At 36.7% G+C, this 70,699-nt stretch overlaps 6 protein-coding genes and 1 pseudogene across 10 annotated transcripts; 5 read left to right on the top strand and 2 right to left on the bottom strand.

Annotated features, from left to right (window-relative positions):
- Nucleotides 1-11,768: 11,768 nt before the first annotated feature.
- On the top strand, nucleotides 11,769-16,408 carry LOC121980125 (CBL-interacting protein kinase 1-like). Of its 2 annotated transcripts, XM_042532100.1 has the most exons (14): nucleotides 11,771-12,055; nucleotides 12,156-12,218; nucleotides 13,282-13,353; nucleotides 13,482-13,589; nucleotides 13,686-13,766; nucleotides 13,885-13,938; nucleotides 14,047-14,172; nucleotides 14,253-14,462; nucleotides 14,543-14,647; nucleotides 14,773-14,889; nucleotides 15,003-15,065; nucleotides 15,346-15,420; nucleotides 15,561-15,697; nucleotides 16,149-16,408. In XM_042532100.1, the coding sequence occupies exons 1-13, from the start codon at nucleotides 11,885-11,887 to the stop codon at nucleotides 15,675-15,677; spliced, it is 1,362 nt and encodes a 453-aa protein (XP_042388034.1). In that variant the 5' UTR covers nucleotides 11,771-11,884; the 3' UTR covers nucleotides 15,678-15,697; nucleotides 16,149-16,408. The 2 variants fall into 2 exon arrangements, with proteins under 2 accessions (XP_042388027.1, XP_042388034.1); XM_042532093.1 differs by lacking the exon at nucleotides 15,561-15,697 and having other exon boundaries at nucleotides 11,769-12,055.
- A 1,771-nt stretch (nucleotides 16,409-18,179) lies between these two features.
- On the top strand, nucleotides 18,180-25,584 carry LOC121980115. The gene is made up of 6 exons (XM_042532083.1): nucleotides 18,180-18,328; nucleotides 19,556-20,130; nucleotides 21,257-21,833; nucleotides 21,913-22,070; nucleotides 22,161-22,258; nucleotides 24,906-25,584. Exons 2-6 carry the CDS (start codon nucleotides 19,662-19,664, stop codon nucleotides 25,230-25,232), a joined length of 1,629 nt encoding a protein of 542 aa, XP_042388017.1. The 5' UTR covers nucleotides 18,180-18,328; nucleotides 19,556-19,661; the 3' UTR covers nucleotides 25,233-25,584.
- LOC121994578 lies at nucleotides 22,642-22,796 on the bottom strand (annotated as a pseudogene).
- Nucleotides 25,585-27,245: 1,661 nt separating the features above from the next.
- On the top strand, nucleotides 27,246-28,297 carry LOC121980106 (E3 ubiquitin-protein ligase RDUF1-like). The gene has a single exon (XM_042532075.1). It carries the CDS (start codon nucleotides 27,315-27,317, stop codon nucleotides 28,071-28,073), a length of 759 nt encoding a protein of 252 aa, XP_042388009.1. The 5' UTR covers nucleotides 27,246-27,314; the 3' UTR covers nucleotides 28,074-28,297.
- Nucleotides 28,298-31,883: 3,586 nt separating this feature from the next.
- On the top strand, nucleotides 31,884-38,675 carry LOC121980091 (transcription initiation factor IIA subunit 2). 2 transcript variants are annotated; one of them, XM_042532067.1, is made up of 4 exons: nucleotides 31,884-32,101; nucleotides 34,943-35,079; nucleotides 35,162-35,212; nucleotides 38,329-38,675. In XM_042532067.1, the coding sequence occupies exons 2-4, from the start codon at nucleotides 34,951-34,953 to the stop codon at nucleotides 38,467-38,469; spliced, it is 321 nt and encodes a 106-aa protein (XP_042388001.1). In that variant the 5' UTR covers nucleotides 31,884-32,101; nucleotides 34,943-34,950; the 3' UTR covers nucleotides 38,470-38,675. The 2 variants fall into 2 exon arrangements, with proteins under 2 accessions (XP_042388001.1, XP_042387994.1); XM_042532060.1 differs by having other exon boundaries at nucleotides 31,890-32,101; nucleotides 34,948-35,079.
- Nucleotides 38,676-39,461: 786 nt separating this feature from the next.
- LOC121980071 (ribonuclease E/G-like protein, chloroplastic) lies at nucleotides 39,462-55,678 on the bottom strand. Of its 3 annotated transcripts, none has more exons than XM_042532041.1 (14): nucleotides 55,366-55,678; nucleotides 54,483-54,616; nucleotides 47,808-47,992; nucleotides 46,709-46,973; nucleotides 45,580-46,625; nucleotides 44,214-44,531; nucleotides 44,068-44,109; nucleotides 43,683-43,807; nucleotides 42,859-43,006; nucleotides 42,551-42,623; nucleotides 41,942-42,054; nucleotides 41,375-41,494; nucleotides 40,061-40,216; nucleotides 39,462-39,752 (listed from the first exon to the last, which is right to left on the bottom strand). In XM_042532041.1, the coding sequence occupies exons 1-14, from the start codon at nucleotides 55,464-55,466 to the stop codon at nucleotides 39,573-39,575; spliced, it is 3,006 nt and encodes a 1,001-aa protein (XP_042387975.1). In that variant the 5' UTR covers nucleotides 55,467-55,678; the 3' UTR covers nucleotides 39,462-39,572. The 3 variants fall into 3 exon arrangements, with proteins under 3 accessions (XP_042387975.1, XP_042387981.1, XP_042387987.1); XM_042532047.1 differs by having other exon boundaries at nucleotides 54,483-54,583; XM_042532053.1 differs by lacking the exons at nucleotides 47,808-47,992; nucleotides 54,483-54,616; nucleotides 55,366-55,678 and having other exon boundaries at nucleotides 45,580-46,636; nucleotides 46,709-46,851.
- Nucleotides 55,679-59,564: 3,886 nt separating this feature from the next.
- LOC122042374 (glutathione S-transferase T3-like) lies at nucleotides 59,565-60,149 on the top strand. Its single transcript, XM_042602463.1, has one exon. The coding sequence runs from the start codon at nucleotides 59,565-59,567 to the stop codon at nucleotides 60,147-60,149; it is 585 nt and encodes a 194-aa protein (XP_042458397.1).
- The last annotated feature ends 10,550 nt before the right edge of the window (nucleotides 60,150-70,699 follow it).

Below are 70,699 nucleotides of genomic sequence, written 5' to 3'. Positions count from 1 at the left end.
GGTTGTTTCATCTTCGTCAATTGATGAGTCTGAATCTGGTATGCTCTTCTATTGGAACCTCGTGGTAGTTTTGATGTGATCAACCAAGTTAAGTTAGGTCCTGTTATATTTTGATGTTTGTGTCTAAGTGTGCAAGAGCTTAGGAACACAAGAAGTCGAGCGGAAGACCTAGCTAGCAAGAAGGATGGCACGGAAAGGGAGTTAAAGGCGCCTCCGTGCCTCGCTATCGAAGGCGCCTTCTATGGCTGGAAGGCGCATTCGATGAATAGTATGTAGGATTGTTGCGTGCTAGAGGGGGTGAATAACGTTCATGACTAATTCGTTCATTTTAAAACAATCGAGTAAAAATGTAGCGGAATAATAAAAAGACAGAGACAAGGGAAAGCACACCAAGATTTACTTGGTTCGGATTTTACCCGAAGCGCTCGACCCGCCAAGACTTTCCACCTAAGGTTACCACCCCCTAGGGCCTAGGGTTACCGCCCACTAGGGTTTTCCACTAACCGCAGCTAAGACTTTTCATCACTTAGGGTTACCATCCACTAGGACTTAGGGTTACCACCCCCTAGGGGTTTTTCACCTGCCTAGAATCCACTAAGACTTTTGTCTAAGACAACTTAGGACTTTTCTGCAAGCTCAATCTACCTTATCAGATAACAAGACATCTTAACTTTTGAATCTTTTGTCATTATCAAAACACAGATTTGATCGTCTGGTGCTTCCTGCACCAACACAGTACGAAGGCGTCTTCCAACCCTATGGAAAGCGCCTTCGACCAGGTTGATGTTATTGTTGCCAAGGGATAAAGCTTTATCCCTTGGTGCCTCGCTGGAGGCGCCTTCCACCTTATTGAAGGTGCCTTTCAGCTCCAAATAAATTTTCTCAGGGGCTACAAAAAGACCCCTGGACCTATGAAATAGGAAACAACTTCAGTAACAACTCTTGTAATCATTTCCTAGCAACTGTCTAAGGTTTTCAACGAGTGTAAGAGGCTTCTCCGCCTTCAACGAAGGAGATTTTCTTTTAGTGCTTTCATTGGTCTTGGATTAATAACCACTTATGTTGTAACTAAGTAAATCTGGCGTCTCGTCTTTAAGTTGTTATTTTCATTTATTATTATAGTTGCTTTTAATTAGAGTTGAAAGAATATGAAAGGTTTTTATTTATTTTTTCAGGCAATTCACCCCCTCTTGCCGGTCCCACTGTGCCAACAAGTGGTATCAGAGTCCAACCATCTCAGAAGGACTAACTGTTGACTGAAGCACCAAATTGATAGTCGGGCTGACAATCTACCCACCAAAGTTCGAGGGAGAATTTGCGTCATGAAAGAAACGCATGGAGGTATTTTTCAAAAATGATTTTGAAATTCTGTTAATAATCAAATATAATTTTGTAGCTCCCAAAATCCGCCAAGGAGAAGAAAACGAAGAATATCATTGGACCAAGAACGAGCAAATAGATTTCGTAGCGAACGGACGAGCCGAGTTCCACCTGCTTAGCGTACTTCCAACCAGGAAGTAAATTGGATTGGAGATTATGTCTCGGCAAAAGAACTTTGGGAGAATTTTCTAGAGCTACACGAAGGAACTTCTGAAACAAAGCTCGCGAGACGGGACATGCTCTGGAATCAACTAACAAACCTCCAGATGGAATAAGAAGAGTCAGTAGCACATCTACACATAAGAATCAAGGAGCTAATCACCGGATTAGCAAACCTCGGAGAATCGGTAACTAATCGGGACGCACAAAGGTATGTGTTAAATGCGTTCCCAAGAACACCGGAATGGACATCTATAGTAGACTCCTACTATATATCCAAAGATCTCGAGGTGAGTACTTTAGAAAGTCTTTTCTCCACTTCCGAATTACATGAATCTCGATGTGCAGGACAAAGAAAGGTGTTGGAACCCCAGGTTGTTTTGATGTGATCAAATAAGTTAAGTTAGGTCCTGTGGTGTTTTTACCCTGTGTCTAAGTATGCAAGAACTTAGAAGCATAGAAAGTCGAGCGGAAGACGCAGCTAGCGAGAAGAACAGCACGAGAGAGAGAGCCGGAGGGCTCGGTGCGTCTAAGGGATGAGACGCCGCGGAAGAGACACCAATGGACAAGAAGGGAGCGTGTGGTGTTTCCGAGGGACGAGAAGTCGAAGCGGAAGATTGCTCGAGGATCAAGAGACGCAGCCAGTGAGAAGGTCGATACGGGAGAGAGTCGACGGGCTCAGTGTGTCCGAGGGACGAAGAGCTACGAATGAGTACGTTGGCAGACGAGAAGGAAGCATGTGACAATTCCGATGGACGAGAAGCCGGAGCAAAAGCTTGCTTGAGAAGGCCGGAAGTTGAGTTCGGATGAGTCCTATTCCGGATGGTCGAGATCACCCAAGCAAGCGGAGCCGAAGTGAAAGATCTCGGACCGAGGCAAGGGGAACCAGAGCGGAAGGCCCAGACCAAAAAAGTCAACATTGTTGACTTTCTTGGTCCGGGCATCTGGACCTGGATTTTATCTAGAACGTAGTCAAACGCGATCTATGCGAAAGGGATAAAGTTTTATCCCCTTCTAGGTACCCGGAATGCTTCCAGGCACCCCGACCAAGGCTATAAATATAGTCTTGGTCCAGAAGCTAAAACAACAATAAGCAATTTGATATTCAACACTTGTACGCTTCTTTTGTTTAGTTTAGCTTTTCATTTTCTGTGCTTTCACTACTGTAAGAGGCTTCCCAAGTAAAAGCTGTGAGCTTCTTCTTTTAGGTTATTTCTTTATTTCAATTTATGCAAGTGTTCTTTTAAAAGTCTGAGAAGGGTATTTGTTTTTATATTGTGCAAGGCTATTCAACCCCCCTTCTGGTCGGCCAACCGGGGACCAACAAGTAGTATCAAAGCCAAGACACCTCAGAAGGACTAACCGCCAACTGAAGCAACGAGATGACCAGAGCTAATATCTATCCACCAACGTTTGAGGGGGGGTTCACGTTTTGGAAGTGACGAATGGAGGTATTTCTTAAAACAGATTTCAATATTTTACTAATAATGAAATATGGTTATGAAGTACCAAAGAATGCGAACAGAGAAGAAATTGGAAAACGCCTCTGGACCAAAAAGCAGCCCGACGATTTCATGTCAAACGGTAAGGTTGAATATCATCTCATAAGTGTACTACCGGTGGAGGATCTCGACAGAATCAGCAACTACCAAAGTGCAAAAGAACTCTGGGAAAAGTTCTTGAATCTCCACGAAGAATCGATTGAAGCTGAATCCGACTCCTCGATGGACACTGAGTCATCGTCAAAAGAATCCGAGACCGAAGAAATTATCGGGGCAGCCCTTATAGTCAAATTCCTTCTCGAGGACACAGAAAGTTTATCCCGATGAGCATCGATGAAGGGGGAGAGTCTTCAGAAGAAAGCAGCTCAACAGGGGGAGCATCAGAAATCGACAAGATAAGTCAGGTACGGTCTCTACCACCTGACCAAATATTTAAATTTGTTAAATTATTAACTAAAGATGGTTGCATGCTGGAAAAAGAAAATAAAAAGTTAAAATTAATTTTATATAAATCTTGTCTGTTAGAAGATTTTAAAAGATTAGAATTAGAAAATGATAAATTAAAATTAGAAAATAATAATTTAAAAATACAAGTAGATATTTTAAAAAATCATGCATGCTCAAATAATCAACATATTAGAAAATTTTATGGATTAAATTGGTACCTTAGATACCATAAGGGATAAATTAGAAACATTTGAAAGAAATATGTCCCGAAAAATTCCTAATTAATCCAGTTGGCTAGAACCTATATTGGGTTCCAAAGTCTTGTTTTACTTGAACTTTAATTTAGACTTAGCGCTTTCAGGGAGAAAATTAAACGTTTAATTTCCTTACGTGACTTTGTCTAGAAGTGGTTGATGATCCAATAACTAAGAATGTCTAGTGCCTCGTCACAGCCTAGAAGTCAAATATTAAAATAAAATGTTTAATTGACTAACTGATAAAGTATTAAATTAAATAATGCTTTAAAAAGTCTTTTCAAACATTTTTTGGAAATTACTCAAATTTGTTTTTGCAAAGTTCTCTAAACTTAGAAATTTCTTTTGCAAAGGTTTTAACTTAGAAATTTTCTTTCTGCTTGAATTTTACTTAGAATCCAGACTGAGCATGCCGACATTAATGGCCCGATGTGGTAATCCAAACACGTGTTTGATATATGATATGACATATGCTAAGCCTTAATGATTTCTTACTACTCGAGAAACAGTTTACTGGTGGATGTTAGTTATCTCTTTAATTCTTATTTTGTAGGTTTCTGAGGTGTTGTAGGATGGCTCCATGACGACAAAGTACCACGCAGGTTTTGATCAGTTGTCCTACTAATAGCGAGGACTCGACATAATATTCCAGTCACTCGGGCTCCTGCCTCATTCAACTAGACTTGGCGGGGGACTTGTGATATGGTTGAGAAAGTCAATACCATGTGGCATTGTCAAGTCAAAAGTCAAATTGAGTTAGATGTCAAAGTCAAGATAAGCTCAGGTCTGGTCAAGACGAGCTCAGGTCAAGTCAAATCGAGCTCAGATCTGGTCAAACTGAATTCAAGTCAAGTCAGCCCTTGATAGGAGACCTCAAGCCAATTCCATTCGAGTCACATCCAAGTTTGGTTTGTCCAAATTTAAACTTTGATTCCACTTGGCAGTTGTTAAAGCACAAAGGGACACTGTTTCTAAGCACAGATCACTAAGAGAAGTGTCTTTTGACAAGGAAAGGAAGAGTTGTGCCCTTTGAGAACCGAGATCATCTTTTCACTTTCTATTTAAAGGTGTATCAAGGATATAACTTTCATAATTCTTGGCTCTCCATATGTTTCTCTATTTGTTTTTTCCACATTTTCTCTAAAGTTTGGCTTTGACATTGAAGGGGCCTTACCAAGGTTCGTCTTGACCCTGCTTTTAGTCTCTTCCTTGAGTCCTTTTAGACATTCATTCAAAGGATCTCCTCGCTACTTGGCATTCCGAAAGCCGACCTAAAGGAAATCGGTCTACTGAAGCCTAACTCAAAGAAAGCTCGACCTAAAATAAGTTGGTCTATTAAAGCCCGACTTGAAGAAAGCTTGACCCGAAGGAAGTCAGTCTTGTTAGAATATATACTAAAAGCCTAGTTTTTTGTATAAACATTTATTTTGAAATGAGAATCACATTGGTTAAATGTCTGCATTTAGTTAAATGTAGTTGTCCATTTAATTTATATTATAGATAACATAGTGTGTGGTGTCACACAGAAGATCATGTTATCAGTTCCTTATAAATTATAAATAGAAGCTCACAACCAAGATGGATTGGGGCAAACCATTGGAATGATTGTAGTGTAATTTGGTACTAATTTATCTTGACTATAAAATTACATTAGTTCACTATGTGTGTATAGAGCAGGATCATTTGAGATTGTTCCTTTTATACTGACCGCATAAAAGAACAGAACCTCTGTTATTATGGATGCGCGTACTCTTAATCCTGATATAATAACAAGCACATGTACTTAGTATTTATTTCTTTAATTTATCAAACGGTGAGATTTATTCGTTAAATCAATAGGCTCGATAAGTTGGGAAATAATATTATTTATATGGTGTGTTGTTGATTATAGAAGGAAACTGTGTCCTATTTATTAGAATGATGATGTCCCCTTGAGGAGTACATAAGGATTGTCATGTAAACCCTGCAGGTGGACTTAGTTCCGACATGACAATGAAGTTCAGTGGTACTACTCTTGGAGCTAGATGTTAATTAAGTGAGTTGTCAGTAACTCATTTAATTAATGGACATTCGATATCTTAAACACAGGGAGATTAACACACTCATGATAAGAATGAGCCCATAATGTAATATGGGATTGGTGCGGTAGTTCAATAATAACTCTTTAGTGGTATGAGTTATTATTGATGAACTTGAGTTGGGTGTTCGGGTCGAACACAGGAAGCTCAAGCTCAAGCTCAAGCTCATCAGGAGGCCAAAACCAATTCCTCCTTTAGGTCCATGTTGTATCCTCTATGTATAAAGCCTCGCATCCATCCAAGTTATCCTTATGGACAGCCACATCCTTGCTTAGTGCTCAAGCAAGGGGCCGACCACCCCTTGCTTAGTGCCCAAGCAAGGGGCCGACCAAGATGGGTTTAAAAGTGAGTTTTTAATTTTTTAAATCTTTCTTTTTGTAGTCATCTACAATGTTTTAAAAGAGAAATTTTAAATTTTAAAAACTTTCCTTTTTTGAAGCCATCCACATGGTTTTAAAAGAGAGTTTTAAATTTAAAAAATCTTTCCTTTTTTAGCCATCTACAATGGTTTAAAAGAGAGATTTTATTTTTGTTAAAACTTTCCTTTTTTGTAACCATGATTTAAAAGAGATGTTTTAATTTTAAACATCTTTCCTTTTTGTAGCCATCTACAATATTTAAAAGAGGGATTTTTAATTTTAAAACTTTCCTTTTGTAGCCATCCATAATAGGAAATTTAAAAGAGAGATTTTAATTGTTGTTAAAATCTTTCCTTTTTAGCTATTACTAAGGATTATAAAAGAGGATAGATGGTGCCTTAGAAATAATAATCATCTACACAATTTATATTCCTCTTCTATTCTCCTTGTGGTCGGCCCCCTCATATTCTTATACTCCCCTTGCTTTCTCACCTAAGGCCGGCGACATCAAGAGGCTTCAACCATCTTGTGGTCGGCGAGTTGCATGGAAGAAAGAAGAATAAGAGGCGGTGTTCCTAGTTTTGATCCCTTGGTGGCCGAAAGTCTTGGAAGAAAGAAGGACTTGGGTGTTTTTTGCGTCTTGGTAGATCGTCACCCACACGGCGTCCAAGAGGAGGAGAGGAATACAACAGAAGATCAAGAGGTCTTTAAATTACAAAGAAAGATATAACTAATTAATTTTTTTCGCTGTATACTAGTTTATTTTTCCTTTGTATGGATCCTAAAATACCAACACAAGAGACTAGCGATCTTGTGCTTTGATTGATGTCTCTGTAGTTTAACCTAAGGTTTACTGTAAGGAGTTTAAATATTCAATTTCTTTGAAAGACTTTGACTAAGAAGTGGTGGATGATCTCATACCCAAGAAGACCGAGTGCCTCGCCAACGACCTGGAAGCCAATCCTTGAAATAGATATTTAATCAACTTTTGTAATATGATTTAACTTCTGATGAACACATGGGTTGAACTTGGATTAATAATGTTAAGTTTCGTTTACAATCCAAGTTTAACTTCTGAAAAGCACATGGGTTGCTAGGAAAATTTCTGTGCTTGTACAAATTTTTTTACAGGGGAAACAGAACGGAATTCCCAGTAGCGCCAACAATTGGTATCAGAGCTAGTTTTCTGCCTTTGTGTGTTTGGTTTTCAGTTAAATTATGCACTTTTCATACATAAATTTAGGCAGGATAATAGTAGGATGAGCAAATAGAGTAACTCTATGGTTGCAGGCATCCTAGTTCCAACTATTATGACCCTATTGTGTTTGTGTGTGATTTGGACCCTTGGGCATATCGAGGGCATTTTATGTGTGTGCATGATTGTAATTATTAAATACAGCAGGAGCTGTATTAGTTTTAGGATTTTACATTCTGTTCGATCTAGATTACATGTACATTCCCTTGTGAAATATAGGATCGATAAATGTAAAATTTTATTTTTGTCACGGATCGTATCCTTGCGATGCGTGGTGTTATTTGAGGACCAGAGGCACAGCGGAAAAGGAAGCAAGATAGATGCGACGATATGACCCGTTGGCGGTGGCTAGGGTTGGTGGCACACGAAGGATAGCTATGGATGAGGCCATGATAGTTGGAAAATTATTTTTCATATTTATTGCCTTTTATGCTGTTTATATGTGTTGTGTGTGTGTGTGCATGTTAAAATTTCTCATTTTAAATAACTAAGTGGGAGAAGAATTATTTAAATTCCACGGTCTCCATTACTGGTTTGTAAGTGATGCATTCAAACTTGCGTGTTGGCTTTGAGTGTCTTCCTCCACATCGGATGAGTTTGTTTGTGGATCACTAGATCAAACTCCCTTTATGAATGATTATAGGAAATTATTTAGGTTTGTGTGATCTTCTCCATTTGAAGGGACACAATCCTATTTAATGGACTAAGTATCAAGTAATGGTATACACTTAGACGTATTTAATAGTATCCTCCCCATCGGAGTCACTGTCATTATTTATGTGACCGAAGAAAAATCAACTATTAATTTTATTTGTTATAAAGTTAGGTTGACAAGATAATAAAATTAATGGGTAAAACCCCCTCTTACAAATGTTTGAATTTGTATACGTCCACACTATCGTGGCATATAAAATTCACGGTGTTTTGATGTGTTGGTGAATTTAAATGATATTGTTTGAGAAATCAATATTATTTTAAATTCTAAAGTTTTGACTAAATATTTTGTGATTCTTAGGATTTCAAATGACTTTCAATTCTCTTACTGTTATATTGAAAGAAAACAAACTTACTAGTCCCAATTATATTGATTATAAACGAAACTTGAACATTGTCTTAACTGTTGAAGGTTACAAGTTTGTACTTTTTGAGATCTATTCAAACCTGCCTAATAGCGATTCTAGTAAAGAGGAAATTGAGTATCATAAGAAATGGGTCAAGGCAGATGAGATGGCGTGGTATTACATTTTGGCTTCTATGTCAAATGTGCTGCAACATCAACATCAGGTCATGCCTACCGCTTATGACATGATGCGCAATCTCAAGGAACTCTTCGGACACCAGAATCGGGTTGCTAGGCATGAGGCTATGAGAAACTTGATGACGCCCACCATGACTGAGGGGACACCCGTAAGGGATCATATCCTCAAAATGATAGCTCTTTTGAATGAGATGGAAGTCCTTGGAGCAGAAATTGATAGGGAAACCCAGGTCAATATCATTCTCCAAACATTGCCTAAAAGTTTTGAGTAGTTCCGCCTGAACTACAACATGAACAAAAGGGTTTATTCGTTGGCAGAACTTCTGACAGAACTTCAAGCAGCAGAAGGGCTATTTCGTCAAAGTTCTCAAATTCACATTGCTGAAAATGTTTCTGCTTCTAAACCAAAAGGCAGAAAGAAGAAAAAGAAACAAGCTGGTTCAGCAAAGAAAGTGAATCGATCTCTAGGGACTGGGTCGCATACAGGTGTGAAGAAGCCGAAGGGCAAGTGTTTCACATGCAAGCAGTCTCGACATTGAAAGTGGACTGTCCTCGCAGAAAGGAGAACAATAAAAGTATATCTTATTCTCTAGTGGTTGAAACATGTTTAGTAGTGTTATCTACCGGTACCTAGTGTATAAATACGGGAGCCACTGATCATGTCTGCAAATTCATTGTAAGGGTTCTAGGAAACTCGACGTCTACATGGAGGGGAGATTACCGTCTACATGCAGAGGTTCCTCCTCTAGGTTTATGTTGTAGCCTCTATGTATAAAGTCTCGCATCCACCCAAGTCATCCTTATGGTCGACCACATCCTTACTTGGTGCCCAAGCAAGGAGCTGGTCACCCCTTGCTTGGTGCCCAAGCAAGGGGTCAGCCAAGATGGGTTTAAAAGTGGATTTTTAATTTTTTAAATCTTTCTTTTTTTAGCCATCTACAATGTTTTAAAAGAAATATTTTAAATTTTAAAAACTTTCTTTTTTTGAAGTCATCCACATGGTTTTAAAAGAGAGTTTTAAATTAAAAAAATCTTTCTTTTTATAGCCATCTACAATGGTTTAAAAGAGAGATTTTATTTTTGTTAAAACTTTCCTTTTTTGTAACCATGATTTAAAAGAGAGATTTTAATTTTAAAAATCATTTCTTTTTGTAGCCATCTACAATGTTTAAAAGAGGGATTTTTAATTTTAAAAATTTTCTTTTGTAGCCATCCACAATAGGAAATTTAAAAGAGAGATTTTAATTGTTGTTAAAATCTTTCCTTGTTAGTTATTACTAAGGATTATAAAAAAGGATAGATGGTGCCTTAGAAATAATAATCATCTACACAATTTATATTCCTCTTCTATTCTCTTTGTGGTCGGCCCCCTCATATTCTTATTCTCCCCTTGCTTTCTCACCTAAAGTCGGCGGCATCAAGAGGCTTCAACCATCTTGTGGTCGGCGAGTTGCAAGGAAGAAAGAAGAACAAGAGGTGGTGTTCCTAGTTTTGATCCCTTGGTGGCCGAAAGTCTTGGAAGAAAGAAGGACTTGGGTGTTTTTTGCGTCTTGGTAGATCGTCGTTCACACGACGTCCAAGAGGAGGAGAGAAATACAACAAAAGATCAAGAGGTCTTTAAACTACAAAAAAAGATATAACTAATTAATTATTTCCGCTGTATATTAGTTTATTTTTTCTTTGTATGGATCTTGAAATACCAACACAAGAGGCTAGCGATTTTGTGATTTGATTGAGGTCTCTGTAGTTTAACCTAGGGTTTACTGTAAGGAGTTTAAATATTCAATTTCTTTGAAATGCTTTGATTAAGAAGTGGTGGATGATCACATATCTAAGAAGGTCAAGTGCCTCGCCAACGACCTGGAAGTCAATCCTTGAAATAGATATTTAATCAACTTCTATAATATGGTTTAACTTCTGATGAACATATGGGTTGAACTTGGATTAATAATGTTAAATTTCATTTATAATCCAAGTTTAACTTCTGAAAAGTACATGGGTTACTAGGAAAAGTTCTATGTTTGCACAAATTTTTATATAAGGGAAATAGAATGAAATTTCAAGTAGCGCCAATAAATTTATTGGAGCCCAATTTGAAGAATGCTTGACCTAAAGAAAGTCCGATCCAAAGGAAGTCGGCCTACCGAAGACAGACTTGACAAGAAGCAACCTCACTTCTCACTTGTATCCGATCGACCAAAATTAATCTGTCTGTCGTTATTTTGACCGAGTCATTCCATCCCTTCCCTTAATATTGGACCAGATCATATAACTGGATGAAAGACACTTAATTGTGGTTTCATCCAAATAGTTAAAAATTTACATCGTATAATTTATTTATTTTTATCTCATGATGATACTAGAAACTTAATTATTAATTGTTCGCAATAGAAACTCCATTAAATGCATAGTTTCCAAACCTCCAAACTTGGGCCCTTGTACAGAGTTTGAGCCTCTTTCTTCAAGTCGCATAAGAGGAGGCCGAATCCTTTTGTCCGTTCATATATATTAGTAAAAATTAATGATCCTTATTATTTTATAGGTGGAGGTCATTAATTTTTATTAATATATATAAAGAGATCATTCTCTAATTCTTTGAAGGATCTAAGTTGGAATAAGAAGGATATGATTGAGGTCTCGTATAATGAAAACCATAGAAAAAAAATTAAGAGATAAAATAAAATTTCTCTACTCAAAATAAGTTTTTCTTTATTATCATATTTTTAAGATGGATGGAGTACATTTGGCGAATTGGAATAACAAATGACACGTTGAATATTTATAGAAACAATCAAACAAAGAGATAGGATCCTTTGGATAGTAAAATATGATTTAAAAGATAGATCATGAAAATTTATTTATTGATTTATATGGATCCTATCTATTTAACATATATAAATTAATGAATTAGTATAATGGTCTATTATGGCGTATGTTAAAGATCGTGGAGATAAATAATTGTAGCGGCTTGATGTAGTGGGCCCGCCAGTTCCCAAAACGAACCGATCCGGCGAGCGAACCGGTCACTTCGTGCTATGTTTCACAATGATCCAGAGACTTAAATGCCCCTTCCGTCCCTTACTCGCGCCCCCTCTCCGTGATTCGCCTCAATCTCGGTCACTGAGCGTATTGTTATCGATCGCCGCTGCCCGCCGGCCACCGCGGCCACGTCCCTCTGGAGGAAATTAGAATATGAAGAAGGATACAGAGGTGGTGCGGGTGGGGAAGTATGAGATCGGGCGGATGCTCGGCGAGGGCAACTTCGCCAAGGTCAAGCTCGCCCGCCACGTCGATTCCGGCCGCTGCTTCGCCGTCAAGATCCTCGAGCGCAAGCGCGTCCTCGATCTCCGAACCCACGACCAGGTTAGAATCGCGATATGTAATTCGTTTAATGTTCTTACCGATTTGGGCAACTGGGCGATGCTTGATTTGGACGTTGCTGCTTATGTTTCGAGGGCTGCAGATTAAGAGGGAGATTGCGACGCTGAAGCTGCTCAGGCATCCAAATGTTGTCAGATTGTTTGAGGTTTTTCGTTTCTCCTCCACTCTGTTTTCTTGGTTATGTTTTGCGATGGTTTTGTGTTTTGGAATATTCTAGATAATTTTTTCGACCGCGTCAGATGAGACCACGAATTTTCTCTTCTACATTTACTGGATTTTCCCATTTTTCTTCTTCCTTCTTTCTGTCTTCCATTTTGAAATAGTCAGTTACGGCAAGCTTCCGTTGCGAGTTAAGTCACGAGCCACATGACCCGATGACCGCGACAACATCGACCACGGCTTGACTTGTGGTTTTTGCTGTTAGTTCATGATTTTGTGGTGTACCTTGAACGAGAAATATCTTGTGGTATTGCTTCTCCGTTGATGACGGATGTTGAGAACGGGACCAACGTGGATCACTCGAGGAGAAAGGAGGTTTGTTTGAGAGATGGAATCATGATGGAATGGACGACTTGCCTTGGTCTTTAGACCTTATCACTTTCTCTTTCTCGCGTCCCTTGGTCCACCACGAAACAATTATCCATTTAGCTTCGTCGAGTTGAAATTTTATTGCACTCAGATGGCAATATTATTATTTTTTAAAAAATCAAGATCTCCCCCCTTCCACCCCAAAAAGAATAATTAGGAAAATTGCCAAAGTCTACTTTTTTTTAATGCAGTTGGGAACTACGAGAGTGCTTTTATATCTACTTGCATCAATTTTAAAAATTAAATAAATAAAATAATAAAAATATTGATACTGAATAACAAAATTTGATATAGAATATTTGCATGGTCTCTCCTTCCCCCCTTCCACCATGAGGTGGTCAAATTTCGGCTAGTAGTCAGGTGCTTGGCTAGTAGCTACCCATGATTTATCTCTACTATGTTGGTTTGGGGACGGGCTGACGGAGACGCTGGGGCGAGCGAACCGCCTTTTGCCACCCTGGTTTTCCATCCAAGTAAACCAAGCCTTAAGTTCTCATGTCTTTATTTTGCTATCTCTTCTGTATAATCACTAAGTGCTGGCCTTTTGACCCACTATTTTAATTAATAATAATCTGAAGAACTAACTAGTCTACCTTATTTATGATTTGCATTGTCTGCAGGTCCTGGCAAGCAAGACAAAGATTTACATGGTTCTTGAATATGAAACTGGCGGTGAGCTTTTTGATAGAATTGTAAGTAGGATTGTTAATGCAATCTATTTAGCAAGAAATTCACGTACTAATCATCTGTAAATAAGTTGTCATTCATATCAAGTTGTTTCCTGCATAACTAACTGACCACTTGATTTCTTCGGTATAAGGAATCCAAAGGAAGGCTTCCAGAACCTGAAGGGCGCAAACTTTTTCAGCAACTCATTGATGCTGTCAGCTATTGCCATGAGAAAGGTGTATTCCACAGAGACTTAAAGGTAATCAAACAAATACAGAATTTTTTATATTTTAGAACAAGATATAGAATTTGATTAAATAGGACTTCTCCATTCTCTTCCATGCTTTGCATACAGCCAGAAAATGTGCTTCTTGACACACAAGGAAACATTAAAATATCTGACTTTGGCTTAAGTGCTCTACCTCAACAATTTGGGGTAAGTGCTCCATACAATACTGCCAAATAGACATCTTGTTCATAATGTTATTTACGTTTATTGGTAGCAATGTTCATTACTCTTTCTTACTTTTCCATTTTGTAATTACTTTGGCCAGCATGATGGCTTATTGCACACAACCTGTGGAAGTCCAAACTATGTTGCCCCTGAGGTAAAAATTGATCTAATTGTATCTGAAATCCTACTAAGGTTTTGTATGTTTTATATTTGTCTATAAAAGAAAAGTTCATTGTAACTATGTTCCTTCCACGAGCTTAAGGTTATTGCCAACAAAGGATATGATGGTGCAACGGCAGACATTTGGTCTTGTGGTGTAATATTGTATGTCATTCTTACTGGATGTCTTCCGTTTGATGATACAAACCTTGCTGTTCTTTATCAAAAAGTGAGTAGTTGATCTTTTCATAACTAGTCTCAGCATATAGAAATTATATGCCTAATTAATTCCTTTTTTACATTGGCTAGATATCAAAGGGTGATGTCCAGATTCCTAAATGGCTATCTTCGGGAGCCCGCAATATGATAAGGAGAATTCTCGATCCAAATCCTCAAATCAGGATAAATATGACTCAAATCAAAGAAGATAAATGGTTCAAGCAAGACTATACTCCCGTTGAACCTGAAGAGGATGAGGAAGACATTGACTCTGATGTTGAATCTTTCTCAATCAGAGAGGTAGATGAATTTCTGAAACTTAAATTAATCACCACGCATTATTTTGTGTTGAAAGGTAACAATTTGAATGTTTGGTCAAGGTTCCTGAAGCAGACAAACTTGGAGATGCATGCCATCATATCAATGCTTTTGAGCTAATTGGAATGTCATCTTGCCTTGACCTCTCTGGGTTCTTTGAGGAAGAGGTGAACTCCCTGTTTATCAACTCTCTAAAAATTTGAGTTTCAACCCTCAAGTTCTGATATATAAAGCTTTAGAGAGGCTACTAATGATTTAGAATGAGCTGATAACCTAATTTTATTGACTTTAGGATGCCTCCAGTAGAAAGATCAGATTCACCTCAAACTGTCAACCAGAAGAATTGCTAAATAAAATTGAGGACATTGTCACGTCAATGGGACTTCAAGTACAGAGAGGACATGGAAAGGTTAGCCTCCCTTTTCTTCTAAAAAAATGAATGTCTGATAAGAAACCTTTTTTTGGTCTAAAAAAATGAATGGTAAACAAATGACAATTAAAACCTAGATATTGTCTTTACAGTTGAAGGTGATGCAAAACTGTGAGATTAAAACGAGTGTCAAGTCACTTTCAGCTGTTACTGAGGTATTTTTTGAAGCTATTTTCCAACTTTTTTTTTTGATGTAAAGAGAATACATGAAGAACCGGGTTGTACATTATGAGCTGCCTCTAAATCCAATTCGAGACCTTTTCTTGTCAATTCATTCCCTTAAAAGTGATCAATGTTATGTGTTTATTAAACAAGAGAGGTTGGAATTACTGATTGAAATTCAGGATCCACAAATCTTTTCAAATTTACAAACACTTTATACATGTCCGTCTTTCAATTACAAAATTCTCACCCTCATTCCTGAAACATATATAGGTGTTTGAACTTGGTCCATCACTATACGTTGTTGAACTAAGAAAAACTCATGGAGATTCTTCCATGTATCGGCAGGTATTATCCTCTTCAAATTTCAAGTAATTTTTCCGATGAAATTGAAATGATGCAAGATGTTAGACTACTATCCCTGCTAAATTTAGTAATGAAACTAGTCAGTCATTATCTTAAGAGTTAAAAAATGTCCATCCTTGCAGCTTTGGGCAAAGCTTTCAGATAGCTTGGGTGTTAGCAAAAGCCAAGAGGTTTTGGCAAACCAGTCATTGATGCCAGAGCTTAAAGGATTAGAAGGAGAGAGTGCTGTGGCTGCCTGAATACATATGTACCGGCTCACGTAAGAGTTGAATAGACTACGAATATGAAAGCTAATTATGCCTTTAAACTTACAATGAAAGCTTTGCAAAACACATGCACACTACAGTTGCATGCAGTAAATGGTTGCTCTTTGAGCATCACTATTAAGTTAGTTCCAAATTAATTAAAGTTCAGAATTAGCTACCAGAGCAGCTAAAATTTTTTCATACATGGAAGAAAAAAATGATGGAACAGTCAGACAATGAGGTCATCGAGCGGTGGGGGTTTCACGGGGTACCCAATAGAAAAGGAATACCAGAAAAATAATTTCATCATGAACATTTAGTTTGTCAGTACTCAAACAGGGATCTACAAAATTATTTTTCCTTTATTATTTTTGCAAAAACTAAGGCTTTGTTTTCGTTTATGATTTTTTTCTTTCAAAAAACTTTACAATTGATTGATAGCAAACATTTATCCTCTTGTGTCAGGCCAATGCTGAGCTTCTAGCCAAGACGGCGGTTGGATCCAACGGTCGGGCAATCGCTGGGCTTCTAAGTTCTGACAAAAAAATATGGATGTGTGTGTTATTGAAGAGATCTGAAATCTATATCCGTTAATGCAGTAACAATATCCATGATTTATAATTTTATTTGTAGATTTTACTGCATCTATATAGGTTCAAATAAACTTGTAAACATCACGTAAAGTGATAAACCTTTAAGACATCTCTAGCAACTTTATTCTATTACCATTTCGTGCACTTTGTCAACAACATTTTGAGGTTAAATGGACATCATCGACGATTATCTTTAAATTTCCATCCTAAATCATCAATCTAATATAGGTTCAAGTAAAAAAAATACCGAAATGTGATGCTCGCGTGATGGTGTAGTGGTAGAGTGTCTATATAATCTTCTAAAAAAGTACTGAAATGTGATGCCTCCCGCTATGTTGTTGCAGTACAACGTATATAGACGTCTATACAATCTTCCAAGTGTCCACGATTTGATTTTTAGCTACGGTGTATCATAGAATATTTTGTAAATTTGGGATGCTAAGTCGTCCGTTGTAATCATTTCCGGATTTACTCAATGACCAATGAAAATTTTTCATAAGATTGAGTCGATTATTCCCAAGATTAGTTTGACTGAAGGGTTGGGTACCTAATGCAAATTAAAAAATAAATAAATAAATAAAGTACTAAAATATGACACCCTGAAGGCACCGTGTGATAAAAAGAGATAGGAGGGATTCTCATATAACAAGACAAAAAGAGACAGGAAGGATTCCCATACAACAAGGGTTCGATTCTCTCCCAGGATATGTTCGAAGTGCTAGAATCACTCATGATGTTGGATCATCTACTATGACTCATCTACATTTTTTAGATTTACTCTGGTGGCCAGTAGAAAATTTTCACAAGATCGAGCTAGTCACCTCCGAATTAGTCGATTCTAAGAGCGGAATTCCTTATTGGATATATGTGAATGAGAAATAGATGGAAAGGAAAGAGACTCCATTATAAATGAGACTTTAGTGTCATATTGAGAGTTTTAAAGTATATTGGTTGCTTTATATTGATTCACAAATATTATAGTTGTGAATAAATATATAGGGAGAGGTTCTCTCTCAGTGTGGATGCGTAGAGGGTGTAAATCCAAAACCCTACTCATTTTACCATTCTATTTTTAAAAAATAACATTTAACCCCCACAAACAGATAATTATGCCATTGTATTTTTTTTTAATCATTTTTCAATAATAAAGGGGAAAAACACATTGAATTGACTATTATATATTTCGATAAAAATCGTCATAAAATTTATACATACATACACCAGCATAAACAACAGAAAAGTAGTGACTTTGAAAGGGATAACTAGCCAAAACTCATTCCATCACTTTTACCAAACCAAAAAAGAGTCAGGATTCTAAATTTATGAACTAAAATCAATTGGTAAACCCAGTTAGCTCTGGGGTGATCAGTCCAATCCCACAAAAATTTTCCACCAGTCACCAGTAAATCGAGAATCACTTTTAGTGGGCAGCCCAAAAATCGAGCATCCTTTAGTTACGCGTCTCATTTGGAGAATTTTTTTTACAAAATACGTCATAATTGAGGATTAAATTACAGATACCTAGGTGACAACTTGAATATCATATCCCTGCATCATAGCCTTAAAAGTGATGAACTAAAATCAAATGAAGATGAAATAAAATTTATCATTAAAAATCTTCTCCTCCTTGTGAGCAAATGTGATATTTTCTCTTTTTGAGATTATTATAAAAAAAATGATAAAAAAAACAAGAATATAATTATCTTTTATAAGATTACCTTTTGGTCAATGGAAGATTAAATATTATTTTTTTCAATATAGAGGGTAAAATATTATGGATAGAAAATACAGGGTTGGTATTTTACCCCTAAAAAAAATACTTAAATGTGACAAATTTATTAGCAATACCTAATCTCTGCTAAACCACATCTCCACCGTCGATTTGTATAACAGGTGGACTCGTCTGGCGTCCGCTTCTAGCGGTGAATTAACATCCGATGTCATCGAGGCGGCTCCGAAACCCTACTTTTTCATTCTCGAGCTGCTGCGGCTTCCTCTCCGATGCCGGCAGTCTTTTCTGGCGGACTCCGATCCCATAGCTTCTTAGACAATGTAAGATTCTTCCCTCTTTTCTTGTAGTCGCTACCTTTCTTCCTTGCTCCTTTTTTCGATTTCATTATAAATATATGCTATGAGCCTATGAGAGGTTTCTAGGTCACAACAAACCTTCCGCAAAGATTTACACCTTAAAACATTGTGAATGGGCGAAGTAGGATCTCCTCTCTCTCTCTCTCTCTCTCTAAAAAAGGTTATTTTTACATCAGAATCTATTGAAAACTATGAATATCTTGACTTTTTTTTTTGGCAGTCGATATTGTATATGGTTAAAAAATTGAGTTATCTCTGTCATTATATAGTGGATATGAAGTCTCAATAAATGAATTTCGATATGAAATCTCATGCAGATACAGTTGTGTCAGGATCCTGTGTAAATTGAAATAACCCTAGCCCTTTAACTGATAACTAGTAATATATTGCGTGAACATTTTCTAACTATTTCTGCTTTTTGGCCATTTTTTCGATTTCATTATCATATATGCTATGAGCCTATGACAGGTTTCTAGGTCACGACAAACCTTGCAAAGATTTACACCTTAAAACATTGTGAATGGGCGAAGTAGGATCTCCTCTCTCTCTCTCTCTCTCTCTCTCTCTCTCTCTCTCAGGTTATTTTTACATCACAATCTATTGAAAACTATGAATATCTTGACTTATTTTTTTTTGGCAGTTGATATTGTATATGGTTAAAATGTGAGTTATTCTCTGGCATTATATAGTGGATATAAAGTCTCAATAAATGAATTTCGATATGAAATCTCATGCAGATACAGTTGTGTCAGGATCCTGTGTAAATTGAAATAACCCTAGCCCTTTAACTGATAACTAGTAACATATTGGGTGAAAATTTTCTAACTATTTCTGCTTTTCGGCCATTTTTTCCTAGCTAAAAAGTCTACTTATCGTAGTTGCTTTAAATTCTTACGTCTCTTGGTTGGGATCGATTGCAACATTTACTAACATTGGCTTGGAAAAACAAAATGGGGAACTATTTTTTAGATTACCATTAGATACTTGTAATTGCCATTCTGCATGTGGGAGTGCTGTGTGTAGATTACACTGAAGACCACAAATTGATCGAGCCATAAGTTAACTCTATCATCCCCATAAACCTTGTATATGCTCTCCATTTTTTTCTATATTTTTTATACTGCTTTTGATAAAACTCAATTACTTGAAGTTGAACAGAGGATAACATTTACTTGTTCTTTCTTTGGAAAGGTTTGTACTTCATTTTCATTGGAACTGCCAGTGAGCTATCTTGACCATCAAAGAAGGCAAATAGAAAATATTTGGTAGAGTTCTTCAGAATCTAACCTAGAGTTAGATGCCTTCTTCAAAGTTAGCACGATGCTTTAGATGTGGTGAACATGGGCACATTGTTGATGATTGTAGCTTGGACGAGAATATTTGCTTCTTTTGCAAGGAATCAGGGCATGTCCAGGATGAGTGTCCGAGGAAAACTAAACTGAATGCTAAAAAAAAGCCACAGCTGCAGAGTCATAGATCTAGATCTAGATCTAGAACTAAAGAGAAGATACGATGCTTCAACTGCCATGAACGAGGACACTTGTCTAAGGCATGCCCCTTGGTTGAAGATATTTGCAACTTTTGCAAGCAGACAGGGCATTTGAAGAAGGATTGTGTGCTGAAGACTCGCAATGACCAGCATAGTGCTCAACAAGAGCCAAAACAACATGAGGAGAGTCAAAGGCAGCAGAGCACCACAACTCAGGGTTTTGCCTTTGCTCAAGAGAAGGATATGAGAGTCCAATATCCTCATAATTTCCACTCAGGTACATGAACTTTGAGGATTAAATTTATTAGTGAATGAACGTTTTTGTATCCTTGTTTTTAACTTTTTTAATTATTCAATTTATTAGTAATTGATTAAGAAATTGTTGTGGTTAGGTTTTATGTTTTGGTTACATTTTTATTTTGGTTCAAATATGTTATATGTTGGAACTTGTGGATTGTTGACACATGAGACGACATTGATGCTGATCTTTTATTTGATATTTGGAGGTTACTGTGATTGAGCTATAGCATATCGTGTTTGAATTGATGAATTCATATCTAGCTTCCAGAAGCTATGATGATTTTCTGTGAATTTTTGTAGTTAATTTATTGTGGGGAGTCGCTGGACTCTTAGTAACTTTATTGCCTGAAGTATGGTGATTTAGCTTGACATGACCATTGTCGGAAGTGTTTATTGATTCAGACTTATACATGGGCCTACTATAATTTTCTGACTTTGTGTAATTATTTCCTAAAACTTTAGAAGTCTGATTTTACTATGTTTGTTTCTTAGAATGCGTTGGTTGTTGAAAATCTTCTTACGTTGTAGTCAATTTTTTGTGCACTTCTGTTGGTAATTTAATTGGTTTGTTCTCCATCTACAAACATTGTAGTTTCAATATTTTTATATTTGAAGGTTGTTATCTAGTTGATTTTGTAATGACATTGTCACTGTAAGTCATGCTATAGTAGGTGCTCTCATGTGGTTTCATTTGATGCACCCATGCTAAGCATGGTGGGATATTTTGTTTGCCAATTTTTCTTGTTATAAAATTTTTGCTATATCACATGTTAATTAATTGATCTTCTATTGATTCTAGATTTACCTGTTTTGACATACTCATTTGTTGCTTCCTATTGATGTGTTCCATCCCAATGGATGACAATCCTCTGATCTTTCTGAATGACTTCTGTTGGGACTTGTTACATTCTAGATCTATCAGTCATTAGAAATATTTATGATTCTAAAATACTGAATCAGTTAGAACTTAGTAGCATCAGAAGGTTTGCTTCTGGAAGGGACATGCTGTGCGTGTTCAGTTTCATTGTGTGGTGATCTTATCTTGTTTAATGCTTCTTTGATTGAAAAATGTACTTCCACTTATACATTTGTAATGTTTCAAGGGTATTTACTGCAGCCCCCTTTGGGATACCAAGGTTTTATACCTCCTTTGCATGTGTTATGGCCTCTACCTGGTCCTGCCTTGCTCCACACGGAGCCTTTTGGCCCAGGCATCCATCCTACACCTGTTCCATTTCCTTCTGATACACTGCCACCTCTAGAAATTATGGAGCAGAAGCTTGCTTCACAACACTGGGAAATGCAACGACTCACAGCAGAGAACCAAAGATTTGCTGCCGTCCATTCTTCTTTGAAGCAAGAATTAACAGATGCCCAAAAGGAGCTGCAAAGACTGCAAAACCAAATGGATGCCGTAAAAACTGGGAAAGATCAACAATTAAAATTGTTCTTGGATAAGGTTGCAAAGATGGAAGCTGATTTGAAATCTTCTGAATCTGCGAAAGTGGAGTTGCAACAGGCTCACGCTGAAGCACAAAGCTTGGCAGGGGCAAGACAAGAATTAATCTCTCAAGTTCAACAGATGAATCAAGATTTGCAAAGGAGCCATGGTGATGACCAGCAAATTCTAGCATTGATGTCTGAACTTGAGGTTCTCAGACAAGAATACCAGTGTTGCAGGTCAGAGCTCTCCTTCCATTGTCAATTGAAATTTTCATAATGAAAAATGTCCAAGCTTCTCCTCTGAAAAATATTGCAGAGAAACATATGACAATGAGAGGAAATTGCGCATTGGTCATTATGAGGCTCTTCAAGCAACAGAGAAGAATTTTGATTCAATGATTAGGGAATTAGAAAAACTGCATGCGGAATTGTCAAATGCTGCCATCATAGACAAAAGTGCTACCGCTACTTTAGGTTCATTTTTTTTTTTCACATGCTTCATAAAAGAGGGCATTTCTTGTGAACTTTATTGAGGTTAGTTTTTGGACAAACTTTGGATGCCAGGAGGACAATTTGGGATAAATGCTGATGCCTACAAGGAAAATGATGCATCTGGAAGATATCATACCAGACAAATTCCTTATGAAGATAGATATGGAAAGGTATCCCCGGCTTTGTTTAGCTAGTACTCTAATTATCATGGATTTACTTTACCAGGCATTCTTGCTTTTTGCTTCACAACTCAGAAGATAATTGATTACAGAAAAAGATTTGTTTGAGTACAAATAGGATGATGGACTCGTAGTTTCGAATTGTGGAATTTTAGAAACTAAAGATTTAAGTTAAGCTGTGCTAAAAGAAACTATCAGAAATATGGCATGGAAAGAAACAAGGGAATAGTTAAAATGGATGGAAGAAAAGTTCTATGAGACTTTTAGGTATCTTGAATCTATTATTTATAAAAGAAAGAGATGTAGATGCTAGGATTACTATTAAGTGGTTCAAATGCAAAAAGTATTATGTGATCATTGTGGATCACAAAAAGAAAGATTCTGCGATACTAACCACAGTTCCAACTTACGTTATGGTTAAGAGTGTTAAGCAATCAAGAAACAACACATACAAAAAAATTGTAACATAGATTACATTGATAAGAACAGATACTACACATGATCTTAGCCAAAAGGCCGAGAAAGGAATAAAAAATTGTAACATAGATGATAATGCTAAAGATGATAGTATGGGAGAAAAAAAAAATAGTATAAAGGTTTTCAGAGAGGATCCAAATCTTTTATAGTTTTACAAACTGAATGAGCTAGACTTGAAGATATGAGGACCAAACAAAATTCTACTTGTCATAATTTCAAAGATTTTAACAGATGTAGAACGCATTAGTTGTTTTAGATTGTAAGAATCTAGGTTGTCTTGGATTTTACATTTAATAGTAGGTTATTATGTAAGAGTCCTGTATGTATATATTGGTATAATAGTATAATGCACTTTCATCCCTTTGTACTTGCTATCAGAATGGGTAAATTAGAGTTTTGCATTGGGTTTTTTCCCTTCAGCTCCATAGAGAGAGCCATGGATTTAATGTAATGGTGCAATCTCCCCTCTTCCATGATGCTATTTTTTCTTCTCTGCCTCCCCTGTTCCCAACTTTCTTTCTTTCTATATCGATAATATCATTTCATGGTTTTCATATCATAGCCTCGCGTCTTCCCTTGTAACTGTAGGTCGGCTACCTTGCCTCTTGGTGTTGACATCCTTGGCAAGATGCTTCATCTCAGTTTGGTTTAAGTGGCTCCCCTTTACTGGCCAATCTCTGTTTGACTTTCCTCTATGCTATTAGAAAACTTGTATTATGAATCCTAGAGGTGACAAGTGCCACACTCAATTCCTTCACGTGTAGATTGTCACTCGCTTGACTTTGTGGTTCACAACACATTGCTACTTTCTGTGAATTACATGGCATCCTTGATGCATGCAGGCTTCCTTTTGCTGCCTCTTGAGTTGGCTGCTTCGTGGTGACATAGGTGATGAAATCCCTCATCCCAATTTTCCAGATCTTGAACAGGTCCAAGACCAACTTTGTTTTGAAAATTAAAGAAATGGAAATAATCTTTCCATAAAAACAGGGGCAACAATTTTTTTTAATATCAAAATAGAGAAGGCACAGTAAAAAAAAGGAGCCATATCTGGAAAAAGAGGTGGCAGTACTGATTTAAAAATATATATTTTGCTGCCAGGATTTTGATAGAGCACTACACCATTAACTCTCCTCTTTGCCATATTAGTTGAATTGTCTTAATACCCTTTTCCTCGTCATTTCATCCTCTATTCATCAAGTTGATGCACCATTAGGTTCTTTATTCCTCATCAACTTTAGTCAATCTTATTATTACTCTCTCAAGTAAAATAGATTTTAGAACAATTAGTCTCCTCTGGAATCTACTGTCTATAGGAGTAATGATCAACTTTTGCTTAGTTTCTCTTTCAGCATTGACTTGTAGTCTCTAGAGAAGATATCAAAATCTTCATTTATCTCTTTTTCTCTTCAATCCTTCATAATTTGCTGTTCATCTTCATCATTCTTTTCCTCTTCAATCCTTCCTAATTTTCCACTTCACCTTTGCAAACTTCAATATTTTGCAGTATCTTGATGATTCAGGTGTTTTGGATGAAGATTAACTCAAGAAGTCTTTGAAGACGCCTCTTAATCAGAGTGTCTTTCTATATCTTTGTTGAGTGTATTCTCATTCATCTATTCTAAATTGTGGGTTTCTTTTTCTATTTTTGAGTAACAATTTAATTATTGCCGAAATATGTATACTCATCCTCTCATATGCAATATTTATTCATGGGATGTGACAGGGAAGTATTTAGTCATTGGATATAATGTCACAGTTATACATATTCTATACGAGTGTAATTATACTTTTTCTTAAGTGTCACAATACAATTCCATCCTTTTCAATTCCAGCGGATAGTTTTGCAGAGTTTAATGAATAAAGGAACCTTGCAGCCGACCCTAAAATAATTGGTACCAACATGACTTGCCATAGTTGTTTAAAATACAATTCCTTTACGGTAAATCGGGAAATTGTAGTTTGCCAGTGCGGAGGAGGGCTTCCTCGATTTTGCCGAGATTCGAACCCTTTTCTTATGGTAGCAACTCTGCTCCGCACTGGCCAACTCAACCTTGCCCGGGGGGCGCTTCTTTTAAATTCAAGAAACTAGTTAATCTGCATCATTGATAAAATTCATATGTCAACAGAGATGCTGTCTTGACTTCTATTTAAATTACAGGGGCATGCTGGTGTTGCAGCTCCATATCCCGAAAGTGCAGCTGGTTTGGTCTCTGCTCAAGCCGTATACAATGCCTCCATTGTCCCAAGGGATAGCGTTTTGGGAATTACAGGCAACGATGGACCTCAAGGCATTCATGCATCTTTAGCCTCTGGATATGCTGCTAGAGGAGTTGGTGTGGATCTGTCGGCCACAGGAATGACTGCAGCTGCTCGTGATTCTACACAGGCGCCTCCATCTTATGGTGCAGCACAGCAAGCAGCATACGTGACTGGGTGTGATTACAAGGCACTTTGTGGTGGTAGCAATGCTCCGATGCATCCTTGATGTCTAAAGTGATGTATATTCTTCGAAATGTGTCTGCTAGACTGTTACCCAATGCTTTGTGCATTTGTAAAACTTTACAAAGACCAGAATACGCTGCTGTTAGGAGTTTGCCGCTCATCTTACTCATCAGTAGTAGCTAGCCCCCATGACGAAGCAGTATTTGAGGTTCTTGCTCTTCATGCCGGCTTGCTGCCTCAGCATGCGTGCACTGTCAACTTCATCTATGTTAATGCTGTGTTTGGTGTTGGCACCACATTCTGTGAGCTCTTGTCACCCTCACAAGGACCCCACGTTGGGCCCTTCTCCTCGGGCATTCACTCAACAGAATAAAATTTATATCGTGTTTTTATCATTTTATTTGACATTCCCTCATTTCCATGTGGCAAAATAAATGTAGTCGTCATTCCCCAGTCAGTAGAAATCTATACTCATCCCCTCCTTGCAGATATCGGTGTGGTAATATATCAGTTTTACAGAGTTCCCATCTTATTTATAGCAGTATCCTCACCAGGAAGACTTAGGAAACCAGAGTAGTTTGAACTGTTCCTTGATATTTTTAATTCATTTGTTCCCAATTTTTGCTCATTCCAACTCCATCATTACTTACATGAACTGCCCAACTCGCGTCGGACCCGAGCATGATAAAGTAATAAGTATGATTAGTCATGAGCTTTCGGCCAAAGGATTCTCCTTTCTTGGACAAGCCATGCCGCACCTACTCATTGGAAATCTATTGATTTATTACAACTGGAGACAAAAGTCATAAACTACTGAGAGTGTTCGTGCCGAAATGGAAAACCACCGAGAGCTAAATTATATAAACATCACTAGCAAGCAAGAGCAGTTTGGATGAGTTAAAGACTGTCTTCGCTAGGCTCTCAATTGTAGCATTTTCTTTTCCATAAATTCGACAAAGATGCATTATAAAAATGAAACATGATTAAGAGTATTGAAAGGCAAACTTAAGTGGAATTGGTTGAAAGCACGATGATTAAGAGTATTTATGAAAGCACTCATCTGTCATTGGCTCTTAAGTTGCTTTCTCCATTGAATTTATGAGCACCTCCAAACTTAGTGGATACTCTGAAGAATGCAGCAGCTGTGAATCCGGATGGACCGAGTATCTTGTTTCCGACGACAATGGTGAAGCAGAGTTTGTTCTTGTGGATAGTGGCGATGAGGATAGAAATGGTGGCAGTGACAAAGACACTGACGACGATGACGACTCCATGGCTTCTGATGCCTCTACTGGATTAGTTAACAGCAAGCAAAAGCTTGGTGATGACGGTGAGGAGAGTCCTCAGTGTTCTTCTCAGTCTGATAAATTTTACCAGTTGGAAGTGAGTAATAGAAGGAAATGCGAGCCTCAAACCGAACTTAACTCCACCTCTTTATATGGCAAATCCAAAGACAGGAAGAAAAGATTGTAGTGGACCTGTATCCCAGCATTTAGATCATCATCATTTTTGTGTTGATGATGGCAATAAATCATTTGCAGTTAATTAACATTTGATTGGAGTGTAATCATAAGCTACAAAACCAGATCTTTTTGGGTTAATTTCAATTGAATTTTTAATTGCTCATGATGAATTTTATTATTGTTGTTATACATTTTCTTAATGTATGAGCTCCATGTGCTAAATAAAGTTGGGCAAAAATAAAAACAGCACTTTTCATTTGTTTCCCAAAATTTAAATATATAAAATCATTATTTAGAATTTAATAGTTAGCTTTTAATTTATGTTAAATGCGGTGCCCATTTAATTTTAATTGGAAATGGGACGCCCAATAATGATCTTGTAAATGATGGACGATTTTTTTTTTTTTTTTTTTTTTGCTAGGATGGAAATTGAGCATTGAACACTGTGTTCTATGTGAAATATGACTATATGAGCACGCCGTTGTGAATTTCGGAAATAGGGTGGGTTTTTTTAGTAAATTTCCAAATGAGAATCCAAGAAACGAAAATGGATAATTAATGGAATTAAGAAATTTCTGAAGGATTAAAAGTCTCCCGTTCTTGGCTGAATAGTAGTCGAAAGCCTCCGCCGTTGCTCCGCTGCTTCCACCACCGCCATCGCTATGGATCCCATCGATTCCATCGTACTTCACGGAGAAGATGAATTCCTCGTCCAGAGCCCACCAAACAACCTTGCCCAAGACCCCTCTGCGGAAATCGGCGGTTCCCCCCGCCCCTATGCCTTTGTCCAAGGACTCCGAGTCGTCGGGCTCGATTCGGACTCCGATTCTGACGGCGAAGACCCTGTCCATGACGTTGCTTCGGAGGATACCAATCGGAGCGGAGATGATCTTGGTCCGCCTCTTCAGTGTGATTGCGTCCGCACCAGGGAGACAGCGAGCGGTGGCGCGGAGGAGGAGGTGGCGATCGATGCCTTCGATGATCATGGATCCCTTTCGGGATCGAGGTCTTCTCAGGAAGTAGATGAATGGAGTGATTTGGAGTACGACGACGCGCTTGTGACCTTAATACGAATCGTATTAGGAAGAGGGGTTTCGGAAGATTTCGAAAGTGATGCTGATCCCTACTTCTACGATGACCTTGAGGAGTACACTGACTACGATAGGACGAGAAACACTCCGACGGCGAAATCAGTGGTCGACGGGCTTCCCGTGGTCCTCATGTCAGATGAGGATGTGGCCGACAAAAACACATTTTGCGCGGTTTGCAAAGATGAGATTTTGATGTTGGATACGGTGAGGCGGTTGCCGTGCTTGCATATTTATCATGGAGACTGCATTTTGCCATGGCTTGGCATGAGGAATACGTGCCCAGTTTGCCGGTACGTGCTTCCGACCAAGGATCCAGAGTGCGAGAACTAAAGTCTGCTGAACTATGGAGCTGATTCCAAGTCTCTGTTGTGAAAGTCTTGCTCGGTAAGCCTCCAAAGCAATGATCAATTAGGACTATCGATCTATAAAACTATGTGAATCATATTTCAGTAGTAACCCTTGTTATTGCAACAAGTTTGTCATATAAACTTTGACAAGATTGCTCAACATTGCCTCCAGATCCAGTACTAGTTTTTATGATTATGTTAATTTTACTGTGAACAAGTAGATTTGATCAGTTTTATGTCGTGTGTTTAGTTGAACATGTAATCTTGATGAAATATTTGCATTGTAGATTCTAAATGTGATAGTCCTGGAATTGAATCTGAAACTATCAAAGACTTGTGTAAATATACTTTGAAAATAGGAAATTACATATTCTTTGGTCTTTTTCCACGTTAAAAGAATTCCAAACTACTCTGGAAATAGATGCTGCTGTTGTTTAACTTGTATTGTTCATTACTATCCTGCAACTTGATTTTGACAAAATGAGAGACTTATGGTCATTGACTTGCAACTTATATGCTGCATTTAAGAGTCAGAACCATTTATTGTCTAGATCTTTTATGCTAGCTTTGGACATGAAGACCATATGAATGCCTTGGCAAGATTATTCAGTTATATTATTTCATGTTCATATTAGAACAAAATGAGCTTATAATTGCTAACTGTTAAGTTTTTTACCCATTTAATTACATTTTTGAAATTGCTATTTAGCTTCTATTCTACTTTAACATAGAGCGTTAGGAGGTAGGAAATATTAAGAATCAGTAGTAAGACTACCTTAATCACAATTGGGTGGACAAGCATTACTGAATTTAGCTAATTGTTGGGAAGAAAAACCATGACAGAATAATAATTAAAAAAAACTATAAAGTGTGCACAAGATAATTGTGGTCAACACTACTTGCCACGGAGATGCAAAGATATAAGAATTTTAAACACTTCATTGATTAAACTCAACCTTTGAGCTTTTTCACATCCTCTGCTTCTCCCGTCCCACCCCAGAGAATTTCCTGTCAACTTCTCTTCTATTAGATTGTTAGAGTACCACAAGTACTTCCTGGAATCAGCCTCTATTCTAGATAATTATCTAGCTTTAGAGCATTTCATTCCTCAAGAAATGTGCATTCACCAGTAACCATACTTTCTCTAAGTTAATTACTTGATGCCCATCAGCCCATCAGAACTATTAATTGATGCTATGGTGCACTAGTACTCTCATTGATTAATAGTTAGCAAAAACTATGGTTGCTAATAGAAACTATACAATGGCTTAAAAATGATTTTGTCTTACAGCTCTCTCAAGATCTGTTACTTTTCCATTTCTTATTAGTGCAAAGGTTTGGTTAATTTGACATTGTAAATATTGGTTATAGGTAGTTGAAACTGAGACACAGTTTTTGTTTTTTTTGTTTCCACTTGTATTAACTTATACTTTGTCTTGAGGGCTTGAGGCTTTGGTTGACTAAAATAAGATGTAATTTCTAATTGGCTGATTTGGTTATGCAAGTATCCTTCTATTTAGTTCTGATACTTCTCAGATGTGAATGACTTGAATATTTGTGGGATTTCTGTCATTTCTATTTGTTGAAATAAGTTTAGCATTAACAATTAATCAGTGGACTATACTTCAATATCCAATACCTTATCCTGAAAAACAAACACAATTGGCATGAGTGATGTATATAATTAAAGTAGCACCTTTGTGCTAGTATATAATAATAGGACAGAATAATTGACCTCCTTTAAATTTTTATGAAATTCTCTGTGAATCATTCTTTGTTTTCTCTAACAAGAACTGGTAGTAGAGAGTTTCCTTGTTGTACCTGAATTGTAATCGTATGAATTGGTACTTCTACAGCAAAGAGGAAACTGTACAAAGAACACCTCTCTTATGATACTCTGGTCCATGTTTTCAGTAATTGTGATGCAGCAATACAAATATTAGATTCATATGACTTTTTTTTTTGGCAAGTCGAGTTAGTGATTGGTGAAAGATAAGGAGAAAATAAGGCCGTAGCTATTCTAGAATTAATAAACAAAACAAAGGGTGTTGCAACAAAATTGATAAGGTTTAAGTGTCAAAGCCAGGAACAATTTTATTATAAAATAATAAAATACTGCTTCATTCATACTTGCTATAGAATAGTGCTTCATATCAAATCCAGAAAAGGCCAAATTAAATTAATAATACAAATGATTAAATTAAGACAAAATAAAATTCGAATCAATTTGATTATATCAAATAATCAATTTAAATTTCAATTCTATTTAGTAATGAATTAATAGTTGTGAGGAAAAACTTAAGCTTCTTGTTAAAAATATGAATAAAGTAGTGAATTTTCTGAAGCTATATTTTAAGAAGCTATCGATTCATACACACTCAAAAATACAGCTTACTTTCAATTTAGAAATATTATTCTCCTATAAATACATATCATCCCTTTCAAAATAATATAATAAAATATTTATAATATTCAATATATGTTTTTTTTTAGCTTACAACTTCCTCATAAGTATCACTTGTTATATCAGAAATTCTTACTCCCAAAATTTATATTTTGTTAATTCTAATTATTTTCTCGATTTACGTGTCAATCTAATTAGATATATGAATTGTCTATTCAAAATATCAATAAATATAATCATCTGGCATGTGCTGTTGGATAGTAGAGAGTTATCATGAAGGGACCGAGGTAATAATTGCATCTTACTGTCAATAAATATAATCATCAATAAATGATTAAACTCAAAGGCATTATGTGTTTGAAAGTTAAGTACAATATTATCAATTTAAATTATTTTTATCATTATTTTGAAAATAAATAACTATGATATTTATGTAAAAAAAAAATTTGCAGTAGCATGTTTATAAATTCGAAATTATAAATATAAAATAATATGTTTCTAAGCAAAATATAGGTGATTCCGACTTGCAAATTGTAAAATACTTTAACTTAATAGAATATAAATTAAATGTTTTTGATAAAGGAAATTTAAAGACAACAACCAATAAAGGATTTTTTTTAAGTTATATCACACAAATTCATGGATTTTATTTCGAATATTGCTAATCCACATATTTAAATAATTTAAGCAATTAGGATTTTTATAGGAATGCTAAGTTAGACTTTTTAAATTTATTGCAAATTTAAAATATATTTAACATTCTAAATTTAATTTATAGATTATTTGTGCACTGGACACTCTGGACATATGAATAACTAGTTTTGATAATTTGAGAAATTTCGTAAATAAATATTTTAACATTAAAGTATTACAATATGACACTTAGTTGATGTATAATAATTATATGTCAAAAATAAACTTGATTTTTAATTCAATACGAATTTATTTATATTTATTAATAATAAAAAATTAAAATAAATAAATTCGAATATTGTTTAAATTTTAATTATAAATAGAATCATTAATTAAAAATAAAGAAAACAATATCTATTAAATTAATATATTATTAATTAAATTTGATGAAAAGGTTAAACTTAATTCGAATTTGATTAAACTTTTAATAAATAAATTTAATAATTTTTATATGAAAATAAAAATTTTATGCCCTTAATTTTGACTCAACGGAGTCGCATTCATTTGACTCGGCCAATCCGCTCGGCTCGCAGAGATTCGACCAAGTTCCGCATATTCCATCGCCACTATTTTACGGTGATGAATCCATTTATCTAGACAACGGACGGCCGATCCACTTTCCGCATGGCGAGACTACTATGCGGACATATCAATTGGAAAAATCGACTTCTTCGAGTCTTCCTTGTATCTCGACGTATATATTGTCTTCCTCCCGATCCATCTCCCTATAAAACCCTTGATTTGAATCCCGTTGGGGACCGATCTCTCTCTCCCTCGCTCTTTCTCTCCCACTTCGCTCTCCTGCCTCCGGCGACATCATCCCCGTGGTATAAATTCCTGGGTCCAAGTTCCCTTCCTCGGCAGCGAGTAGGGTTCCGACGGTCAAGACTTAGCTCAGGATCTCGCGATTGGAGGTCATTTTCTTCCGTTTGAAAAACATACATATGTAAAAAAAAATGTCCTTCGCTCACCGTTTAGAGTAGAATTTCGTTTGGGTCTGAAATCCCCTATTGGGCTCTTACGTTATCTTGTTTTGGTCTTGGATTTAGGTTTAGGCATCGGTCGGCTTTTTGTCGACTTGAAAAATAGCTAATTCTGTCTTGATTTCATTTTTTGTTTTATCTCTGCATCGCGGCTAATTGGTTTTATTTGTTATTCGACTTGTTAGATAGTAATTAAGGTTTCTTTTCAGACTGAAAGGAGGTGTCTTTTGTTTTTTTTCCCCCCTCACTTTTCCTATTGGAAAGACTTATGTTGAATGCTTTCTTTTTCTCTTCCTAATAACTTAACGTTCCGGGAGATTTTCTGTGATTTAAATTAGAATCTCGAAGGTCGGTAGATAGTAAACCTAAGAATTAAAAAGTGTCATTTTGACTTATTTGTAAAGCACGGGTGGTAGCTATTGGAAGACTGCTGCTTATTTTCTTCAGGTCTCTGTTATTGTTTTTCTTGATCTATCACGAGCCTAACTTGTTATCCTCCTGTTGAGGCAATGAATTTATTTTTTTAAATGGACAAAAAAATATTACTTGCATTTCTTCCCATGATAAATATGCTGCTTGCGGAACTGTATTTTCATTGCTTTAGATTTATAGTGAATTTCCATTTTGGTGTAGTTTTTCTGCTTTAACTTCATAGTTTATAGATGTGGCAACTCTTCACTTTAATAGTTTTATTGCATTAATGACACGATGTTACTAAATGTAAGTTATAGTTGTATACTGAAAAATGCATCTTTCTGTATCGTAATGCGCTCGTCCTTTTCGTCTAGAAAACACAGGTCATTAACCCAAACTAAAAAGAGGAAAGCTACCAAATGAGAGAAAGCGCATGTTGTAAAAGCCTAGACCACCCTCGTCATCATTAGGCCAGTCTCATGCCAAAATCCAACCCCTATTCTGTACTTGAGGACAAGTACTTTTTTAAGGAGGGAGTGATGTTATGAGTCCATAAATGCCACATTTGCAGAAGCTTTGGTCTAGGAAACATCTAGTTGTTGAAGGTGGAAGCGCTGAAGAAACTAGGAAACAAAGTGATCTATTGAATTATTTCATGATAATTAGGATTTAGGGGTTCTTTTCTTGCAATTATATTTAATCGCCATGAATCACATGTATTGATCGAATGTATTTCCATGTAGTTCAGTGTGAGTCATTTTCTTTTACAGATCTGTAAGTAGGAGGAATAGTTGGGCATGATTTTCCATTTTTGGCATGTGGGAGTAGAAAGAGGTTATTGCTCTTGATAGGTAGCTTCCTGAAAGTCAGGCAAACTAAAGGTCTAATGCATTTGCTAGTCACTCATTATTCCATCAGGGAGTTACGGTGAGAATGAGAAAACTAAAAACATGTGGCTTAAATGGCAAAGGGAATGGACATCTGTTTCATCCCAAAGATATTGTACTTGTGTGTCAACTGGATTTGTTTGTGCTTGAAAATATAAGTTTAAAATATATTAAGTTTATTTGGACCGATTGCTTTCTGAAGAGGAGCCTTGGCACAACGATAAAGTTGTTGCAGGGCAACCTGAAGGTCATGGGTTCGAGTTACGGAAACAACTTCTTGCAATACAGGTAAGGCTGTGTAGACCCTTCCCTAGACCATGCATTGGCGGAAACTTAGTGCACCGGACTGTTTTTTATTTTATTTTATTTGGACCATTGCTTTCTGTTGGAAATTTAAGAAACTGTTATCTATCACACGTTATGTATGTTTTCACATTAATTTCTAGATTTTTAACATATCTAACATGAACATGTTCTGGATGATTGGGTTCCCTTTATAGTTAAATACTTGGGTCTAGAAGGAAATCATGTTAAGAGGGATTCTTTAAATTTTTAATCTTTCAGGTCATTATATGCTTTTGGTACTTTCTTTAGTTTGATTAACCTCATAGTAAATGTTAGTTAAGAGAGACCATTTAGTTTGTGGATTAAATTTATAGATTTGCATATTCTATAATTAGAAGTTCATTTAATTAAAAGATGATAGGTTGACTGCTGTCCAAATTGTTGGGATTGTTGTTGTTTATGATTAGTTTTAATTTTGACTGTCATTTGGTTTATAATCTGTCATTGGAGTTTGCACAATTTTGTGGTGAAGTCGATTGCTTTTCCCATAGAAATGAAAAATGGCCTTGATAGCTCAAATTTTTTTTTAAAACTGTCACTTGTATTTTTTTTCTTCATTTTGTTGCAAGAATATTTCCAAGTGTCATCTCTCCTAAGAAGTGCTTCTGTATTGTAATTACACATATTAGATTAAGCATATGTCGTTAATATGAGATATAAGACATGATCAGATAGTTATTCACAATGTTTTTTTTTTATTGTTCACTCTTTTGTATCAAGAACTTCTAAGTCTGCATATTGCTAAAGGTGCATTGAAGATCATTATAGAACAAATATATCCTAGTTGATATGCTGGATTAATTGACTTATGTATATGCCTTGTATTGGCAAAGTAAACAATACAATACCTAATAACCACATCTTTTTGTGTTTAGTACTTCTGCCACCAATCAATATTTAATGTCACTATCTTGGTTCATCTAATAAGATTATTTAGGGTGTTAACTTTCTAGCAGGGGCAAATTTAGTGGAATAATGATTTTGGCAATTGTCTAATGTGTAAAAAAATTGTTTTCTCCCTTCCCACTATAAATAATCAAACAATACCAAACACTACCATGTTGTTTGTTATATTAATCATTGGATTTTTTTTTTCATTGGATAACCCTCAATTTTGGTATCTTAGTATAGTCTATGGCCACATTTGAATTGTACCGAAGGTCCAGTATTGGTATGTGCTTGACAGAAACTCTAGATGAGATGGTTTCAACTGGAGCCTTGAGCCCAGAGCTTGCTATTCAAGTTCTTATGCAGTTTGATAAGGTGTGCTAAATTTTTAGCAGTTGTCAAAATTCTTCTGGAATTTCTGTGAACATACTAGTGTGCTGATATTACCTCCTTCCAGTCCATGACGGAAGCTTTGGAGACTCAAGTGAAGAGCAAGGTTACTATTAAGGTAAAGGCTCATTGTTAACATGTTGGACATATTATTTTTTGCAATACTCACTTCAGCCAAGCCCCCTAATCCTCTGAAATGTTTAATATTTTGTGCTATTGTAAAATTAACCTTTTAAGTTAACATTGATCTAAATTGGTGCTTCATAAGATACTTGTGCCTTTGATCCATCATTATCAGCTTCTCATGTGAGCATGGCTTGATTTATCAATCACATTTAAGCATGATATGTGAAATCTTGTGTCTGATTTTGAGAAATTAAGAAATGGAATTTGGACAGGCTTTAGTTACTGCAGCACATTCCATACAGAGTTATTGGTTATCATCTCCACTGGGTTTCAAACCTGAAAATATGAGACATGGAATGAACTAATTTGTCAATTGGTTTAGTTAGTTATGAAAAAATATTTCCTCATAGGTCATGGTGATGCAGCTGATGGTCTTATAAAAGCTACTTGCGTTTTGTTTCTCAAGCTTTAACTGTCTTTCATAGTTTTTATTCTAACAGAATATTGTTCAAAATCAAGCTGCAAGTTCTCTAGTTCTTTATTACATTGTCCATTGGAAATTTATGCAGTTATATGCTCCTGTAATTGTAACATTCTCTTTCAATGTACCTGGAGAAGCCCAAGTAGCTCTAAGTTCTTGTGATTAACGTGTGCATTTGTGTGACAACTGCTATCTGGCATGTACTTACTAGCTTGTTTACAATGAACTATGCTGTACCTAATCAATATCCTGTTTCAACCATCCCTTTCTTTCTGACAATTTAATTCCTGAAGCTGACAGTTGAGTATCATTCTTAAGTTTGATGCACAATTGGGAAGAAGAAACAAGTAGTATTATTGTGACCCCCATAAGTCTGCTAGTCCAACTCTACTCTGTCATCGTCTTTATCATTTTCTGCGTAGTGGCTATGCAAAGATTACTTTCTTTCATCCTTCTCTCTGCTGCATATATACTTGTTTATATATTTCACTATTTGCATACTACTTTGTTGGCCATTCCAGATTAAGCAATAGGCCCTTAAGGCAAACCTTCATTTTGATCACAATCTCATTTATATCTATTCTGATTTATTGTCAATCTTGGCACTTCATGTTGCCAAAGATGCATACCAGATTGCCTGGTTTGTTAGGTGTTTGCTTAATAGTGAAGCAAGATACTTAGTTCTAGAGTGTCATAAAATAATAGACGAACAAAAGGAAAAAAAAATACAATTCTTACATGGCAACCACTAGTTGATTGATACAATAGTATGTAGGTTAACCAGTTAGTTTTATCATCAAGCAAGTCATGATCAATTGCCACCTTGAACTGGACAATTTTACAATAGGGCAGGGATCAAATCCCAGTAGGTGCATGCCTTCAGGGAAAAACTCCTCCCACCCTCTAGCCACTTGATAAGATTTTCATCCATTCATATAACCTTGGGACGGACTCTGAGGGGTGCCTAGGATGAGTGTAATCACCTTTTGCTACAATTGAACTTTATAATTTTGCTCAAGATTGAAAACATTTTCACTTTTGCTACTGAAAATTGACGGGCTGAGCTTAGTTAATATTCATGTTTAATTTATTTATGAACTGAGCCTAAGAAAAATGTTCAAGTTTGTTCATTAATGTTTAAAATATAAATAAATGGACCCTTATTGATCACTTCTAGATAGTTTTCTGATTATGGCGAATTTTGTTGGCCAAATAACTTATCCTAAAAGCTCAGGCTGTTGGCAAAGGGATGAGATTATGCTTTTTACATAATTAGAGTGGGCAATGTACTGACTCAATCTAATTCCGGAGACATTTTTGAATTCCAGTAGTGGCTAGATTCAAGCACAAAGTTGTCGACAGTGCTGGTACCATGATAAATTTGACTTGCTGTCTATTTTTCATAAAAGCGTTAACTGTTAAAAAGGATTAGTTTATATGCTGAACTGGTTACACATGTTCTCTTGCAATTATTTTCTGTCATTGTCGTCGTCACATTCCGCTTAAATGAGAGACCAAGCCCAATCACAGGCTCAAAATGCTTAAACCAAGTTAATAGTACATATCTCAATCTCATTTAAGCTTGTAAAACTCCTTTATCGAATGTGGGAATAAATTGGGGATTACAATCTTATACTAAATGTGAGTTTTAGAATACAACTCACAGCCCAAAATGCTCCCTAATTGACGGGATGTGAGAGCCAATGGTGCCACACCATCATGTAGACAAACCTTTCCAATACCTCATTATTTGTCTAGATTGGGTTGGCTTTCATACCAATTGTCACGACACGCTTAGATGAGAGAATTGACCATTTGCTTATCAAGCCCAACCACTCACCCAAATGCTTAAGCTTAAGTTAGTATTTGATGCCTCCATAGACATAGCGCAGTTGGTACTCGGATGGTAGTTTGTCACATTAGGATGAGGGATCAATTCTCATGGGGTTCATTACCCATGAGGAAAAAACGTCCCATCCACCTAGGAGACCGCTACGTACCCTGATTTACATGCGTATATATCTTGCCATGGGGCCAACGGTAATGGTGCTTGGGATGAGCGCATAACCTTTTTGCCACATTAAATTAGTATTTGATAACTTAGATAAGTATATAAAACCGTCTATTAGCTTACAACTTACCATATGAGACTAAATAATCATAGTTTGAAATTATTGCCATGCAAGTGCTTACATGCAACATTTTTTGTTGTGAGATTTGATTACCTACTTTCTATAAATATTTTCAGTTTCTTCATGCTCTTGTCAATTCTAGGATTCGTTCACCATAACCTCTGTCATGGGTCTCTCTCTCTCTCACACACACATTTTCTACATATACAACCTGTATGCTAATCTTATGTACCATTGATGATTTCTCCCTCCAGCTTCAATTTCTATAAGTTGCTATCTTGACTTTATACTAGGGCGGCCAACCCAGAACTTAATCCTCAAATTATTTTGTAATCTTATAGGTATTTATCAATGCATTCCATTTTATTCAGCATCCAAGCTCTGCAAATTTAGAGTAAAATAAGCATCTATCATATCTGGATTCTCAATCCTGCCTTTTTAATTATTAATCTGCTAATTGGGATAGCTCTGAACTCTTTTGAGTCTGTTCTGCAGGGTCACCTACACACCTACAGGTTCTGTGATAATGTTTGGACGTTCATCTTGCAAGATGCGACTTTCAAAAGTGATGAATTAAATGATCAAGCTAGGAGAGTGAAGATCGTAGCATGCGACTCTAAGTTGCTATCACAGTGAGAATTCACATTTTTCTTGTCCCAGGATCTTCCCTGGGTGGAAAAGTTCTCATGCTTGTCAATTGCAACACCTACCCCTCTGCCAAACTTGGTCTCTGGCAAAGTTTATTTCGTGTATCTGAACTTGGACAACATGAGATGGCATGCTTATGTGGATTATTATCTATGCTCAAACAATAATGTCAACAAACATTAGTATTTAGTTCAGTTTGAGGACGTCACAATGAACATGAAGTCGACTTCATGCACCTTAATTCAGCGTAGAAATATAGTTCTATGCGAACCAATTGTCATTGTGGGGCAGAAGAATCAAGAAAATTTGCACCAAATTGGTAAATTATTCTACAGTTAACTTTCATTAATTGAAATCTGAGGCTTATTAGGGAGGTATTAATATTCCTAAGGTCACCGAACCTCAGCTCAGGCATATTTTCTCCCGTAGAGATGAGTTATCCGTTAAAAGCCCAACCTAACAAATCAAAGTTGAATTAATTGTTTTAAAAAAAAATCAAATCAATCGAATTTTATTATTAAAATCAAATAAATTGATTTAATATAAAATCTATTAATTTGATCAGTTATTGAATTTATCAAATTTTCTTTTTCATATTGCTATTAGTCATAATGCATCATATTGCTATTAGACAGTCACACTAATCTTAATCGAGAGGTACGTGGTCGTATATAACAATTGACTGTTCACAACAACATTAAGTCAATTTAATCTATTTAATTGAATTCGAATTTAAAAAATCAAGATCGAAATTGAAATAATTGAGATATGTCATAAATAGACTGTTTATAAATAGGTTGTATTATTCATGTACGCAGATGCCCTCCAAGGTTTTCAAACAAAATCGGCCACAAGGATTCCTTTCGAGAAGTGGAAGAGGGAGAGGGGAAAAGTATAAAAATAGAAAGCTGGCGAGCAAACTTACTCTTCTTACTATTTTTAAGTGAATTCGCATTTGCGGAATTATTGTAGAGCTCTCATCAAAAGAATACTTTGTGATATTATGTGAACAATGAGGTAGACAAGATTGATAAATCAAAACTTAAAAATAGTTAAAAACAAGATGGAGATGAACCTTATTACATGCCCTTTCATTTACCTCGACTCTTCCCTTTCTTGACAGGAAACAAAGTAAGCTTGGTGGTCGAAGTATACGACCTAGCTTCTGTAGGCCGCAATCTGGAAAGAGCAACAACTTGCTGCTCTTCATTTGCCATGGCATCAGTAAATGGCTTCACCTCAAATGATCCTCGGGTGAATCCTCTGGCTACCTAAAACAAATAAATACTACAAAATCAAGAAACATATTTGTCTTGCAGAAGAAAAGTTTAGCTAACTTTATCATATAATTAACTTTTTTTTATGACAAACTAGATAATTTTATGTCATATGCATTGATCTTTTATGATGTCTAAGTTTATATCCTTGCATAATATTGTGTCAACCAGGTCCTAAATGACAGGATTATCACAAAAGCACTCAGTAGTTGTTTAGTAGTACAATCTAAAATGAAAAAATAGTGTTTTGATCCCAGATTAGAAATATAAGCAGAGAAACAATAATAAGTTAATAACCATACCTTCAACAAAATCCAAACTTTGAGAGAACTACTTAAGACTGCTAGTTTTGTTTGCTTTCCTGTTGTGAGGTAGTTGCACATGTGACGATCCACTTTTAGCACAAATCTAGGCCAGGACTTCACGTTTTCAGAATCTGGCTTGTTATGAGAGACAGCCTGAAACATAGGAGATAAAGAATAAAGATCAACATATTACATGGTGATTGAGAAATGCAGACTATTCCATTGTTGTGTTCTTAAAAGGGGAACGACATCTAAAAGTTAGATAAAAAGGGCAGCCTAGTGCACGAAGCTCCCGTCATGCGGGATTCCGGAGAAGGATCCATTGTACGCAACCTTACCCTGCTTTTTGCAAGAGGTTGTTTCCAGGATTCGAACCCGTGACCCTTTTGGTCACATGACAACAACTTTACCGTTGCGCCAAGACTCCCCTTCACATCTAAAAGTTAGATGAAGGTTCAAAATAAATACCTAAAAATAGTTTACTTTTCCAGGAGAGAAATGAAAAGTAGTAAGCATCGCAAGAACAAATCTGACGGTAGATTCCTCCATAAACAATTGGACAGTATATAAATACAGAAAAGTGAGAGATGCAAGACAGGATGGAAAGCGGCAATATCAAAAGAAAGGTTCTTCTATCCTGGGTTGTTATTCTTCTAGTATAAGGAACTTGGGAGTCTAAGTGTATTAGTTTTAGGGTTGCACTTATGAATTTGTTCATTGACTTGGATGACCAAAAACATTTCCGCTGTATCAAATTGCTATATTTATCTTGCTGCATCACTACATTTCACTTTAATATCTAGTTTAATGTGCATAGTTTTCTTATGGACAAGTGATGATCATGATGTAAAATATAAATAGGAGATTTATTTAACATTATACTTCAATTTAAAAATCTCTTACATAATTATAATAATATTATATTATCCGAAACATCATTAAAATTTCTAAACTAAACTAAACTATCTTAGCTCCCAAATTTAATATTATTAAATTAATGTCTCAATTTTAAAAAAATCTTTTAGTTCACTCCCCATCCTAAAATTCTTTAAGCTCTAATAAGATGAAATCAGCATGATTTACCAACTAACTCTAAGAAATCTTTTAAAATATTAAAATTATAGATGTAAAATGAGTAAAATATAAACATGGAGAATATTTTAATCACATTAGAGCTCTAAGGATACATTACCAAAAACTAAAACATCAGAATAACAGATTAAAATTTTATCTATAGAATATATATATATATATATACATAGAAAATATCATAATGGTATCAAAGAAAGTGCAAATGAAGGTTTCACTAACAAGCAGGCGACATATTTCCCGTTCAATCTTTGAAAATGATGTCTCCAAAGCTTCCACTCTTCCAGTGGCATGGCAGCAAATGCATGGTTCACTGATCATGAATGTGACACTTGGACGGACCTGCAAAAATAGTCAGTAAATTTGTCATCCTTGGAAAAATTGTCAAGGAACCACCAGTACAAACATTCCAGCCACTTAGCCTACAGTTGCACGAAAGATATGTAATTAACTTTTGCTAGCAAATCCAGATTGGACACTGAGGATGTAAAAAAAAACTAATTATCCAAGACTGATATGTCCAATTCGTCACTATGATTATCTGGAGTCTTAACAGAATAGACAATGACTCAGTAAGCACCTAAAGAATTAGCTTGCATAAACGGACCCATTAATTGTGATGTTCAATACTACAAAATGATTCCCTTTAATTCAGCATTCTATAATTCTATGGCTCCATCTTGTTGTAAACTGAAACGAAGGATTATATCAAAATGTTTTTAAGGAGTAATCGTACTGAAAAAGTGCAGAGCTAAAAAAACACTTCAAGGTCTGGTTCTCAATTCATACCCTCTTCCTGGTGATCTCCATCAACCCAAGCTTAGATAGCTCAGAAACTCTGACCGTTGATCGATCCCTTTCAACTGCCTTCTTCATTTCTTCATAAATAAGCCTTCTATTTGCTGGAGCAGCAAAAGGGGAAAAAATGGCAATGGAATTAGTTCTTTAATAAAATCAGTAAATAGGAATAATCATTGCTAAATCTCGAAAGCCATTGAGTAGCAAAAAAAAGAACCTAAAAGGTATTAAATTTTGAGGTATTCAACAGTGAAGGATAACTTTAATCTGTTTTCCATGGGAGAATGATGATTATATACTGCCCCTACAACAAAAAATTGTCATATAACATTTCTATAGTTTGTGTGATACAATTTCTGTTTCCTATGTGTTCTTTAAGCAATATGACCAATCTGTTCAAGCATTGACCTAATGAGATGAGATTCTGGCTTGCTGAACTTTGATAGCTACTTCATGCAACTCTCAGGCATTAAAACAATACAGATTAGACAAAATAATGGTCCCAAGAGATATATTTCCATTGGATTATGTGGATAAGAGAATTTATTCATAACAAATAAGAGATTGGAGAAAATGAAACTATGAAGTTATTTTACTTACAATCATCAACCATATCAATAAAATCAACCACAATTATGCCACCAATGTCTCTCAGACGTAGCTCCCTTGCAATCTAAAACAGAGAAAATGATTAATTTTAGCAAATCATAAATGGTTTGTTTAAGTCCCTGAATTAGGTCGCCACTAAAATCTGTTGTCATACTTCAACTTTGCAAAATATTTATGTCAACTTTACAATTTGCAAAATAAGAAAAATAAAAGGATTGTTTTTTGTCCTTGGAGGGATATTAAAGGGATAAAGACAAATTCTCATTATGAAGACTTGTCCATTGGATAATTTAACATACTTGTTTCACAGCTGCAAGATTGACATCTAGAACAGCTTTCTCTTGAGATGTTCCTTCTCCTAGCATACACTGCCCCCCATTAACATCTATTGAGACCAATGCTTCAGTCTGTTCAATCACCAAGTAACCCCCATTGGACAGGGGAACCCTACAACGAAACGAGATCATGAGCATCAGAATACAGAAAATATTGTAGAAACAATTTGAAATGCTCAGAGAGATGGCATGAGATTATGACAAAGAGATCAAGTCAGACACATTTCAACTAAAAAATGAGTTAAGTCCACTTGAGATACAAACATAACAAGATGCCAGTAGTACTTTGTCTTTTGGCATGTCATGGCATTTTGATTTCACAGCAAAGCGAATGAAGAAAAAATAATTTACTCCCTATAAGCACTTAGCAACAGGATAAAAGGGACATAAAGCTCCAGCCCTTGCTTAACTAGGTTCCAAAGCACAAAAGCTACAATGTCAACAACAAAACCAGAAACACAATTGTAAACCATACGTACCTTCTGAGTTTATTGTTTAAAGTGATAGTAAGCAAATATTCCTAGAAGAGTAAGGCTACACATTATGCCAAATGACGTTGCACGATTATTACAAAGGAAATTGTTAGTAAAGCAAGAATATTTCATAAACATGCCCTAATCCTAAGATGATTAAAGGACAAAATGTGTGCCAGTCATAGTCATGATGATTTGATAACAAAGGAAGCCAAATAGAACTTCAATTAATTTCATCGAAAATCTGTGAGCCAAAGAAACTAATGCAAAGTGAAAGCAACTTTGAATATATAATACTAAAGATTGTGTACTTACCTTTTACTTAGAATGCTATTGATTTCCTCTTCAATTTTGTATTCTTGAAAAATGGGTATTCTTTTATCATACAACTCAACTCGGTTACATAGTTCTGGTGCGATTTCCTGGAGATAGCTAGTAACCTGAACATCAAAAGAATTGGTAAGAATAATTCAAATTAAGATAAAATAAAGTTGTAATCATATACATAACTATTACTTTCTGAATTTCAGTAAATTTTGCAAACTGCAAGAATATTAAACCACATAAAAGTCTATCCCTACAAACAGGGCAGTAAATAAAGTTCTATGTATATCAAATGAAAAAATAAGATGATTTACTAGTGTCTAAATATATACTCTCACAAACCAAAAGTTTTTTTTTCCTTCCAGAAACATGTTACCTCATGATAAGTTCGAGGAGAATCAACAACCATGCGCTTGACCTGGAGTAAAAACCCAAGTAGACAAGACTGTTAAATAGTCGACAAACTACAACAGTAGAAAAACAGAATTGCAAAAGAGACTGTAACTACAGAATTAGATTGACCTTTTCATTAAAATAATCTTGCACAACGGACAAAGTCTGACCCATTGCCCTGTGTAACATTACAGGAACTGCTCCTTCTACACCCTCTTCAGCAGCTAATGCAGCAGATTTTGCATGTTCAGCTATGCCTTTCCATGTTGAAATTAATCCATCAAGGTCCTTTTTCAGTTCATCCAAAGAGTGACCAGCAGCAACAGTTCGTACAGTCAAGCCAAAACCTTGAGGCTGCAATGTTTTTGCAACAACTTTTAAGCGGCTGCGTTCCTCGCCAGTTATCTTCTTTGAAATTCCTATTCTATCACACCGAGTGCTTAATATCTGAAAAAGGAACAGAATCCTTCTTATATTGATACTAATATTCTATAGGTTTGCACACTGATGCACAACTGGAATAACATTAAATTTAAAAAGAAATTGCAGAAAACTGATTCAGCATAAAGGAGATATAATGACCTAAAGAAGTCTCTGCAGTTGTCATTCAACATCCAAAGCAATTAAATTATATTACAATACATGAACCCTACAGAGAAATCTTACCTAATTAAAATAGCCAACAAAAAAAATAATAATATGTACAACAAACTTTAATCTTGATCTGGTCCTGGCATCGTTTGATTCAATTTTAAAGGAGAAATCTTGATCAATATATGGAGATGTCTAGTTTTTGTCCTTCCATCTTAGTGATAACTAATAAAATATCCAAGGAAATTAGGGAACTTATTTTTATTGAATGGCAATTTTGAAGTTGTTGAACTATCTTCTCTCATATCCTGAGTTTTTTCCCTGACACAATTTTGTGAACTAATTCAATTCACTTGGCCCATGTAACTAAATATTGTTTTAAACATGTGCAAACAAACTCCAACAAATTTCTTTTATTTGTGCATATATATGTTTCTCATAAACTCTAGATACAATTGTTATTTGTTTATCACTTTTTGGCAGAAACCCATCTCTCTGCTGAACTTAGTAAATGTAATTTCACCTAGACACAAGGAATCTAACTTAACATTAGGGAACCTATAATAATTTGAATAAATCTATAATGGACTAAATATCAATCTTCAATCACCATAGCAGAAAATTGATAAGTTGGTTGGAATCTCTCCTATAAAACACATGTACTTGATTTGTGATTTCAGGACTCATATTCTTTAGTTTTAACTTTAAATTAATTACTAATATCGCAACTGAAATTATGAGATGCCAAAGATGAAAGGGGAATGGATTTTCATACTGACTTAGTAGCATGCAAAGAACCAAAGAAAGCAGAGTGCCTTACGTCCAAGTTAGAAAAGTAAAATTTCTTAAAATTGATTAAATCAAAGTAGTACTAGTCGCAACATAATTGTTTTGAGATACATACCCAGAATCTGCTTCTTAGGCTAGGATATGCAGTAAGAGCAGGACCTTTTGTGCCTAGCCCCTCTTTAACCACTTGGACAATTACTTCTGTCCCTTCACGAACATGATCCCATTTGTTGTTACCTCTATCAACACCATCAACGTCCTTCAAGCTTTCTTGTATAAGAAGTGGAAGACTAGAGTTGTTTGAGCTTTCTGCTTCTAGCGGAAGGAAATCATCAGCATATTCATCATCAAAATCAGCTTCGACAATGTTTAACTCATTTATATTGTTGCCAAAGTTCATCTTAATAGCATCAGATGCATCCAGTTCATCTTCTACTTCATGTTCATTATGATGGTTCATCTCTGATAGTGAATCAGTCATATCATCCTCATCATATGAAGGCTGGCCATGCCCATGGATGTCAAAATTACCTTTGAGTTCAAGCTTACTAGATTTGTTATAAGGCTCTTTCTCAATACCACGACAAAATGGCGGAAAAGCAAACGGTTCTCTATTCCGCTTAATATCCATAAAGGATGACCGAGAAATACCAATATCTACAAATGCCCCACCCATATGAGGAACAAGCTTTGTAAGCACACCTAAATATATACTATCACACTGCACATTATTCTTGACTGGTTCCAACAATATCTCAACGAGCTTATCATTTTCCAAGACAGCAATTCTTTGCATGGTACAGACAGATGAATTTATAAGTATAACAGTTGATTCTGGTTCTTCAATGTGGACTATATTGAACTCATCTTCAGGTCTTTTATCTGCCCCGTGCAAGTTCACTAAATTTAGTTTATGCTGTTCTTCTAGACTGATAGTATCATCAAGTTCACCAGACTCAGTAAAAGAAAAAAAAGTAGATCGAAGTAGCCATGGTTCCTCAACAGGTTGTGCTTTTTCAGAATCCTTTTCCTCTGAACCTACCACATGTATTTCTGCATCCCTATCTACAAATTTATACTGTTCTTTAGAAATATCATAAACGGACAATTTCTCTCCTAGCAAGCGAGCACCATTAATACTTCTCATTATGCCCAACTCTCCTGTGAATCCACTGGAAGTATCTAAGTGTTCAGTGCCATGAAAGGTAACAAAAACAATGGATTATTGAACCAAGTAAAGTTACCTGCAGATGAAACTTTGTAATTTCCATTCTTGATCTGATTGTTGGGGAATTCTAAATCCAGCATCCACGATCCCCACGAGGGAACTGGCAGTCCCTGTATTCTATTCCTCATCCAACAATCTCTCACCACAATGACTTCATTTTCACTACCAAGAGAAGGTATGGATAAAGAGAATTCAGGCCCAGATCTCCAAATAATGTCCCTCAAAGGATTTCTCTCATCTTTCATGAAATAATTGTATTTGAAATGAATCCCGCAAGGTACCTGAAACAGCAGTAGCTTAAGAATTTACAGAAACCTGTTCCTAAATTGTATTCAACTGTTGAAAAAAATTATACATACAACCAAATTACCAATTACCAAATTCAAGTATGTGTTGATAATAGCTTGGGGTACTCAAATATGAATAACAAGAAAATGAAGGAATGTGAATGCATTATACTCAGTTTATGGTACTTGTTTCACACTTTAATGCAGATGCCTGAAAATTCAAAACAATTTCAAAGCAAGATTTCTAAGACACTGCCTTTGACAACGAACTGTTGACAGATAAACTTGAATTAAAAAAAAACTGCAATTCAACTGAATTACCGTATAAAAGTAAATCAAAAAATACCAGTTAGTATGTGAAGTAACATTAATTCAGTTAAAATAAGACTGTGGAGCAAATAAGCAATAATGCAGATTACAGAATACTAATACCACCCAAATTTCCAATCTTTCAATATACATTAATCAACAACCAACAGATTAGATAACTAGAATAACCGCTGTAAAAGTACAATCAATCTCAATGATGATGTCAAGCAACACATTGGAGGGAAGTCAAGCCTTACAGTCAAAAATCCTAGCAGATTCTAAATGAATATCCAATCATTAGGTATCACACGTGCGATCAAGTTTAGTGGTAATCAACCTAAAAAAGTACATGAAAATTTTACTAATCATAAAATGAACAATAATACAAGATAATAAAACGTAGATTAAGTTTTATCATAATTAACCTAATAAAATACATGAAAATTTTATTTTTCAGGAATGATATTATAAGATAATGAAACTGGGGATTAAAACCCACTTATCAAAACACTACGTTACCTTTACTTCAGAGATGAATAAGTTAGCATGCTCCTTGCAACGAGACAAGTGAATAGCTCTCTCTAGTTCCCAAGAGCCTAAACAAATTGGATCGCCCGTTATAAATAACAAATATCCATTGGTTACATCAGCTTCGATATTCCATACTACCTTCCGCACCCCTCTGCATGCTATGGCTGAGTAACCTGAAACATGCATAGGATAAAAATGCCTTGAGTTTGAAATCAGTGCGCTCATAAGCATAATGCACCCTCGGTAAATAGCATACAAGGAAGCAGTTGATATAAGTATCATGGGAAATGATAAGTAAAACAATAAATTTTTCTGGAACAACAATGACTGAGTCAAAATTATCATTCCAAAAATATTGAAATGGTACAGAAAAGGGAAAAACATATCTAGCATCACAGGGAGAAAGAAAGCAACTAGTCTTTCTCATGGAGGAAGCTACAAGAGCGTATATTCGGTTGGAGAAAACTCAGAATAACTAAAAAATAAAAAGCAGTTAGTAGCAATATCAGAAAGCCTCAAAATTTCAATCTTCTACTTGGTTCCACCAATTCAAAGTTACCCCAACAGTAAATAAAAGGTGAACAAATTAGGATAAGTGCATCCCAGGAGCTTGCAGCCACACCAACTGCACATTGGAGCATGACCAGAGAAACTATGTTCTGAATCTTCAGCCGTGTTCCCACACAGTATCCAAGGCTTTGGTCAAGATAGTCCCGATAAAACCGAATTTCCTCTTGCTAGCAGCTGGTTCAAATAGAGCAGCTAGGACAGAAGTATCTTTAGAGGGACCCACACCTCCAAATCAATGGAACTCATCATAACTATACCCTAGGAAGGCTTGGAGTCAATTCCAAGATCAAGAAATAGTGTAGTTGACCATTGGCCATGGTTCACTGGATTACAGATGAATGCCTCAACCTGTGAAGCAAGCACTATATGTTGTAAATGCTGAAGAAAAAAATTGGGAAGGAAATTAGTAAACCAGATTGGTAGGGAAGAGGCCGTGAGTAGACCCAATACCATGCCAACATAAGAAGTATCTTGAATTGGTTGAGTCAAACCAATTTATCCAGGAAAAACAAGCTAAGATACTTATACACAACAGTAAAAGTCCAAGGACTTCCATCTTATTGCCAGCACCACTTCCCTGACATGTAGCATTTCGAACCGCCAAATCCACAATACTCATATCACCATGCTGTGTAGGCAGGATGCAATTTTTTTTCTTTAGATAGTTGATCCCTGTCGATAAATTAGGCATGATTTGATTAGATTAAATATGTCATGATTTTATTTGATTGAAATAAATTTAGGAAGGTAATTATTAGGATTATAATATTTCCTTATTTTGTGCGATTTGAACTTATACGCTTTCTTCTATTTAACGATGTATTGAGATCTGAATTATTATGTAATAAAAAGTAGATTTTAGTCTTTCTCCTTCATTTTCTTTTGGTGCATTATTTACATGGTATCAGAGCCCCATTCTAGGTCATAAATTTCAAAGCCGCTATGGTCGGCACAGACTCAAAATCGTCTGGATCAACCATCGGCGATAGCGCACCATCCTTGGAAGGAGGAAATCGACCAAATTCAAATATCTCCTTGTCTGATTCCCTCCAAATCACCATACATAGATTCAATTGAAAAAATTACCTTGGATGGGCTGAATCCATCCGCTTGGTGATTGATGGTAAAGGGAACTCAAACATTTAAATGGAGAAATAAAGCCACCAGCTTCAAATGATCCGAAATACAAACAATGGCGCTCGAAAAATTCTTTGGTGACTATGGATTATTAACTCAATGGACCCAAATCATTGGCAAACCTTTCATGTTCTTACCAACAGCCCGTGATGTATGGGAAGTTGTACGTGAAACCTACTATGATATGGAGAATCATTCTCAACTGCTCGAATAAAATATTCGAATGTGGAGAATGCAGCAAAGAAACCGAAATGTTATTGCCTATTGCAATGAAATGATGATTGTATAGCAGGAACTAGATTTATTTGAAGAAGAGGAATGGGAAAGCACCAATGATGGTATTCAATATAAAAAGAAGGTAGAGAGAAGCAAGGCATTTGTCTTTTTGGCAAGTTTAAATAAGGAGCTTGATGAAGTTCAAGGACGAATACTTGGGAGAAAACCTCTGCCTGCCATTAGAGAAATTTTCTCAGAGGTTCGTCGAGAGGAGGCTCGACCCCAAGTGATGTTGAAAGGAATTGAAGAACCAAAGATAGTAGATAGTGAGAGATCTGCCCTTGTCACCAAAGGGACCAGTTTTGAAGGCGATAAGCCAAAAATCTAGTGTGAAAGGTGTCACAAGCCGTGGCACACTATTGAGACATGCTGGAAAATCCATGGCAAATAAGAAAATTATAAAAAGAAGTCAGGCAGCAACTCTAAAGCTACTAATGGTGGTATTTGGCCCTTCAAACTAGTATTGATTATGGACATCAATCATCAACCTCTGAATCTCTCCCTTTCACAAAGGATCAAATAGAGCACCGGTATAAAATGCTTCAATCTGACTCTGTTGGAAATTCTAACTCTTCTTGCTCTTTTGCTCAAACAGGTATATCCCCTATAGCTTCTATTGGCAGCACAAACTCAAATGGTTCCTAGATATTAGATTCAGGTGCCACCGACCATATGATAGATATTTCACAGTTTTTCTCTACATATACACCGTGCGCAAGGAATAAAAAGGTTAAAATTGTTGATAGATCCTTTGCTACTATAGCAAGGAAAGGAACTGTTGTTGTTTCTCCTTTCCTTGTCCTTAGAGATGTTTTGCATGTGCCTCATTTATCATATAATCTATTATCCATCGGCAAACTTACCTTTGATCTTAACTGTGTTGTTTTTTTTCCTCTCATTGTGAATTCCTGGATTTAGCCTCGGAGAAGATGATTGGCATGACAAGACAATGACCTCTACATCTTCAATGCTGGATCAATCTTCATCAAACAAGACCTCAAGACCTATTTCAACTCGATTTCTGCTTCTCATGACAGTGAGATTATGTTATGACATTATCGTTTAGGACATTCAAATTTTCAATATTTAAGATAATTGTTACCTAAGTTATTTTTTTTTTAAAAAAGTCCTTGTTTAGATGTGAATCTTGTGAATTAGCCAAACACCATTGTCTTTTATACATAGTGATGTTTAGGGTCCCTCTAGAATACTAACATTGTCTGAAAAACGGTGGTTTATCACATTTATAGATGATCATACTAGAAAGACTTGGCCATTTCTTTTGAAAAATAAATCCGATGTTGGAAATGTGTTCACAAATTTTTATAAGATGGCTCAAACACAATTTCAAACATAGATTAAAATTTTTCGTAGTGATAATTGTTCAGCAAAGTTCTTGTATTCATACTCGATAAAATGGAGTGGCCGAAAGAAAAAATAAGCATATCCTCGAAGTTGCAAGGGCTCTAAGTTTTCGTACTAAAGTTCCAAAGTATCTTTAGGGTGATGCGATTCTAACAGTTACTTATTTAATAAATAGATTACCAATAACAATACTGAATTTTCAAACTCCGATAAAAACCTTTCAAAATTGTTTCCCTAACTCTCGGCTCTTCATATATATTTCCCTAAAAAATTTTGGTAGCATTGTCTTTGTTCACAATCATGACCCAAGACGTTCTAAACTTGATCCAACATCTTATAAATGCATCTTTGTTAGGTACCCTACAAATCAAAGAGGACACAAATGTTTTGATCCAATTTCAAAAAAAAAAAATTGGTATCCGTGGATGTCACATTTTTGAAAGGACAATCTTACTACAATTCTCATCTTCAGGGGAGCATAATAGGGAAGATGAATGTTTAAATGAGTCGAACTTAACCTATTATTTCGAGGAAGAACCTAAACATGTGCCTTTTCAAAACAATGGCATGATAGAAAAGAGTAACAATCGGTTCAAAGGTCTTGTTTACAGAAGGAAAGGTCGGGCTCAAAGAAAAGAAGACATTGTCCATCTACAAAGCTAAGAATATGATCTAAGGCAAAATCATGACTAGCAATGATTACTCAAAGATCCCTGGCAATAGAACCCAAGGAATTTCAGAGTTAAATTCCTCAAGTCAAGTTGATCTTCCTATTGCCCTAAGGAAAGGAGTTCGGTCATGCACACAACACCCACTTTAGAATTTTCTATCTTATAAAAATTTGTCTCCTTTCTATTGTGCTTTTGTTTCACAACATCACAGTGTTAGTATTCCAAATAATATTCGGGAAGTTCTAAAGATACCTGAGTGGAAAGAAGTAATTTTTGAGGAAATGAGAGCCCTACAGAAGAATTCTACTTGGGAGAAGTTTGATCTACCTCACCGTAAATCGATTGTTCGATGTAAGTGGCAATTCACCACAAAGTACAACTCAGACGGTTCTCTAGAACGATATAAGGCCCGTTTGGTTGCTAAAGGCTTTACGCAAACCTACGAAGTAGACTGTTCTAAAACATTCTCTCCGGTGGCTAAATTGAACACGGTTCGAGTCTTATTATCAACTGCTGCAAATCTTGATTAGCCACTAAATCAATTAGATGTAAAGAATGTGTTTCTAAATAGTAATTTAGAAGCAACGGTCTACATGGAGGAGCATGGTTCGAGAGGTTCACAAATTTTGTAAAAAGTCAAGGCTACACCCAAGGACAATTTGATCATACTTTATTCACAAAGACAAGATCTCTGTGTTGATCGTGTATGTTGATGACATAATCTTGACTGGAGATGATATAGAAGAGATGAGCATATTGAAAGCAAGCCTAGACAAGGAATTTGAGATTAAAGACTTGGGTCAGCTAAGGAACTTTCTTGGAATGGAGATAGCAAGATCAAGGAAAGATATTATGATGTCTCTGAGAAAGTATATTCTCGATCTCTTAAAGGAAATTGGGATGAGTAGGTGTAGGACAGCAAATACTCCAATTGAAGTGAACGCAAAGCTAGGAGATATAAAAAAAATGGCACTCCAGTAAACTCAATAAGATATCAAAGACTTGTTGGGAGACTAATTTACTTGTCTCATTCTCACCCAGACATTGCTTTCACAATGAGCATGGTCGTTCAATTCATGCATTCTCCATGAAGAACATTTAGATGCAGTGTACTAAATTCTAAGGTATTTAAAAGGAACATCGGGAAAGAGACTTTCTTCGAAAAGGATGAGACAAGAGACATTGAAGTATGTACAGATACAGACTAGGTAGGCTCTGTTACTAATCGAAGGTCAACTTGCACATTTGTGTGGGGCAACGTGGTAACTTGGAGAAGTCAGAAGCAAAGTGTTGTAGCCAGAAACAGTGCAGAGGCTAAGTTTAGAGCAATGGCTTAAGGAGTATGTGAGATTCTTTGGCTAAAGAGAGTTTTGGATGAACTAAAGAGACCAATAAACCTTCCTATGAAGCTCTACTGTGATAATAAAGCAGTCAACAGTATTGTTCATAATCCAGTTCGACATGATAGAACGGAACACATTGAAATTGATAAACACTTTATAAAAGAGAAGCTGGAAGACGGAACAATTTACACTCCATTTGTTCCAACCACGCTATAAGTTGCGGATGTTTTGACCAACTCTTTGAAACACAAGTTAGCAAGTTGTGCATGATGAACATCTTTGCACCAACTTGGGGGGGGAGTATCGATAATTAGGCATAATTTGATTAGATTAAATATGTCATGATTTTATTTGGGCAGCCCGGTGCACGAAGCTCCCGCTATGCGGGGTCCCGGAGAAGGATCCATTGTACGCAGCCTTACCCTGCTTTTTGCAAGAGGCTGTTTCCAGGATTCGAACCCGTGACCTTTTGGTCACAAAGCAACAACTTTACCGTTGCGCATGTCATGATTTTATTTGATTGAAATAAATTTAGGAAGGTAATTATAGGATTAGAATATTTCCTTATTTTGTAAGATTTGGACTTGTACGCTTTCTTCTATTTAACGATGTATTGAGATCTGAATTATTATGTAATAAAAAGTATATTTCAATTTTTCTCCATTTTCTTTCGGTGCATTATTTACAATCCCTGTGCAATTCTTGGAAAAGCACCAAAGAAAAGAAAAGCTCCTTTTTCAACAATCAATTCTTTATATCATCCACCTTAGCGCCATGAAAATGGATAAATGGCTAGCAAAAGAATAAGGACACTATTGATAAGCATGAGTATTCTCGCATGGGAGAAAATGAGCCTTTCATAGTGTCAGTTTGTTGTCAAGTGTATTGAAGAAATACACTGTGATAAATGGTTTTCTAAATCAAACTTTACAAATAACATAATAGAAGGACATCAACATTCTGATCCAGCAACTAGCACTGCATCGTTCTACTACCTTATATAAAATAGCAACAAGTAATGTGTTCAACATTAATGCAGCACCAGTGAACCTTTAAAACAGGAATAACTAAAGTAGCATCAATGATAAAAATTTTTAGCAGAACTATGAAATATAATAAAATCACTATTGTTCAACTAATTTCCTAGGCAATCATAGACCCAAAAAAGACAAAAAAAGAAAAATACAGTCAACTTAAGAAAACTGAGAACTTGAAGGAAGCTAGAAAAAAATACAAATCAGTTCCAAACAAACATCTTAATATGAAGCTTGTCATAACTTAATTCAGCAGCAAACTATTACCTATATCATCTATTGTGGACATCAATGTTGATGCAGAGAGATTGGAAGCACGAAAATTGACCTTCAGATCATTCTGTTGTTGTATCCATCGCCAAGTAATTCTGAGAAGATAGGAAGTCTCAAATGCACAGCCACTATAAGTATTTGTGTTAGATACTGAACCTATCCATAAATAGACCACTTTAACCTAAAACCTCACATGTCTAGAATTCATCATAGATAAATAGCAATGTTATGTGGAAAGAAAAGACCATTGGATTTGCACATCACTATCTTAGTAATAAAATTTCACATAAAAAGTGCCATTGGGGCATGTAATCCACTCCTCATCTCAACCCCCTAACTTGGTGCACATCAACCAGGTTGCCTAACATTGTTAACTGGAAATTCTGATCGTTTATACTGGACTAATTTAAGCGCGGGCTGCAACAATCTAACAATCACAGCAGCATAGTACCAAATAACTTTGGGTAGAAAAAACTAGCAATACGACTCAAACCATATTTTCATTAATGCATCGAAGTCTACACTTTCCAATTATCAAAATGTTGAATGTATCTTCACATTTATCCCATTGCTAACTTAGATTCAAGAAGTCCTTATTAAAACTTGGTTTGCATCGAAGTTCACGGGAACCATGAGTTATGCTCATCCTTGCAGGTTGCAGCTTTTGTTTTAACCAACAAAAACGTGGTTTGCTAAATTATTCACGAGATGTGAAAGAAAGCACATTGAGCACGAATGCGTTGTCCGAGTATAACCTGTTAGACGCGTTATAAGAAATCACAAAAGTCCAATTCTGACCCAATCCAAATGCAACTCTCCCAAAAATACCACACAAGAAAAACGTATTTTTAATACAGCGAAGGATGAAAGAACTAACAGTGGTGGCCGGAAATTTCTTGGAGAGCCCGAATGGTAGAAGAAGTCCACTGCGCGGCGGCTGCCGGAAGGTAATAGGTGGCATGCTATGCAGAGCTCCATGGAGACTCGCCTCGGAAACCCGTTACGAAGAGAAAGAGAAGCGAGAGAAGCCAACAGCAGAAGCTCCGTAATCCGAGTGGTGCAGAGTGAGAAACATTCCTGGAGCTGGAGTTTTGGGGGGAGAGATTAGAAGAAGCGAGAAATGGAGAGGCCTTGGTTCGAGGCTTCCCGAAGGCCTGGAGGCGGAGGAGATGGGGATAAGAAATTTAACGGGACATGTTTTTGACAAATAAAAAGGAATCGTATAAATAATATCTCTCCCATTAAAAACACACCCTAAATAAAACATAAATATTTTACATTCTAAGAAATCCTGGCCGTTCGATAATATTTACTAGTAATTTTTATCCATACTAATGATGATGCATACGCACTATGTGTATAATATAATACATTAAAATCATATTAACTCTTTATAATGAAATTATATTAATTAAAATATTTTAATATTAAAATATTAAAAATAGAATTATTAATAGAATCATTTGGATAAAATACGAACTTTTGAAAATTTGAATTTATTGGTATCTTTGAAATCCAAATTATTTGAATTTAAATAGTAACATTACTTTTTTTTTAATTGACTATACGTAAAATTATAATAATATAATAAAAACTGTGTTTGCCTGAGATATAAATTTGTTTAGATGCCCTAATTTTCTAGTTTTTTTAGTGCCTAAATTTATAGCTCAAAAACAAATTAATAATTTTTCATGACTATATTTAAACACCATTCTACGGAAACGTACTACAATTTAGAACTAGGAATTAATTTTGTAACTATAAAGGCATAATACCTCTCTTTTTCTTATAAAAAAAAAATGCTCCTCTGGGATGCTCACTGAATCTAAAAGTACGTTTAGTTGGAGTTATTTTTTATAATCTTGATCATTCATTTAATATTATCAACAAAAATCTTATTTAATTTAGATAATCAATGATTCCCAAGTAATAATTCATGTCCGACACGTCAACAAAAGGACATATAATCCGGAATCAGAAAATCTCTAAAAACTAAAGTTTTCTTGATTCCGGGGTTAACAATAATTTTTTACCCAAAATACCTTTGAATAAAAGAAAAATATGAAAAAAAAAATTGTAGAGAAAAAAATTAAAAATATAAAAAATAAAATAAAAACCTTTTAAAAAAATGTAAAAATACATAAAGAAATTAAAAAAAAGGAAAAAACATTAAAAAAAAAATAAAAAAAATTAAGAAAAGGAAAAAACAAAAAGAAGTAGAAAAAGTAGAAAAAAAACGTAAAAAAATTTTTAAACGTAAAAAATAATTAAAAAAAACGTAAAAAAATAAAAAAAAATATATATATATATATATATATAATAAAAAGGTAGAAAAAATACATAAAAACTTAAAAAATTAAAAAAATTATAAAAAAACTTTAATTTTTTTTTAAAAAAATAAATAAGTGAACAAAGAAAAGAAATAAAAAATTAACTAGATTAGTTTTGTAACTAAGGGTAATATAATAAAATATTAAACTATGTTATTCGTTAAAACTTCAAACAAATAAGTTTTTGTTGTATTACCTAGGTTGAATCAAATAACATTTGATTATGTTTTATTCCTCATAACCAAGGTTATACGTGATAACTTGAATCAAACGCATACTATTTATTAAAAAAAATAAAAATAAATAAAAATATATATATAAATAAAAAACACATAAAAATATAGTAAAATATAATAGAGTTTAAATAATAATAATAATAATAATATTATTATTATTATTATGAATAGTTGGTTTTATAACTAATGGTAATCTAGTAAAATACTAAACTAGGTTATTCATTAAAACCTTCAAACAAACATGTTTTTGTTGTATTACCTAGATTGAACCAAACAACATTTGGTTATGTTTTATTCCCCAGGACCTTGGTTATGTGATTATCTGGTAATCACATAACCAAGGTTATACATGATAACTTGAACCAAACGCACCTTAAGGGTAATCTAGTAAAATACTAAACTAGGTTATTCATTAAAACCTTCAAACAAACATGTTTTTGTTGCATTACCTAGATTGAACCAAACAACATTTGGTTATGTTTTATTCCTCATAATCTTGGTTATGTGATTATCTGATAATCACATAACTAAGATTATACATGATAACTTGAACCAAACGCACCATAAAAATATTTTGGAGAAAAGGGATGCTCACTTTTTAGAGGGACGCCCATTTATTTTATTTTTTTTAGAGAGAAGAGTGTTCCTATGATAAAAATGCAAATAATGAGTGTTATTTTAATTTTTACCCTAATACTTTTGCCAGTTTAATTTGCATGATAATTGATATGGTATCTAAGGTATTCCTCTTTTGGATGGGTCAAAATCTAGGAGATCGATTGATGTAAGAGTCAAAGTCAAAAGGTAGTCAACACCATTTGAAACAAAAGAATGCCCAACCAGACCTCTGGGTCGGTCGAACCGTGAGTTCCAACCCTATGCGTGGACGGAGTATTAAGCCAAGGGCTCGCCCGATCGGACCCTCTAACCGACCATCTGGCTTCAAAGCCTAATTTCATAATCAATGATGAAGCATGGAGTTAGGTATCAATATTCCCAACCGAGTGCTCTAATTAATCGGACATATGGTTCGATCGGACATGCTAGACACATGGTTGCGTGTCGTTCAAATAAAGAAGCTGAGTGAAAGTTGAGTTTCTAACTGTATTCATAAACATTGACCAGGTATTTCTCAGAAGTAAGGGTCGGTCGGATTATACCAGTAATTCGATTGGTTGGTCAAAGTAGTCTATCGTGGACCCCATAGCCCAACAAATTACTATGCTCTTTTGGTATTTTGTACTACGGAGAACAGAGGATATTCTATAGGCAAATCATACTTTCGAAGCTTCCAGTCTGTCAAAACACAGAGATTTGCGAGCTCATTTTAGGAAAGGTGTTATAGTTACTTTATGGTCCTGTCCTTTTTTAAAAGTACTTCGTAATTCATTCATAGATATAGCAGTGACATTATAAAAAGGGATGATGAAGATACGTGACACTACATAATTTCACACACTCTTTGCTACAGGTTCTTTCACTATTTCTATCCCAAAATCGATCACTGATGCACCAAATGGCCAATACCAAAACCCCTTCTCTAACTCGACAGATACCTTGAAGTATTTATCAAGTCAGCACCATAGTCATGTTACCAACTAATCATCTTTATCGCTTTTAAATAGAATCAATAATGATACATCATGACTACACACTACTTTTAAAGATGTTCCTGTGTATTTGACAATGTATCTAATATGGTACGGGGCTATCCCTTTAGCCCAGTAGATCCTATCCATAAGATTCGAGATTCGATAATCTGTCAAAATATAAGAGTATGTCTTTATAAATAGGAGAGCAAAGATCGTAGTCAAAAGAGGGCTCCAATTCATCTCTTCTTAGGCCAACGCCGCGTTATAACGCGACTGTGCGTTTAACGCCGCGTTGCAGATGGCAACGTGGCGATAAAACGCTTGAACGCGTTCAAGCGTTGATGGGGTGGGCCAGGGCGGGCCCACCCCATGTGAAAACTTTTTTTATTTTTTTTTAACAACGGCTAGTGCAACGGTCTTTTTAAAATATAAATTTTTAAATAATGACTTTTTTAAATAACAGCTTTACATTTTTAAATTAAAAATTAAATAATGGTTAATTATTTAACGGTTACTTTTAATGGCTAGTTAACGGCTAGTTTGAAATTTCGACTATAAATATCCATCCATATGTGCACATATTTTCATTCCCACTCACTACTCTTTCAATTTTACTCTCTAAATTCTCTCACCATCTATTTTTTCAAGTTCCTACCATCTTATTTTCTATCCGAAATTGATGAAAATAATAGGGTATTTTTTACAAATTTTTTGAATTCTACAAACAACTCGCAAGAATATTCATCTTCCCAAAATCCACAAATTCCACCAAATTATCAATACCCACATCCATTTTTCAATATGTCGTTTCCTCCACAAAATCTTCAAAATTTCTAAAGTTTTGGAAATTCTATGAATAATCTGAATTATGCCCCTCGAGGTCCATATCAACCGCTTCCAGCCGAATATTGGCAAAACATGAGTCATCCATATTTCACACCGTCGGTTGTTCATGGATATGGTACCCCGCACACAACTGGTATGTCTTTCACTCCTTCAATGTCAAATAAACCTGCAACTCTGACTTTTGTCCCAGAGACTCAACTTTCCGACCGTGAATCCCCAATTGAGGTGATCAATTTAGAAAAGACGATTTCAAATGCTGAGGGTACAAGAAAGCGTTCAAGTTGGACAAAGGTTGAAGACGAGGTCTTAGCGAGAAGTTTTGTCACTATCAGTGATGATCCAATAATCGGCAATGATCAAAAGGCGGATGCTTTTGGGGGATGGGTTGCAAGCTACTACAATGAGAATCTTCCCCTAGGTTCAAACACCAGAAGTGCAAATGTTATACGGTCACATTGGCACAATACAATCCAAAAGAAGGTATATCGATTCAACGCAAATTACAATAGTATTTATAGTTCATATCGAAGTGGTCACAGTGATGAAGATATATTGATATTTGCGTACGAAAAATATCTATCCGAAAACAATGGTGTTGCATTCAATCTCGAACATGTGTGGAGAATTATCAAAGACCGTCCAATGTTTACTCCATAGCCCGCTGATCACTTTGTGGCCACAAAGAAGACGAGGACCTCAAAGTCGGGAGCAAGCAACACCTCCTCCAACCAAGATGTGAGTACCTGGATTATGAAGATACTCGTCCAATGGGGCAAAAGGCAGCAAAAAGAAAGGAAAAAAGACAAAATAAAATCGACCATGGAGGACTTGACAATAAACTACAACAATATTATCACAAAGTTCACTGAGTACACAAGCGTGAAGAAGTCTGAAGTCGATTTGAAACAAAAACAACTCGAAGTAGAGGAGATTAAGGCAAAAGCTGCATTGTCCAAATCTGAAGCTAAGAATCGTCGCTTGAAGTTGAAGGAGTACGAAATATTGAACAAAGACACCTCGCAGATGACAAAGGAGCAGCTTATCATACATGAATGTCTATGCAAGGATATTAGGTCAAGATGGAATATCTAAATTGTTTACTTAACGTTCATTTTCTAGTATCATTATATTTTCGAGTGATTGTAATTTTTAATTATTGTATTTCTCATTTCTAATAATGTGATTTTTAATTATTATAATTTTGTAAAATAGTCATTATAAACAAGTCGTTGGAAATTAGCTGTTACAACTAGCCGTTGGAAACTAGCTGTTACAACTAGCCATTGCAAACTAGGCGTTACAAACTTACCGTTGCAAATTAGTCGTTGCAACACGACGTTGCATACTAGTCATTGCAAACTAGCCGTTGCATGAGAAAAACAATATATATAGACCATCATACCATTTCTCAGACACATATACTAAAATGTATTTCCTCCAAAAATGTCTCATTCTACAGGCAGCTCTAGCTCAAGTTCCAGCTCGACAAGCGAAGACGAAGCCCATGTTGAAATCGATGAGCAAGCTTATGATCCGGGTGAAGAACTGATGTTATTGGTTCTTCAACAACACCAACAACTTATGGAAGCATATCAGAGGAGGGGCACGCGCAGAAGAAGGTTCGTCCAAAGAAATCGTGAAGCCGGGCATGAGAGACTCGTCAATGATTATTTCTCTATAACCTCGGAGTATCACGATGAAATATTTCGAAGACGATTTCGAATGCGAAGAGAGTTATTCCTCCGCATAGTGAATACATTAGAGAATCATTCAACATTTTTTCAACAAAGGGATGATGTTGTACGACGAAAAGGGTTGTCACCACTACAAAAATGCACCACTATGATTCGTCAACTGGCTTACGGAGTCCCCGCCGATCATCTTGATGAGTACCTACGTATGGGTGAATCAACTGCCATCAGGTGCCTTTTCAAGTTCTACGAATACGTTGTTGAAATATTTAGTTATAGGTACTTGAGAAGGCCAAATGTTAATGATGTTCAACATCTTCTTCAAATGCATGATGAGAGACATGACTTTCCTGGCATGTTAGGTAGCCTTGATTATATGCACTGGAAATGGAAAAATTGTCTAGTTACTTGGAAAGGTCAATTTACAAGGGGACATGTGTCACGCCCCGGGGGAGTCCCTGTCCGAAGAAATTTCGGCAGCACCTCCCCTGTACGGGTGACAATCTGAAGCATTCTACAATGCCCTCAGGGCCACATATACATCGGCCAACACGGCCGGAACAATAACAATAATATAATGCAATCACCCACGCAGTTAATAATTAACAAAGTAGAACAGTGATAAGAAGACTCAAAAACAACCCTACTCAACTACACCCATAAAGCTCAAAACCGATATCCTACTCCACTACACTCGTAAAACACAAATCATAATGAACTTACCTCTTCTGCCATCCAGGCAGGCGTGTAGCAAAACACATCCAATCCAAACCCATCGACAAATAAGAATCCATACAAGATCCAAATTATTAAAACAGAACAAGTCTAAACATAGTCTAAACAAGAAAAACTAAAAGATCATCACACGTCCTCGTGGACTGCAGGGGACTAGCGACTGGAACTCTCCAGACAGCATCAACCTGAAAATAGCAACGGAGGAGGGTGTGAGTCTAACACTCAGCGGGTAACAACTGATATGCATAATAAAGAAAATAACAAACAACACTAATCATACGTACAGTCTCCTAATACAAGAAAGATAAATGCAACTGAAACAAGCAGGAGAAAACTGTACTAACCAGGACTAGGGTATAAGTACAACAAGGTCGTCAGACCGAAAGTGTCATAAATCCTGTATGCATATCAATCATATGCATCCATATAAATACAGCAAGTAAATACAGCAAACACAAGCAATAAATGCATCATGCATATGATGCAAATGTCATGGTCACCCCTGACGCCAGTCAGCCATCTCACACACAATGGTGGGACCGAGTGGGTAGGGCTGTGATAACCGTGCACTCTGATATCACTACTCCTGATGAGTGACCGAGTGGACGGGATGCTGTCGGAGTACACCTATCCTCCTACCCCAAATCATAAATGGGGGAGTTCAATGCTCTCATCTCCCGGTACACGATGACGGGGAGGAATCTCTGCCAGCTACCACGTTGCGCCACACTACCCATGAGTGGACCAACGGAGCCAAACAGAGTTCAACCGCCTGCCGGCTACCACGCTGCTACACTAAACCAGCGGAGCCAAACAGAGCAGAACCGTCTGCCGGCTACCACGCTGAGTCACCAGACCAACGGAGCCAAACAGCAGAACTGCCACACACCTGTCTGATATACCACTAACCCATGAGTGGTGGTGTGTACAGATACATGTAACTGGCGATGTGCTCGACAATAATGGAGCAAACTATCGTACAACATGCAATCATGCGAGATGATGCATGACACTAAACATGGCTGTTGGTGCAACATCCCTCAGGTCAAGGTTGACCTGGTTGACCAAGCTGAGTCTTGGTTTGAGTTTAGATGTTTGACAATAAGATATTGATTGAAGAAGAGTCAAGTAGGTCAAGGGAGTGACCGGATACTTGACTGGGAAGTCCTAGTGAGTGAAGCTAGGCAGATGGAAAGTCCTAGTGAGTGAAGCTAGGCAGATGGAAAGTCCTAGTGAGTGAAGCTAGGCAGATGGAAAATCCTAGTGAGTGAAACTAGGTGAAAGTCCTGGTGAGTGAAGCCAGGCAAGGGAAAATTCAGATGGATCAAGGATGATCGGACATCTGGTGTTGGGAAGTCCAAGTAGGTCAAAGGATTGACTGGATACTTGGCATGAGGAAATCCAGATGGGTCAAGGTTGACCAGACATATGGTGGAAGTCCAAGTAGGTCAAGGGAGTGACCGGATACTGCACGACTAGAAAAGTCCAAGTGGGTCAAAGGATTGACCGACACTTGGTGAAGTCCTAGCAGGTCAAAGGAGTGACCGGATGCTAGGCATGATGTACCAACGGGTCAAGGTTGACCGGATGTTGGTTTGGAGTCTTGGAACTTGGTTTTGGGCAAAACCAAGTGCTGGATTGATGGATCGATCCACGGATCGATCGTGGATCGATCCAGTGCTTTCGAATCAGAAGCTCGGATCGATCCGTGGATCGATTCAGATGTCCCAATCGATCGGTGGATCGATTGGGACGCGGCTAAGCGCCGGATCGATCCGTGGATCGATCCAGCGTTTTCCAGAGCACAGAGGCGCTGGATCGATCCGTGGATCAATCCAAAGCCTCCCGATCGATTGGGAACATTTGAATCGATCGGGTTCCGACCGTTGGCGTCGATTTAAGCTGCAGGCGTGCGATGGCTGCGGCATCTCTTCACCGATCTCTCGCCAACTTCTCCACAGCGCTCTCAAAGATCAGATCGCCAGTTCTTGAAGGATCTTGGACACTTTCCAAGTCAAGAGGCGGATCAAAGGCAAGAGAGAAGCTAGGGTTAGGGTTTTCTGTACTCATTGTAAGCTTTGTGCTTGTGTTTTGTTTCCCTTTCCTTTCTTCTTGTACTGAGAGTCTTGTAGGGCTTCTCCGCCCTCGGTAGTTACCGAAAAGGAGTGTTTTCATAGTGGAGGGTGCGTGCGTGGTGTGAATCCTTGGACTAGTCACCTCTTGTGAGGTGGATATCAAGTAAACCAACCTTGTTAGCGTTGTGTGATTTGTTTCTGTATTTTCCGCTGCACATCTTAGAAGAAACGAGCAACGCCGAGCAACGAGCACGCGACGAGCTATTCACCCCCCCCCCTCTAGCTACTTTTGGTCATAACAAGTGGTATCAGAGCGAGGCCGCTCTTCACCGGAATCATCGCCGGAAGGGTCAAGCATAACAAGAAAAGCTAGAGGGTGAAGAAGTTGGAGCAAATTCTTCAAGTTCAAGACTTTATCAAGCTCAACTTCAAGATGCAATTCCAAGATGGACTTGGATTTGACACAAGGGTGGCTCCACCATACACTTCTACGAGTTTCGATTCTTGGAAATCAAGAATCGAAAATTTTCTTATGATGGAGATAGAGCAATGGTTTGCTCTAATGGAAGGCTTCAAGGCTCCAAGAAATTCAAAGGGTAAAGTTCTCAAGAGGAGCAAGTGGAGCCAAGAGCAAGTCCAAAGGTGCGAGGCTAATGACAAAGTGACCAAGCTTTTGGTCAATTTATTGCCAAGCACCATCCTTTGCAAAATTGGAGAATTTGAAGATGCAAAGGAATTATGGAGCAAATTGGACAAGCTTCATGAAGAGATCCCCTCCACTGTACAAGATCATGAAGAATCCAGAGAGGGTGACTCTTTGGAGCAAGACCAAGAGGAGGACTCCGAGGTTGAGAGATGCTCAACCTCCGAAGAAGAGGAAATCCAAGAAGCTTCATCCTCAAGGGAATGCAACGAAGAGAACAAGGAGGGAGCATACTCCTTGTTTCATGTTCAAGATGATGAAGCCTCCACCTCTAGGATTGAGGGGGAGCAATCCTTGGTGACGCCGGATCAAGAAGAAGGAGAAGCTTCGACATCCGGGTCAAGTGAAGAAGAAGAAGGTGGTGCCACCTCCGAAATTCAAGAAATAGCAAATGGAGGAGGAAGTGCCATCCCTACACAAGAAGATATAAATGTTTCAATTAAAAATAAAAATCATATAATATGTTTTGAGTGTAGGGAAAGTGGGCACTACAAGAGCAAGTGTCCCAACTTGGCCAAGAAGAAGGACCAAGTGGCAAAAAGGGCAAGGAGAAGCCCAAGGAGACCATCCCCGGAACAAAAAGGAGCAAGGAGCACATTGTGTGTTTTTCTTGCAACCAAAAAGGGCATTACCGAAGTCAATGCCCCAAGGGGAAGAAGATGGTCAAGGCTCAAGGAGGCATTAGTCAAGGGGGAGCCTCCAAGGTAAAGAAGAAGGTAACATTTATTGAGCCTACCCCTTTACATTATGGTAAAAAGCATGATAGTTCTAACTTTTATCATTTTAATGCAATTTACCATAAGAATAGGAAGCATGAGGGCTTTAAGGAAAAGCATGTGGCCCTACATACCAAAACTACTACACCTAAGGCTAGGAATGTAGGTAAAAGTCTAGGCAAGAACTCTAAGGATTGTAGCTACAAGCCTAGAAACAAAAATGCTCATGAACTTAATGGAAAAACAAAAACTAAGGACTTAGTGATGGAAAATCAAGTCTTGAGGTCAAGACTTGATAAAATGGAAAAGATCCTAAAAAGGATGAAAAATATCCTATTAGGGCAAAAAGAGCATAACCTAGGTTTAGGGGTACAAAAGCCATCCAATGGCCATAGAGGTTTGGGATACAAACCAAAGGCTAAGAAGGATGTGCCCTCTTACCATAGAGTTCCATATACTTATGGAACAAACCCTAGGTCTAGTGGTCAAGCCAAAAATACTAGGGAAGTCATCCCTAAGAGTATTTTTGCAATAAATGTGACTAAGGCTTCTAAGAAGTCTAAGAAAGTCACAAACAAGGTCACAAGGGAGGCTATCCCTAGAGTTGACCTAGAAAGTGTGACCAAGGCCTCCAAGAAGCCAAACAAGGTCACTAGGAAGGTATCTAGGGAAGTTATCCCTAGTGAATACCGAGAGCATCCAAGGAGCACCAATAGGTGTTGGGTTCCTAGGAGCATCTTTTCTACCCCATAGATGGGTTAGAGAGTGTCAACTCCGATTAGAAGGGTAGTTAACCCAACTTTGAGGAAATTGACACTCAAGGAGCATTTTCAAGGTTTTTGTTAACCTTTGAAAATGAAATGAAATTATTATTTACTCCTTGAAAGAGTAAAATGTGCCTAATGGTGGAAGAATTGATTTTAATCTTAAATGGCACATATTGGGAAATTCATAAGAACTACCAAGTTGGGATTTTGGTATGCTCTTAGGAAATTTAAGGCAATCCGGCCCTTAATTTAACTGTGCTACTCTTGTGGAAAAATGAAATATGCCAACATTTGAGGAATATGCTTAATTTCAATTGGCATAAATTAATCAAGGGAAGTAGAAATGCCAATTTAGGCTTTGGCATTTTCATGAAGCACTTTAGGGCAATCTAGGTTTAAGTTGTAAGTTTAGCTAAGATTTCAAGGATACTTAGATAGTTAATCTAGGTATATTTTATTTAGGCTAAATCTTGCCATGATTGTTTGTCTATCATATGCCATGACATCATGTCTATTTTTGCATTCATGTTTTATTATGCAAAATCCAAAAATACCATGTCATGACATTCATACATCATGTAGTTATAGGAATCTTTCTTTTGAAAGTTATTTTATTTTGATGTATGCCATAACATTATCATGCATTAGTTTAATTCCTTGTAATTAAGGACAAATGGCATTTAACAACACTTATTAACGAGTGACATCCTAGGTGGATGTCTAATATCTCTAAAATGCCTAGATAGATATGCATGATCCCTAGTTCAGGGCAAAACCAAAATCTACATCTCACAAAGACTATAAGGTGACTTGTATATGGTTTAGTGCACATTAGATACAAGTGAGATGTTAGGATGATGAACAAAGCTTAAGATGTTGATTTAGTGTATTCTTTTGAGTTTTTAGGTTCATCAAAACACATAGTTATGTGTTTTTCCCATCATTGGGAAAGCTAATGTACAAGTCATGTGCATTATGCCCAAGGAAAATGATGGGATATTGGTTTTGAAAATGTTTTTAAAATGTTTTTGGAAAACCTTGGTGAAGACTATCTTTTGATAGTAATCACCATTGAATAGTTAGACACAAACTTGAAGAAAACGCTAAAATTTTTGCAAGTTTTCAAGTTTGTGTCAATCTTTGAAAATATGAAGTATCTTCATAGAAAACTATTTTTCCATGATTAAGTATGCCCTAAATAATGTCTACACGAAATTTCATGATTTTTGGATTTTTGTAGAATTTTCTAGGGGTTTCTGAAGTTGGCTGAATTTAAAATTCAGCAACTATCAGAGGCTCCGATCGATCCATGGATCAATTGGAGTGCCTGAATCGATCCGTGGATCGATTCAGAAGGCAACTCTTGCGAGCAGAAGCTCGTTGGATCGATCAGCCGATCGATCCACACATCCTGAATCGATCAGTGGATCGATTCAAATAGGTTGAATCGATTGGAACCCAACTCCAATCGATCCAGGACGCTGATTTTGGCTGGGAATGTCTGATTTCAGCACTCTAAACCTATTTTAGTCTAGGTAACCATTCCAAACCCTTAAAATATATTTGTATACATAAAAAGGGTGTTTTCGTGTTGAAAATAAGGATGGAATGGTTAAGGAAGACTTCATTGAAGTTTAGGTTGAGGTTTGTTTCAAATTTTGAACATTTGAACCTCAAAACTTCTAAATCTGGGTTTCCTAAAGGTTTAGGGATTCCAAGTCATTGTTGGTGCAATGACAGAAGTTACCACCATGTCTTTAGGGGGAGGGACTCTTTAAAGGCATGAAAATTATTTTTCATGAACCTTGGAAGGTGGTTAACCTTCTTTAAAGAAAATGCTCATGAACGAGCTTTTGAACTTGAAATGGGGAGTGGATATCCTCATTATTTCAAGTGGAAACTCAAGTGGTTAGAAAATGCTCAAGGTTGGGTATTTGTCTACATTGAGGGAGAAGTTAAGGATAAATGAAGGGTATGGGACCTTCATTGTCGTGTTGATCACAACGAGTGATGTTGTGAACAACGATGAGCAACTCTTCAGGGGGAGAGTTGTCAACAAATGGATTTGTTGATGTATACCCAAAATTGGGGCATGGGTTGATGTGTGCCCAAAGATGGGTTGATGTGTTTTATCAGTAGGGGGTTTGATGTGTGCCAATAGGGGGAGAATGAAAGAACTTGTGAATGGGAGTAAGTTAGGCTTTCATTACCTAGAGGGAGTTTGCCCTCTTAGGGGGAGAATGAAGAGTCTAACTTATGTGTTCATTACCTAGTGGCATGAAGAATGAGGCTATGGGATTAGCTTAACTTACATGTGGTATTGTAAGTGTTATTGTGGTATTGTCAAACATCAAAAAGGGGGAGATTGTTGGTGCAACATCCCTCAGGTCAAGGTTGACCTGGTTGACCAAGCTGAGTCTTGGTTTGAGTTTAGATGTTTGACAATAAGATATTGATTGAAGAAGAGTCAAGTAGGTCAAGGGAGTGACCGGATACTTGACTGGGAAGTCCTAGTGAGTGAAGCTAGGCAGATGGAAAGTCCTAGTGAGTGAAGCTAGGCAGATGGAAAGTCCTAGTGAGTGAAGCTAGGCAGATGGAAAACCCTAGTGAGTGAAACTAGGTGAAAGTCCTGGTGAGTGAAGCCAGGCAAGGGAAAATTCAGATGGATCAAGGATGATCGGACATCTGGTGTTGGGAAGTCCAAGTAGGTCAAAGGATTGACTGGATACTTGGCATGAGGAAATCCAGATGGGTCAAGGTTGACCAGACATATGGTGGAAGTCCAAGTAGGTCAAGGAGGACCGACCACTTGGCATGAGACGGTAAGTCCTAGTGGGTCAAGGTTGACCGGATGCTAGGCATGATGTACCAACAGGTCAAGGTTGACCGGATGTTGGATTTAGGGACCCTAGACTTGGTTTAAGTAAGTTAAGGGGAGACCAATCGATCAACCTTTGAACAGTGATTCGATCGATCAGATCGATGGATGGATCGATCAGTGGATCGATCCAGGCTTTTCCCAGCGAACAGAAAGCCTCTGGATCGATCCGTGGATCGATCCAGATGTCCCAATCGATCAGTGGATCGATTGGGACGCGGCTGCTTCGCGCGATAAGCGCTGGATCGATCCGTGGATCGATCCAGGCGTTTTTCCTAGAGCACAGAGGCGCTCTGGATCGATCTGTGGATCGATCCAAAGCCTCCCCGATCGATTGGGAACATTTGAATCGATCGGGTTCCGACCGTTGGCGTCGATTTAAGCTGCAGGCGTGCGATGGCTGCGGCATCTCTTCACCGATTCACTCCAGATCTCTCGCCAACTTCTCCACAGCGCTCTCAAAGATCAGATCGCCAGTTCTTGAAGGATCTTGGACGCTTTCCAAGTCAAGAGGCGGATCAAAGGCAAGAGAGAAGCTAGGGTTAGGGTTTTCTGTACTCATTGTAAGCTTTGTGCTTGTGTTTTGTTTCCCTTTCCTTTCTTCTTGTACTGAGAGTCTTGTAGGGCTTCTCCGCCCTCGGTAGTTACCGAAAAGGAGTGTTTTCATAGTGGAGGGTGCGTGCGTGGTGTGAATCCTTGGACTAGTCACCTCTTGTGAGGTGGATACCAAGTAAACCAACCTTGTTAGCGTTGTGTGATTTGTTTCTGTATTTTCCGCTGCACATCTTAGAAGAAACGAGCAACGCCGAGCAACGAGCACGCGACGAGCTATTCACCCCCCCTCTAGCTACTTTTGGTCCTAACAATGGCAATATCCATACATAAATATAAAATGTGTACCATAGGACAATGGATCAAATCAATGGTACACAGATCAGATAATGTATCAAAAACCCTAGGTCCTGATCATAATATATAACATGATTGTGTCACTACCCCTATAAGCATGTATGATCAGATAAGCACTAACATGATGTGCATAACAAATAAACAAACAAGCATGTAACAGATCGGGTAGTGATCAACCGAAGCAAATGAGGAACACAATCATTGCTATTTGTTAAAAACATTACTATGCATATCAAATGACATAAAGTCAAAGTACCCGCCTCCAATAGAAAAGTCCGAACCGGTAATCGAGATACTCGTCTCGCGTCAAAATCCTGTGATATCAAACAGATAATGTATTTAGCTATATAACTAAATAAAAAATCTTCAAACCTATTTAATAATCTTATCCTTCCTTAAAATGGAATTGATCCCATGTAACAAAACAAAGCAATGGATTAAATTTAATACTAATCCAATTCTATACACATCTTACCCTAATCGAGATCTGCAACAACTCGGTGAAGGATCTCGATACAGCCGCTAACCCCTGTCAGAATTAACGCCCCTATCCTATTATGAACTTGTGTAGTAATCAACAGGAATTGCCTCAGCCAAAAATTTGTAACCCTACTCCTTACCTCAATTCACAGTCGTGCTGGTGCTGGAAAGAGTGACTGCCGGATCCAAGAAAACCCAACAACAAAGTAGCCTCTTTGCTGGACTCACATCACGATCACAGAATCTCACTTCA

The sequence above is a fragment of the Zingiber officinale genome, chromosome 1B, assembly GCF_018446385.1.
Source record: "Zingiber officinale cultivar Zhangliang chromosome 1B, Zo_v1.1, whole genome shotgun sequence".
In the NCBI taxonomy this organism is placed as follows: domain Eukaryota; kingdom Viridiplantae; phylum Streptophyta; class Magnoliopsida; order Zingiberales; family Zingiberaceae; genus Zingiber; species Zingiber officinale.
This window is presented reverse-complemented; position numbering and strand designations above follow the sequence as displayed.

What these genes read in the sequence shown, in the direction of transcription:
- LOC121980125 (XM_042532093.1), top strand. Translation starts at nt 11,885, where the DNA reads ATGAAGAAGGATACAGAGGTGGTGCGGGTGGGGAAGTATGAGATCGGG. An exon ending in ATGTTGTCAGATTGTTTGAG is followed by an intron (nt 12,219 to 13,281) that starts GTTTTTCGTTTC and finishes CATTGTCTGCAG; the next exon opens with GTCCTGGCAAGCAAGACAAA. An exon ending in TATTCCACAGAGACTTAAAG is followed by an intron (nt 13,590 to 13,685) that starts GTAATCAAACAA and finishes CTTTGCATACAG; the next exon opens with CCAGAAAATGTGCTTCTTGA.
- LOC121980115 (XM_042532083.1), top strand. Translation starts at nt 19,662, where the DNA reads ATGCCTTCTTCAAAGTTAGCACGATGCTTTAGATGTGGTGAACATGGG. An exon ending in TCCTCATAATTTCCACTCAG is followed by an intron (nt 20,131 to 21,256) that starts GTACATGAACTT and finishes TAATGTTTCAAG; the next exon opens with GGTATTTACTGCAGCCCCCT. An exon ending in CAAGAATACCAGTGTTGCAG is followed by an intron (nt 21,834 to 21,912) that starts GTCAGAGCTCTC and finishes AAAATATTGCAG; the next exon opens with AGAAACATATGACAATGAGA.
- LOC121980106 (XM_042532075.1), top strand. Translation starts at nt 27,315, where the DNA reads ATGGATCCCATCGATTCCATCGTACTTCACGGAGAAGATGAATTCCTC.
- LOC121980091 (XM_042532067.1), top strand. Translation starts at nt 34,951, where the DNA reads ATGGCCACATTTGAATTGTACCGAAGGTCCAGTATTGGTATGTGCTTG. An exon ending in TTCTTATGCAGTTTGATAAG is followed by an intron (nt 35,080 to 35,161) that starts GTGTGCTAAATT and finishes ACCTCCTTCCAG; the next exon opens with TCCATGACGGAAGCTTTGGA. An exon ending in AGAGCAAGGTTACTATTAAG is followed by an intron (nt 35,213 to 38,328) that starts GTAAAGGCTCAT and finishes TCTGTTCTGCAG; the next exon opens with GGTCACCTACACACCTACAG.
- LOC121980071 (XM_042532041.1), bottom strand. Translation starts at nt 55,466, where the DNA reads ATGGAGCTCTGCATAGCATGCCACCTATTACCTTCCGGCAGCCGCCGC. An exon ending in GTCCACAATAGATGATATAG is followed by an intron (nt 47,993 to 54,482) that starts GTAATAGTTTGC and finishes TGCATGTTTCAG; the next exon opens with GTTACTCAGCCATAGCATGC. An exon ending in AATAGCATTCTAAGTAAAAG is followed by an intron (nt 43,007 to 43,682) that starts GTAAGTACACAA and finishes GTTTCGTTGTAG; the next exon opens with GGTTCCCCTGTCCAATGGGG.
- LOC122042374 (XM_042602463.1), top strand. Translation starts at nt 59,565, where the DNA reads ATGAGTCATCCATATTTCACACCGTCGGTTGTTCATGGATATGGTACC.